Here is a 71,322-nt window from a genome sequence, read left to right as displayed (position 1 = left end):
ACCTTGGAGGGAGGGTAAAGCACAGATGCAAAGAAGCCCCTGTAGGATCCACAGAAATAACAGCCCTGCTCCTCTACGGCATGACTTATAGCCTGAGCACACATGCTTCCACTGCACACTACACCACAGTCTGGAGACATAGCCTGTGTCTGCATGTGTGTGGACTCTAAAAAGCTGATGTGAGTGAGTATGTGGCAATGTGTGTTTGTGTGTGGCAATGTGCGGCAATGTGTGTGAGTGTGTGCATGCGTGTGTGTGTGTGTGTGTGTGTGTGTGTGTGTGTGTGTGTGTGTGTGTCTTAGTATGATGACGGAAAGACAATATGTTGACAATATGTTTTTTGTAGGTATTGGAGGGTATGATGTGAGAGTCATGAGAGAATATGTGTGTACATCAGTGTGGCTATCTGTATAATAATGTGTGTGTGTGTGTATATGTCTGTGCCATTCACAGACCAGACAGTCTGGGTCACGTTCTGAAGAGCCATTGAATGCTGATGAGAAGACTGCAATAAAACATGCTAATAAAAATCATTGCTAATGACAGGTGCAAGGCCTCCAGCCACTGACGGCCCCTTACGTCTGTTTGAGGTCACATATCTGCAGCCTGTAGTCCGGTCTCCCTGTCTCCCACTCAGCACCAGCTAAATGACAAAGCTGATCAGCTAACACACTTAAGCCAGTCAGCTAACTAACACAGCAACTTTGGTAATGAACCTGTCCAGTGACCGAATAACTTAGCCATGATTTGCTTTGTCTTTTAACAACAGCTACGTTTTTTTTTTTAATTCTAGACGTTAGGATTTGTTAATATGGCAAATCAGCAAAGCAACTATGGCCTTAACCCAAAGATAATACAGTCTGAGTGTACAAAACCTAGTACACATAGTGGTATACAGTAATTTAATAGTACATAATAATCAGTAACGAGTACAAATAATCAGGCAGTTATTAAAGCACCCTCACAGTTTACTAGTCAACCACAGCCAACCAGCAAATGAACACTGAGAAAGCCAATGTGCCAAATAACACAGTGAGTGTGTTAACACTTCTCATCATCTCTTACAGTCTCAGTGGCACCATGATCTGTGGGCACCCTGTAAAGATGCCAGATCCTCCAGAAGGAGAGACAGCAGCTACGGCACCACGACTTACTTTCAGCTACATACAACGCTAGGCTACATCATGGACCATGCACAAAAACGATAAAGGTTGCTTTGGTCACACTTTATTTGGATGGCCCCCTATAGACCGTCTGCAGATAAACAAACCATCGGTTAAACTACAGTTGATTTAAGGTACGGGTTAGGGATTTGGTTTGATTAAGGTGATTAAGGTTCGGTGAACAATAAGACCATTTGTAAAGTCTCTGTAGGTAGATTATCCAATTAAAGTGTTACCGTCAATGGCCTACAGTATTTATTTTCCAGATATACAGTTTTCATCAGTATGTGTGCCCCCTTTGGGCTGAACCCATAATCTTGGTGTTGTTAGCATCTTGCTATAAAAGCTAAGCTGCAGGAACCCTGAATAAGATCATGACTCAAATAAATCATACAGAAAAACCAAGTGAGCACTAAAGGAACATGTACTCAAGTAAGTGCTAGCACTAAAGGAACATGTACTCAAGTGAGTGCTAGCAGTAAGAGATAAGGTACTCAAATAAGCACTAGCACTAAGGGAACAGGTATTCAAGTGAGTGCTAGCACTAAGAGGTAAGGTATTCAAGTGACTTCTAGCACTAACGGATCAGATACTTAACACTTGGCTTCAGCAAAGGACTGCCTTGAAAATAACTGTAACTATTCTAAGTGGTGGCTTGTGTGTAATTAAGTGGCTCAAATGCTTCAGCTGAGAAGACATTGAACTCGGGGTCACTCACCTGTCCAACAGATTTAGCAAAGCTGAGGGGCACACCTTGAGTAAATGGAAAAGGTTCTCTCTGCCCAGCAAAGAAAGCACGACCTCCTCAATGGCACGGACTGTGAGATAAAATTCACAGGAATTAATATAACAAACAAACCAACAGAGTTGTATTTCTCTCTGGGAAGACTGAAATTCAGCTGTCTTCATCTGATATTCATCATATGTCTCTTTCATGAGTCTGCTGTCTGAAATGTATTGAGGGACATGGAAAATATTCTGAAGCTTAACTGTCCATAAATATTATAGCAAAAAAAGGGCTAATCTGATTAGCATTGCTATGGATCTGGCCCCACAACTATTCTATATCAATAATCACAGTCTCAGAGAAAGCACAGCAATTTCTCACCGACTGCACCGTTGATAGAACGCAAGATATTATTTAGGAGTGTGTAACGTTTTAATCTATATGTTAATGCCACTGTACGAGTAACAGGTTCCTCCCTCAGAAACATCCTGCGGCTACTGGTGCCTGAAATTGCTACACAGACACAATAAACAGATTTCACTTATCGTGCCTCGGGGTCTAATTCGGAGGCCCTCCATTTATATCCTGAAGCAAGCAACACTGTGGCAATTGAATTTCCACAAACATATCAAGCCCCGTCCACATGTAGGGGTGCTAAGGAGTAAATCAAGGCCTATTTTCCACCAAGGTATGACCAGTGGCCTTGATCTATGGGATCAAAGCAGACTGGAAGTTGAGGGAGGACACTAAGCCCTACCTGAACTGAAATGTATGTGACGTAGGGGACCACAGTAACAGGACGCCAGAGTAAACAGACATTCTTTCCCTTTCCGTCCCTCTGCATTTAATTTCTTGACTCTCTCTATCCCTCTCTCTCTTTCCCTACCACTTATTTTCCTATTAATCTTTCTCTCGCTCCATCTCTTTATTTGTCTATCCTGCTTCTCTTTCTTTCCATCCCTCTTTCTCTCTCCTTCTGTACCTGTACCTCTCTCTCTCCTCCTCCTCCTCCTCTTTCTGCCCCTCTCCCTCTCTCTCTCTCTCTCCCCCCTGCCTCTGTCTCTGCGAGAGGTTGGAGGGTTTACTCAGCTCTTGGCGGCTGCTGCCAGGAAGTTTCTGCCTGGCCTGGTGAGCTATGTGAGTAAGAGCTGAGTCAGGAGTGCCGGCCAAGAGAGGAGCCTGTGGAGCTGGCATCTCCTCCCCAGCTCATAAAACACAAACACAACAGACCCAAGCACCATGTGTGCAGGCACGGACAGTCACGCACGCATACACACATATGCAAATACACACACGGGCAAGCAACACACACACACACACACACGTATGCAAAGACACACATGCACAGACATGCAAACATACAGACACATGCAAACACACAAAACCAAACAGGCACAGACAGAACAGAACCTTCCCATATAAACACACACATGCACACACACACACATGCACACAGAAAGACAAGAGAACATTCACATGCGAACACACTAAAAAACACACCCACGCACACACAAATAAAGACCAATGTCCACACAAGGACACTCACATACACTGACAAACGCATGTACACCTTAAAACAAACACGCACAAGGACACACTCTGAAGAAGTGCACAGGTTAACACTAATGCATGCAGACACACACAAAACAGATGTTAGTATAAGATGCACACACAGGAATAAACACCTCTGTCAAAAGATCACACACTCACACAAAGTTACACCAAAAGCACACAAACACACTCACACACACAAATGCCTGCAATCCTCATAGACACAGAACCAGTGCTGTTCCTACGGGGGTGGAGCAACCCAACCCTAAGAAATCCACAACATGATAATAAACCTGTCAGATAATGAGAAGCTGACAGAGGCTGTTGCCAAGGGTGAAGGCAAAAGATTAAAGGGCTCACCTCTTTAAGTCTCCCAATTGCTTTTCTGCAAAGCATCACATACGCCAACTAAGGTGCTGGTATATTTGATAAAGTGTCACATGAAGTTCCAACACTTTGATAATTCAGTAACAGTAGGACAGAGGATACTACTGAAAAACAATGGCTTCTGAAACAAGGACAATTACAGCCAGGTAGAATCCAGAAGGGCCAGATGGAATCCCCCCAAGTAAAAGACATAAAGAACCATCAGCTGGAATCAAATGCATCATCTCTGGAAAGGCTGTAAATCTTCAGAGGCAGAAACTCTCCTGAGCTTATCTCTCTCTGCGGTCTTTCGGTAAAAGCAGCCCCTATCTGATTTCATATCTAACAGATCTTTAAGCTAACTCCCTGCAGGGATCTGATAAGCATGAACAAAGGACAGGGGGCTTTTTTCGCTGTTAAGATACATGGATTTGATTTAACTTCAAAAAACACGGACTCTGCAGCACTGTAAGATTAAATTGACAGTGCACTCAGAGTGAACCACTGCAATTACTTTACAGAACTGAAAGCTAAAAATATGGAAGCAGGAGACGGGGAGAGGGGGGGGTCCTCTATGTCTCCCCATCTAAGCTAATCAAACAACAGATAATGTTTTTTTTTAAAGTACAGAGAAAAACCATGCCACACACTGCATTATCATGAATGAGGCCAGTGCATAAAACAAACAAGATATAAGATTATCAGCGCGGCAGTTTAGAGAAGGCCAATTATCCAGCAACCTGCTGAGGCTCAAGCAAGCCCAGCATTTACGTTTGCTGCAGAGCAATACATTCGGCCCAGGAGGGGATCTAGAGTTGCCACAGCATAGCACAGCACAGCACAGCAGCCCCGAAAATAAGAGAATAATTACATTTGCTGAGTAGTTTGACCTTGTGGTCGGCAGCAGAGCTGTTGTCTGCGAATGTTATCCCTCGGACGCAAAATAGCAGCACCTATGCACTTGGTTTCCAGGGGAGAGAGAGTCCATTTCCTGCTGGGGCTGGCGAGAGAGTGAGAGAGAGTGAGAGAGAAAAAGATAGTGCGAGAGAGAGAAAGAGAGCAAGCATCTCATGTGGCTCTCTCCTCAGAGCAGGAAGGGTTGCACTTGTCACAAGGACTACTGTGACCCTCTCTCCCTTGCTGAGCCGCTGAAAGACAGCAAAGCCTCAAAGTCGAGGGTGGGCAGGAATGTCCTGAATAGGCGGTTACATAAAAACCCCAGCATGCAGCCATAACTGGTCTCAGCTACAAAAGGGCCAACCAGGCTCTTAAATGCTGCAAGACTAGTGCTATATGCAATTAGTGCGTGACTGTTTTTTTGTTAGTTTGTGTGTGTGTGTGTGTGTGTGTGTAACAGATGAAAAAAAGCATTATAACGAGATCCCATAATGATGAGACAGGGACTGAGATTGAAAACTGTGATTGTTGATAGCACATCTTGAATTTACAGCATTTTATATCACATTTCCAACTACTTTATTTCAACAATTCAGGTGAAATACTGTCATATTATGAATGTTCCATTACACTAAAGAAACATAGTTACTTCCTTTTAGCATATACTGTCTAATTGCTAATGAGAGAGGGTGTTTGCTAATGTTTGTTAGATATCTTACAACATGTGTAATGTATTTTGGAACTGCCAAACACCAAACAAACAATCTTTTAGGATTTTTTTTATGGGGGATATTACTATATTATTATCTAATCAGACCAACAGCCACACTCTGTCACTCTATGTGTGTGTGTGCGGGTGTTTGTGTGTATGTAGGCTCGTGTGTGTGTGTGTGTGTGTGTGTGTGTGTGTGTGTGTGTGTGTGTGTGTGTGTGTTTGTTTGTTTGTTTGCCTGATGGAGCCTGCTCTGTCCGCTTATCACACAGCTTAGCCTCCTAAATGGTGGAACGCCCATTTCTAAAATATCTTTACCCATCCGAAGCCAAAGCGAGAGCGGCCAGGGTCCCTCTGTCCACTCGTGACCTGACCCACATATTAACCCAGGCCTCCAGATGTGAACGGAGTGGACTGTGGGATTACTCCATCACTGCACCAAGTTCCACATGCTTTCTAAATGAGAGACTCGAAAACGACCAGTCCTTTTTGACTCTGACTTCCCACCCCCCCACCCCACCCCCTACTAAAAAGCTTAACCCTCTCCATCATACTGCTTCCATCCCTAGTTCACACACACACACACACACACACACACACACACACACACGCACACGAAATCAGGGCTTTTGAATGCACCCATTCATGTCAGACACGAAACACTATGGCCTAATGTATTTTCTACAAAAGCTAACACAGGAAACTGTCGTTGCAGATACGGCAGCTTGTCCTTGTTTTAGAAAATATCATTACATAGGTTGAAATAGTATATGTGGCAATCAGAACTGAAATAATGTAGGCTATGTGCCGTTCCCTCTGCTGAGGAGGATTAACTGGAACTCTAAACAAAAATGCATATTCTGGCTGCTCACTCAATATCAGGAACGCTTTTAACTGCAAAGAGAAGTATACACTCTGAATAGCCATGTCAAATGCAAGAAGTACAAACTGGTCTACAAAGTTGTTTTCCTCCTGTTGATTATATTAGGGTTAACTGAATGAGACTGACTACATGCCGTCACATAAAACAGGGTTCGGTTCTCCTAGGAGACCTGGGTCGTTAGGTACACTGTAAATAAAAAAATACGTCGTTGTTTAGGATTATGTATAATCTGATTACCCCTCGACACTGTAAAACATACTGGACACAGAGAGAACACGATTAGATAAGTACAAGCACTAAAACAACGTTATAGGTCTTCATTTTTATCAGAGTTTTTAAGAATTGTATGCCATGTCACTGTGGCCATAACGCAAAACTTTACAATGAACAAATTCGAATTATATTCCACAATTATATTATCGGGTTTTTTTTTCAGGCTGTTATTTTGCAGTAGTAAACATTTCATCGCCAGAAATGTCTTTGCCTATGTATGAAGAAAGAAAATGAACTTTTGGAAAAGACTGCTATAAACTGGCCAACGCATTGGACTAAAAGACAAATATAAATGCTGTGAAAATTCCAAAAACTAAACATGAATCGTTAGTGCAAATTTGTGCATGAAGCAGTCCCATCCTTCACACGCCATTTGAGGTCATAACTTTTCACTCAGTCTTTGATGATAGTCACCTGCGACACGAACAGTCCTACGCCAAAATCTCAAAAACTAATTTAATTCACATCATCAGCACAATGCTGTCGGTTGGGACGATTTCAACTTGGACCACTGTCCGAAGACAGAAGCCCCTTCAGCACTCGCCGGCATTTAGACTGCACATCAATGTCAACAAATATGCACCAGTCACGACCTGATCCTTTCTGAAGCTCTGTGATATGACAGAATTAACTCTTTGTGCAACAATGTAGCTATTGTAGCCATTGCATTCTTGTAAAGTGTCCAATTTGGCATCTGTGTCGGCGCGTCATGCAAGTTACAAACTTCATTAGGGCGCAACATTTTCACCGCTGACAATTATGCCATCTGACGCTGAATTAAAACGAAACCACTCTGGGACAAAAACTAAGGCAAGTTTCATCGGCCTAGCCAAGTAGCTCAAATTTGGAAGAGATCAAGAAGGGACTGAAAAATAAACAAAAAATGCTCGCCTCTACTGTACCATTTTGATCCAAGATATTGCAGTGCAATGGAGTCCCCAGATAACTCCTTTTACGTCGGACTTCCGCTCGCCTCGAAAGTATAGGCTGGATTTTCACATTTCTTCAGTTTTTTCTTCCCCTCAGTCTTTTTCGCCGTGCTAGCATTCAGACAGACAAAAATGCAGAGGCTGCTTTTGCAAAAGGAACTGGTGATTGGAGCTCAGGGATCATATGGGCTTTTTGTCAGAAGTTTTAAAGGGACATTGCACTGTATTAAATAAAGCATATTCTCTGAATGTTTGGATGTTTCATATGTTTCTTTTATACTTGTAACTTTAGATGAATCACCTGAGACTCGTTTGAATATGTAACGGTAGTAGTAACTTGTACCTGACTAAATACATTGTGAAACGCTGACCCACTGTGGCCTCTCCAGAAATTCTTAACTAGAAAAGTATTTCGAGGTAAAGGGTTTTTCAATGAATGGTTAGGATTTGTTTTAAACCGAAAGGCAATATGTAAGTATTGAGGACCTGGTAATTAACTGGGCTGGACACGATACAGGAGAACAGTGATTTGTATTATACAGCGGTTGATTGCTGATCAGTCTCTGCACTGGATTGAATGGTTATACGGAGATCGTACAGCATCCAGGCGCCCGTCACTGAACCAAGTCGATCGAACAAGCTGCTAACCCCTGTAACAGCACTGTAGCTTTTGAGTTAGACTTCAGAACTAGAAACAGATTCGGTCCATCCGTGGAATATGCAAAAAGATAAGAAAAAGGCCGTGGCAAAATCCTGTGCCACTCATAAAAAGTAAGAGAAGTATTCGTCAAAAATAGATTGTAGGTATCCAAAAAAATGACCCTACCTAACAGGTAGCAATATACATTAAAAGCCAGGAGCTATGGCTGAGTTACCAATTGAGTGGAGTCAGATTAATTATGGTTGTACAAAGAAGGGTAAGGAAAAGTAACCCATTTTGGAGCCAAATAAAGAACTAATTGTAAAAGAAAATCAGCATGGATTATTTCTATTAGGTGTCCAGAACAACATACTAAAAGTCCTAAGAAATCCTAGTTGAGGGTTTAATTCTCATCAATCCGAGATGTGTGCTAATAATGCCAGGCAACAATACACCCTCAAAATGTATTTTCCCCCTCTTTACTCCTATCAAAAGAAAACTTTACACAATGAAAGTACCCACGAAAAGTAAAATGTTTTGCATTACAAGATTCTTTGAAAATGTATTGTAATATGCTAATGAGCTATACACTAATCGAACATGCCCAAAATACAACCAAATAGGCTTAATTATTTCCTTTACTCCTAATACAATAAAACTTTATAGTAAAAGTATACATGAAAAGTAACTTTTTTTGTATTACAAGTTTCTTTTGAAATTCATTTGAATATGCATATAAGCTCCACACTTATTGAATATGTCCTAATTTGCATAGTCAGAAACACGCAGGTACTACCAAGCCAGGCGGTTTTTAGGTTAGAGGCCACTCTAAAAGCAGCATTTCCATCACCCATTGGCAGTAGGATGATTGGATGAAGATTGGGCCGATGTATTTGTCATACATATGAATGGTGTTTCTGCCTATGCAAATTAGGATATATTCAATAAGTGTGGAGCTCATGTGCATATTTATTTCAAAAGAAACTTTCCACTTGTTTTTGTCGTTCATGTGTGTTTCCTCATCTGCTTTCACAGGTTGAGTTTTTACAGCACTGCTCCTGTCCCTATACATCAGCCCCTGTGTCCGTTCAGCTTTGGAGGGAACGATGGGGAGTTCTCCTCAGAGTGTCCCAGCTCTACTCATCAGCCTGTCCCCATACAGTCCACACAGACACAGCAGCGTCCACAGGAGCTGACCACTAACCACCTTACCATCGTAGGCGGACCGACCAACCTGCTGAAGGCTCCTTCATCAGCTCCTTCTGCGTGTGAAGATCCTCCTAGTATCAAGACAGAGGGCTCCAGGTCTCCAACACCTCCTGGTAAGGATTTGTCTGCTGAAAAGCTTCCTATGTGTTTCCATCCGAGTCCTTGTTGTCCTGATAAGGCGGATCTAGAGATGGATGCAGTCGATAGTTGTGCCGACACAGGTAATGGACATCAATACCTGCCTCTGCACAAATACAGCTAGCAGATTACCTGCCAAATCTGAGATATTGTAAAGTGCAGACTGTGCTCAAATTCAGATAATTCAGGCATGTATTTACAGTCGTAAAGGTGTATTTACCTGAACAGTCTACATTTAACTCTGTTGCATCTTGATCTGCAGACACAGCAGGTTGAGTTGATACCTCATTATCATAATGAAATGCTGTAGTGATCCTAAATAAGTCACCATTATCCAAAACAGAAATCCTTGATCATGACTACTTAAGCGAACATCATGGGACAGTCTTTCCTTACATATACAGTTTCTCTTGAAAGTATGTGAACCCCTTGAGCAGTTTACAATGATTTTCCTATTTTATCATCACCATTTTTCCATATATGAAATATCAGGTTTATGTTTATCAATTTGTTTAGAGGGAATTGTGTGAGTAGTCAAAAAACTAAATGAAACATGGAATTAGTGTATGTTCAAAAATTAGTGAACCCCCAGCTGCATTGGTAGAGTCAAGGTGATTAGCAGATTCAGGTGAAACACATTTGGGGGCTTAATTAGTTAATTAAGCAAACCAATCAAATGAGACATCCTTAGGAAAATGGTTGGGCAACACAGGTTAAAAGAGAGAGGCATCCAAACAAACTACTGTAGTGGCAAGGTGTACCCACACAGATCAACAATGCTGAGAGGAAAGGAGAAAGCCGAGGATATCGGGAAGAAGGTACTGACAGCCCATCAGTCTGGGGAAAGCTATAAGACCATCTCCGAAATATTCCAGCTCCATCCATCCACTGTAAGACAAATCATTTACAAATGGAGGGCATTCAACATAACCACAACTCTGCCTAGAAGTGGACGCCCATCAAGACTATCACCAGAAGAATAATAAATCAGGTAAAAGCCAACCCACACATCACCTCTTAAGAGTTGCAGACCTCTCTGGCAGCATCTGGGGTAAATGTACACGTGTCTACAATCAAATTTTTTAAATTCTCTAAACGGCATTCAATGTACTAACACAGAATCTCTACTCTATAATGTCCAAAGTTCAAACGCAAAAGAAGGCTCCTCAAGGAGGAGTTCAGCTTTGTTTAAACCAACGTGTTCTCCCGTGGTAGATCAGTTCAACATTGAAAAGGAAATTAAACCTACGCGTCTTCTACCACGTGTACTGTCCACAAGATGGCAGCATTTATCTAGCTAGAGCTGCTAAAGCTACTACATTTAAGCAGCACATTTCTAAAGCAAGGCAGAACAGTTACTGAAAGCCAAAGTGCAGACCAGATGCAAACAAAAAAAAAGTTAAACTTAAGTCAAAAGGCGAAAGATCCAGGCAAACTAAGTATTCCAAAAAGACAAAGCACAGTAGATCCAAACTTAGAAATCCAAAAAGGGTAAAGCACAAAAGATCAAAAATGTACCCTACACGGGCAGAGTATCCATAGAAATGAGGCAGAGAAGTAATACAGCATTCACAGACTTAAACAGGGCTTAGAGTTTATCAACAGACTTATGGTTACGTTCTGACAGAGATCACAAGACAGACTGAACTTAAATACCAGAGGGCAAACAGATAATTGGTTGAAAGCAAACAAAGGGCAGGAGAAACCAATCAGGATAACAAATAGGCTAATTAAACAGAACAGGTGTGGTAGACAGTGACTGGAAAATCCAGAAAGTGGCAGAAGGCAGCGAAGTTCAGGACAACACAAGAGAACACATGGCATCACAAAAAACACAAGAGGGCACATGGCGGCCAGAGTCCCTTTGCTTAGCAGAGAGGATACTATCAATGTCAGTAAATGCACACTTTACAGCAAATCAAACAAACATCCAAATAAGGAACAGATCAAATAAGGTCTTACCTGCACTTCCTCTACCAGGTCACAGTGCACGACTCTTGGGATGACGGAGATGCGGAAGTTAAGAGGGAAGCCAGACAGAAACCATCTTATATGATTCTGAAATATTCATGATCTGGCAGACCCTAAAACACGACGGATAGGTTTAGAGCCTTTTCATGTAGACTTTACAGACTTAATTTACATTTTTTGGGGGATAATTTTCACACTTAACACGTCTTAATACCATGTACACTTTTTTCCAAACTCTTCACACAGTGTGCTTTTTGAGACGCACACCTCAGCATATCAGATAACCTTTGGTGCAAAATGCACTATAACCACCAAAACACTTCATACTTCACCCAAAAGTGACTCATGCTGCCGTAACTTTGTCAAATGTTCTCTCTCAGGAAGACTACTTTGTCACTCAAAGTACAATGTCCTCAAAAACACAGACAACTTGAAGCATTGCAAAGTGCATATATTATGTGTTGCTGTATCCTCTATTTTTGCACAGTTTAGTGTTGCACAGCTAATGAAAAGAAATTATGAATGAATGACACCTCGAACACATAAAATATGTAATATGAAATGCAGTAGATATGAAATTCAGCTATATGCCTCAAGACACCTCCATGCTAAATGTTCTGAGGTACACTATAGCACAAAAGAAGTGAGCGGAAACCTTTCTATTCCCAGTACAGTAAGTGAAACAATAACACATAAGTCTACCACTAGAAGTGTCCTGCAGCCCTAATGCGGATCCGTGGTGACATTTTTATACACTTCGAATTTACAGTACTTAACCATTCTCACTTGCCTTGAATCTTTAGAAAAAATCTTCAGTCTCTTCTGATAGACATGTTTGTTGTAGTTGCCTTTTTGGGTCACTTTGTCTCATTGATGGCCCATGACTTTCCGCAGCAGTAATAGTGGGAATAGTCTTCAGCATCTTTCCATCTACAGTGATCTACATTTTGTCTGGTTTTGAAATGAAAGTTTACAGTTTTGAACAGATTATCTAAATACCTGCAAAAAATGCTGTAGTTGCACAGTGTTTTGCTGGTGGTAAAAATTGACTGAGACATGTATCCATGAATTTTGGAAGAAGTGGTCCTTGACTGCATTTTGTATCTTAGCAATGGAAAAGTATCCACAGTTTAGTTCACATAGTCTACTGATATGCTGGGTGTGTTGAGTGTTTTGAGAAAGTGTAAATGGTATTGAACACAGTGTGAAAATGATTGGAAAAAACTGTAGCATAAATTGCAGTAGTTCTGAAGTGCTACAAGAGTCAAAAAGAGTTTGTTAAACAATTGCCTACATTAATACAATTTAAGTGAAATTAATTGAAATGTTACCGTATTAAATGTATTATTTTCATGTGTAATGGTTGACTGCAGCACTGTGAAGCTTCGGAGAGTAACCTCCAAACCATGACCAGTAGACATGGCGGTACGACTTTACAATAAGACTCCATTATAAGCGGTCTATAAATGGTTTATAAATAGGTTATTAATTAGGCTGTAAACCCTTTGTAAGTCATTAATAAGCCCTTTGGAAAGATATATTTGGGAAGATCCCCATCCCGTTTCTGCAAAAACTGTAATATTTCCTCACCCGCATTAATCCTGCAAGTGGACATACGTGGGATGGATTTTTCCGTCCCGCTCCTGTGCTAATGTTCAGTTTCTTTCCACCCCCACCCCAAAATCAAAATTACTCCCACAATACTCCTGCGGGAGTGCAGGTCTCTACTCCAAGACAAGAAAACCAAACTCCTTTGTGTGTCCATTCAGAGTAAACGGTTAGGGGTTCAAACCTGTGGCTTTAAGTGTGTCTGCTTACCCTCCTCCTGCAGTCAGAGTTGATGGCCAGGGGAGGGACCCTGGGAGCGTTTGTGCAGCCGCAGATGCCTTTCCAGCACACTGTTTATATCGGCCGGGGTTCCGCACACAGAAACCAACACACATATACACCAACACAAACATACACACGCACACAATAATTCAGACACAGCTTATCACATGAAACAAGGAGAGTACAATTCCCCCCCCCCCCCCCCCCCCCACCAAAACGTATGCAACTACAGCGTCTAAAAACAGAGATGGGCGGGGACTGGGCTTGTCTTGCGATGTAGGTGCGGCATCCCCTCACCTTGAACATGGGATAATGCTGCCGTGGGCGGGGCTGGCTGGGGTCTGCATTGTAGCTGTTGTCTGAAGTAGGGATCAACACACCCAACTGGGACGGAGGCCTATAGTTGACCTGGGACGCTCAGACACAAAATACACTTAACTTGGACTAGTCCAGTCTAGTTAAACAGAGTTTAGACAAAATGTATCTTTTAGGTTATATCAACAATCTTTGCCAGAATCACGGACTACACCTTGAATCACACTACTTAGGCTATCAACTCTGATCATTGGCTTACCTTCTTTCAGAGGTGGCTGTTGACAGTGAGTGTGAGCATAAGTCATTTACATGTGCCTGTGTATGCACACTTCTTTACATACCACATTATGACCACATTAATCCTGTTTGTTGGTTCAGTTTATGCTGTAGGGATAGGTAGTAATATGTGGGTCTGTGTAGGAGTGCCAACACCTTTGAATGTGACAGCAGCAGCCCCATGTGTTGACATTGGTCAAACACGAAGGACTGATAGCGATGGGTGATGTTCTTCTTCAGTTCCACGACAGATGCCTTGCAGACAAACCACTGCTTGAGGGGATAGCCACTATATACACACCTTAAAGGGCTGAAGACAGAGGTAGAACAAGGTTTAGTAGGATTTAAAACTCCTCAAATCATACAAGATAACTAGCCTGGATACCAGACCGAACCCCGCCCACAAAATTTTTGGTCTGGAAGTTCGGTCTGGCACTGCTCCATTGGGGAAAAATTATCACAGTTCCAAAATGGATCTAGCCAATCAAATTGTCAGGGCGGGCTTTATACGATGATGGACAGATGGCTTGAGTTGAATTAACGGTAGATTCGAAATCGTACCAAGATGGCGGCGTCTCGGGAGCCAGTTAGTGGGAAATATTTTATGTGAATTAAGCTATCTACACGATTTTTTTTATGTCTACATTGACTCAGTTAGTTGTGTATGTGCAACACGGATGTTGCAGAGTATTGTAAGTCTTAACTGAAGCCAACTAACCCATTATTGTTAGGTTATTGCTTAGGCTTAGACAAAAATCTATTGAAAAACATAGTAGCTAGCTAGCCTCACTGCTAATAAGTATAACGTGATGCATACCTCACAGATATTGACAGCGCATTCCTTTTGAAAGAGGAACAGAGAAACGCGATAAAGGCATTTTTGCCGTCCTCCTATGGGATCCGGTAAAAGTTTAATGTATCAGATAGTCATACTACGTTGCTCTGATTGGTTCAAGGTATCCAATTGAGCGAAGAGGCATTTTCTTTCCTGGTTCGTTGAAACACGCCCCATAATCACAGCTCAATGGAGCAGTATCAGACTCATATTCTGACTAGAATTATGAGTATGACATCGTCAGGCTACAAGCTAACATTAATGTATCGACTGACAACAGATCTATCAATATGATTAAACTTCAGGTGACAAATGTCAGGTGAGTAGAGCACAGGAATGCACTCTGTGTGCAATTTAACTTGTTTTAAATTTAAAACATGTCACTATGAAATGTACATGTTTAGATTATCTCCATGTAAATTGTACTGCTAGCAAGAACCACACTCAATTTTTTTAGCTCTGCATCCTAAACACACACATATACAGGACAAAGCCACACAGCTTTTTCCCATCTTCTTCATTTGAGATCAGACTAAGGTTATCTTTTAAAAGCACAGCACACAGTTATTCATCTGTATTCTGAAGGTCTCAATATCATATTACTTTATCGTCGTCAACATATGTTGCAGCTATGGTCCCAACTGACCTTAGTGAGAAAAGTCTGTAGTTTAGGCGACATTTTAATCACTGATGTATGAACAGAGCAATTTTGGCCCTTGGTAGGGTAGCAATATAAACTAATATGGGACATGCACTAGAGCAGGGGCTCTCTGTCCAGCTCCTGAAGCACCCTTGCCCTGCACATCCTGAATCTACCCCTGATCAAAGATAGGGGAAGGTCAACTGGATCAGGCTATGTACCCTGAACTAAATCATATCTAATAAACATTTAAGTGTTCAAATTCTGTTAGCTTGTATAAATAGTATATTAAAATGTGATACCAGAAAAGTACAAGTGGTTGGTGGCACTAAGAGGAGAACCAAAGGGTTGGTGAAGAGTAGTCCATCTGTAAAGAGATGGGCATATTAGTGAGAGGGGCATACACATGCACACACACATCCACCCAGAACCAGTCTAGAGCTGGGATTAACAATATTCCCTGGGATTAACAAGATTATGGAATAACCCAAAAAATGTAACAGACTCATACAACAAATTCACTAACACGATCTCAGACATAGCTATATTCTCAATTTATTCTTTCATAAGAGGATCAGACAGAGAAATGTACAAGATCCATCACCCTGGCCAGAACTGGAAGGGACAGTACTGTGGACTGTAAACATTAGACAGAAAAGAGACATCGGTTAACAATACATTAACTGAATAATGGGTCAGTGGCCCACAAATCAACCTCAGTCAAATGTCTAATAAACTTGATTATCTGACTGAAATAAAAATTGCCAAATGCCTTTACTGTCCCAAGACCTGCTTATGACCATAAGTCTCATAAATGACTGATGTATGCAAACACTGTTTGTATATGAACGCTTGCTGCTGTACATTTAGAAGTCCTGTGACTGGATACAGCAGGTCCTGGTGAAGAGCCCCCTTTTGGTCAGGAGGCACAAGTGACAATTGGTCAACTTCAGGTCCGCAAGGGTAATGCCCTGACAGCCTGATGTGCACTCTTAACAAGCACAAAGCAAACTCAAACAAGTAAATCAGAAGGCAATTTGATTTTCAATTACAATTTCATTGACAAAGCTGAATTCAATTAAAATTGCAATGACATACAGCAACATACTGTGACTGTGACATAACTGAATATTAGTTCAGTATTTGCAAACATTTGTAACAGTAAGACTTCCATGTTAATATTAATAATGAATACAACTATGAGAGGCTTTGTGTTGTTTGAATATATTCTATTCTATTCTAAATCTATGTATTCAACACAGTTTAAGATTACTGAAAACTGATCATGTGTACAGGACACACATTAGGACTCACACGCATTGATCAAACTGCACAAGGTTTTGGTTACGTAGAACTGAATCTGTCTTTGGATGTGAAACTTGAATAATTCCTGAAATGCTCAACACACACACATTGACTTCAAGTACACGATTTTATATTTCTATTTATCTCAAAAAACATCAACATTTTATTATAAGAGTTAAACCTTGTCAAATGTCAAATTCTTATTGTTAGCTATGACCTTGACCCAATAGTAGCCTTTCCGCATAAAATACCTATACCATAAATCCTGGAAGGCAAGATTTGTGCTCTTTCACACAGACAAGTTCAAGAATGTTTTATTTAGGCATTCTACATGGGCCTCTTCATCTTTTTTGCATCAGATGAACACAAGATCCGCAGAGCAGAGGCACTTAAGGAGCAGAACGGAGAAACACTGATGTATAGGGCCAGCACTTATTGGCCTTTGCAGAAAATAAACTATCTAGGAGCCCAATATGATCGATCCACCAGAATCTTCACGCATTCATTCACTGCCCAATAACGTGCAAACGAATGTTCCCTTAGAGTTGTTTGGATTTTGGGTCAACATAAAAAAAAACATTTACTGCGGAGGGGTTGTCAAGGAGTGCATGTGTGCGGTATCTGAAACCTTACTTGAGGGAAAACATAAAGCAAATACCTGTCAGCATCATCAGCCACAAAGAAAACTGAAATATTAATCCACAATGTGCTGGCACAGTTGGATGAAGCAATTCAAGAGGCACCATGTGGAGGCTTAGTTGTAGATGAGTCAACTGATGTGTGTGACAATGCGCTGCTGTTAGTTTATGTAAGGTTCTTTAACAAGGAGAAGAGTTCTGTGGAGACTTGTGAGGGGCTACACCCCTTCAGACCAGTACAAGAGGTGAGGATACCCACCTGGCCATAAAGAAGACATTAACAAAGAGGGGAAGAGAGCCGAATCAAGTGGTTTCAATAAGCCCCTGCCATGGTAGGGAGTGAGAAAGGAGCTGTGGCAAGAATGAAAGAGGACAATCCTGACCTCATCTCTTAACCATTGCATAATTCATCAATTGGTCCTGAGCTCCACCCGGTCAGACGAGAAAACTGAGGTGATGAACACAATGATGAGAATGATTAACTTTCTCAGGGCATCCTCTTCCCATCAGCATTGCATGCTCAGGGAATTCCTCAAAGAAGATGCTAATGCTAACGTTGTACGTATATTGTAAGACATGCTATGTCTTGTGAACCCTTTGTAATTGTCTTATTACTTTCCTTACAATTTTTACTGTTTGTTGAATTTAATTACTTCATTTTCTTTGTTCTGGAAAGCACCTTGTGAATCATGCCAGATGCAGCTGCTGTAAAAGTACATTCACCTGAACAATAAGACAACACAATGCTCATGTATTGTAAAAGTATTTAGTATTTGTTGATAGAGAAATCTGCATAGGTATTTTAGTGATGGCAAGACAAAGTTATAAGACTGGTTTACATTCGTGAAAATTATAAGAAATAACAATGCAGTCTGGTTCAAATGTTCATGGTCAGTTTGCTAGTTACAAAAACACATCAACAAATCTGTGTCTGTGCAAGAATACAAGGTGCCCCTGTCTTACATTGGAGAAGCATCTGAAATTGGGCATTTCATAGTCTTTGTAGATCGTGACGCACAATGTTATTTTCATGTTACATCAGGTTATATCTTCAATCTCAAAATAATAAAGAAGGAAAAGCTGTCACCTCTACTTTATGTTCACGATTGGAGGCGCACATGCACGCGCAAAAACAGGAAGACATGGTTTCAAACGCACCTATATACTGTTTGTAATGCACACCATTAAGTATTTACAGTATAAACTTGATTACTTTACACCATGTTAAGATAAAAAAAACTCCCTACTAAACTGAAAGGACATTTCAAATGAGATCATACTTTTAGATAACATCCCCCCCAAAACATGGAAAAGGACAGAAAGTACTCCACTGCAGAGAACCCTCAGCTGTACCGGCTGCTGTGACTGTGACTTCTGTGTCTGGAGGAGCTCCTACTGTACGAACGATACGACCTACATCCGGAAGGAAAAGCACGATCAGTAAGATCCTCATTATAAGTACAATTATGTGTACTTTTATTCATCAGACCACTTTTATCCCAAATACTTTAAGTTACAACAGTGAAGAGTGGTATGATATAAGCAAACAGCTAATCAAGAACAAAACAAAAGTGCTTTAAAGCCCTGCTTCATATTTTTCAGACTTAACAGCCAAGTATAACTGTGGAAAAAAAGGGAAGCATTATCTACAGATATACATTAGGTAATCATTAGGTGTACGACTATGCAGAATATATTTTCAGGGAGGGACAGCCTAATTATCTGAAGTGTAAAGTGTATGGGTGCTCCCTGACCTAGAAGGCCGATCTGAACTGTCACTCCTTCCACGCCGCTGTCTTCTGCTTGTGCTGCGACTCCTACTGCGGCTGGAGTAGCTGTCATTAGAGGCAGACCTAAAACCAACACAAACAAATAAAAAAGAGACTGCAACACATAACGAGCATAATAACACGTAACGAGCCAAAAGGCAGAATAGTGATATATGTGAACGTATTTGAGAATTCCACAAACCTGGACCTTCTGCGTCGAGGGAATGAGTGGCTTCTGGAATGACTCCTACTGTAAGTTCGGCTGTTAAAACCAAAAGCAATATGTTAGTTACTCACTTGTTGACACATATGCTCCTAACCTGTTGGTCATTTTAGCCCGTTCCTCTTTAAGTGACAGCCTACCTGTAAGTGCTGCTCCTGGATCGTGAATGTCCCCGACTGTATCGCCTTCTGCTACGACTTCTGCTGTAGCTCCTGTAGGGGGGAAACGGTTTCATAGAAACATTGATTTTAAATAGAAACTGTATTAAAACATATTGACATTTTACATGATTTAGAAGCAGGGTAATACATAAATAAAAAAATGTATGTCTTGTTCCTTTATATCTAGATTTACTGAAGTACCGTGACACATGCAACACTATTTTCACCTCATTATACATCCAAAGCCTTGTTTTATCTTATCTTAATAACTGATGTGCCAATGCGTATAACCTATAGACACAGTGAAAACTACCTGGAGGAATAACTTGAGCTCCTGGATCTGCTTCGTGAGCGAGTGTAGGAGCGAGAGCGCCCCCTGGACTTGGACCGGCCCCTTGAGGCAGAGCGGGATTTAGAGGGGGACCTGCTGCCAGACCCTGGCATGTCATCACCCGTGGACGAGGATCCCTCCTCGCTGGAACTGTCCTGGTTCCTGGGCCTCTGGTTCAGACGAGCCGTCTTTCGGACCTCGTCGAAGAGGGACCCTGGTCGGACTCGGTTCTTGCTCTTGATCTCCATCCTGAGAGCGGGGGTTTTATCTTCTGAGTGCCCTGAGTATCTGTGGGTCAGAACAGTAGACATCACACTTGCAGCTTGTAGGGCGGTGATTCCTTTCAAAGGTTTCCACCTGGGGTCAATCATCTGGTCTGCTACTGGGTTGCTTGGTACTTTTGGGATTTCCTCGTTTTGTCCTTGAGGATGCTGCACTGTAGAGGTAGGTTTATTCACATGCTCCATTTCTACAGGGTTTTTTAAAGGCGATATCAGCTTCTGTCTCATTTCGACAACTATATGCCCTGTTGGCTCTGTGATGATCTCTGGAACATTTTGATGATCTGGGGTGCAAATCTCCATTTGATCATCTTGTGGTTCTTCCTGTTGGTCACTCTTTGAATAATCCACACTGTATACATTCTTGATATTATTGATATCAGGGACATGGTGATGTGCTGGACTTCTATGGTTACTTGGCTTTGACTTTTCCCTTTTCATTGAATCATTTCCATCTTTAACTGATAAAGGTGTCGCAACCACTGAGGAATTGTCTTGAACTGAAGAGTGACCTCTTTCCACTGGATCCTTATTTCCCAAAACCTTGGTTTTGAGTTGCAAGACCGTGCTTCTTTTGTGAGCGTCTTTCATAGCACTCGTCGTTCCTTGAATGACAGATTCATCTTCCTCTACCTCCTCTCCAAACTCCAGCGGAGGCTGCCAGTGGAAAGTCTCTTTTAGTTTCTGGTGTTTCTTCTTTGACCTCTTTGTTTTGGTTTTCGAACGATGACTCCCCGACTTGGCAGAGCTCTTCCTCTTGTGCTTGTGTTTTCGCTTTGCTTTCTTGGACTTATGCTTCTCTACCTCAGGATGGTCCTCAGTGTGGTCCTCAACGGAACAGTTTGGCAAAGCCGGGGGAGTTAAAGGACGTGGCACTTCTTGAAGTGGTTTTCGAGGTTTCTCAGCAGGTGATATGTTGTCATCCCCTTCAGATTCAGTTGTGGCCTCACCTTCCTCTTTTTCCGACACATGTTTCACATCAGGAATGGTTTGTTTCAGCACTGGCTTGTTTGAATCACTATCAGAGTCCCAGCCTCCTGAGGAATGTGCAGCATTGATGACAGGAATCATATTATTTTGAGGAACATCAAAAGAACCTTCCCATGAAGACTTGCTTTTGGATTCCTCTACTAGCAACGGCTTCGGATTGTGGGCCATACCACTGCTGTAAAGCGTTGCAGCAATCACATCTTTTTGTCCCTTGGACCCATTCTGTCTGAAAACCGAAGCTTTGTGGATGTTAGCACCCTCCTCTCCATATGACACAGCCATACACTCTTGGCCTCCACTAGGCATTGTGTGCTTTGTGTCCTTGTGGCTCATCTTTAGAGAACTGTGATGCTGTTTTCTCCCTCGCTCAGAGGATCTTCTCCTTGTGCTTCCTCTCCTGGGCGAGTCATACGAGTCGGATCTGCTGTAAGACGAGGACCGACTGTCATACCGGCCTGAAGAGCGAATTGTTGATCTCGAGCGGCCCCTGCTTCGAGATCTGCTGTACGACCTGCTGCCAGATCGGCTGCTGGAGGAAGCGCTACGGGAGTGCCTGTGAAGACTCCTGCTCCTGGTCATCCGCCGCCCCCGTGCCTCGTGGCCCACACCGCTTCCCCTTTGAGGCGGAGTCTGACTACGGGACATGAGCTTCTGTAAGGCCAAGTTCTTAAATTGACCGGTTTGAGCAGTGGAGGGAAAAGTGGTCTTATCTTTGATCTCCTGAACACTAACATATGATGGTTTCCATGGCTTCTGACCTGGTTTCCATCGAGACGGAGGGGGGCTGTCGCTGAGAGGGAGCACAGGTACATTCTCAGGTTCTGATGGGGGTGGAGCTTTGGGTTCTATGCTTTGAACAGCTGCCTGCAGTGGAACATTCTTGGGTTTGATGCGGTCATTCAGTTTTGCTTTCCGAGGAGATCTGGATACACGCCGTCTTCTTGACCTCGACAGGGACCTTCCCCTATACATGGATCTGGATGAAGACATGGACCTGGATCTAGACCTAGTCCTGCTCCTAGACCTTGACAGAGAACGTGACCTTGACCTCGATCTGGTCCCGGACAGAGATCGGCTTCTGGAACGCGTCCAGCTTCTTGACCTTGAAGATGATCTGAACTTCCCGTGTGATCTAGAGTAGCTGCGGGAATAGGACCTGCTCTTGGAGCGGGAATAAGACCTGGAATCCCGAGAGGAAACAGACAACCGACCTTTCCTCTCAGATCCAGACCATTCCTTTCTGAGGGAGTGTCTTGGAGATAACAAAGAGCGAGACCTCCTTTCTGCATGGCTGGCCAGCTTTGACTTTCTCCCTGAAGAATGGGAGCCTTCTCCCTCAGACAATGGGGACCCCTTGGGCCTGTGCTTTGAGCTCTTGTGTCTCTTCGAGTGCTTGTGTTTCTTATTCTTTTTCCTGCGCTTTGACTTTTTCCTGTCCTTTCTGTGGTGGTGGTGTGGGCTTGAGTGGACGGATCCATGGTCTGGCAACTGCTCTTTTGATTTGGATCTGGACCTGGACTTGGACCAGGGGCTATCACTTTGGTCGTCCCATCTAATGAGAAAATTATTAAAACATTAAAAACCTGACGAGTATATTCAGACAAAGTAAAATGATTATGGCTCACTTATGTTCTTGCATACTCATCTACTAAACAAGCATACTTGCCTCCTTAGACTTATAGATTTAAAGATACATTCTGACAGTTATAGTTGAACATGACAGTCAATATCTCTCACACATGCCAGTCAGTACCTGTCTCCTTTACTCCATTTCTCCACACTGGGGGGATGGTACGTCGTCGTCCTCTGCATCTCCTCTTTCCAGTGTGGGGGGGTCTCACTGCTGCCCCGCTCCTCTGCTGACTCAGAGCCAGACTTAACACCAGGGGGGGTGTGGTACCTCTGCAGCAAAACAAAAAAAAGACACACTCCATAAGTACTCAAGGCCATACCGCAACTAAAACAGCAGAGGGCTCAAAGGGCATAGATTACCTCACATCCATAAGGTCAACATCAATGGCTTGCTTGGGGAATAAGAAAATAATCTTACAGTTCAAAATTAGACTTTAAGTGGGTATTCAACCATGTCACTGTTTAGAGCCTAGAAGCTAAATGCACATGGTGCAATCTCTTTGTAATGTGTTTTACTATATGTGATTTTCAATGGTAGAGGGAAACATGAAAAAAAAGAGAAGAAGTTGAAAAATAGGTACCATTGTTCCACGGCCTTTGATTTTTCGTCCAGATTTGGTTACAGCTGGTTTTAGATGGTCAGTGGGACCCACAGGGTTCTCTTGCTCAGTACTGCAAAAGCCAAGAAGATGTTATAATTTTTTTTAATAACAATCGTTAAAAACTTAAAAACAAGTGAGACATGACAAATCAAACACACAGTGCTAGGCGTAACCACAAAGTGGCTACACTCTTCTAATAACAACCTTAGGTTCTCCCTGGGTGGGTGTGAGTCGGGAACTGACATGTTTGGGTTCTCCTCCTGTGCAGGCACATCCTTTCGCAGCAGGAACCGGTTCTCCGGCACCGGTGGGATCTCCTCCGGACGAACCACTGGCTTCTCCCGGCGCACGTTCTGCGCCTGGTCCCTACCCTCCTTTTTCTCTTGCTCTTCACCAAGACTGGGAATGAATGATGGGAAAATATGTCAATATTTCACTATTTCACTTACTTTCAAGTTGACCTTATAGTGAAAGGTTGATGAAAGTTATATTACATTTTCATAATTGTCATTTTCCTCATTTATATTAATACCCTTAATACCAAGAGTTAAGCAAACAAAAGCAGACACACAAACAAAAATGCTCCTGCATCCTAATTATTTTTCCTGACCTGATTCTTCAGTATCCATAGAGGCGGAAATTAAATGTTGGAATATATGAATACCAGGTTCTCCTTACTGCGCTTTAAACATCATTAAATATGGAAACTGTAAAATAATTCAATATGCTGCATTTCCTGCAATCAACTCTCCACTGAAGTCAGATATGAGACAGTACAAGACAGTTTGTTCACATCCCAAATCAATAGCTGAGCTTCACCTCCTTCGATCTGAGGGTATGGTTTCACTGCCTTTCTCTCTTCTCTCTGACCCTCGCCTCCTTCTCTTCTTTGAGTGTTTGCTCCTTGAGGCCTTCTTCCTCTTGTGGTGTCGATACTTTCCTCTGGACTCGGCCTCCGACTCCTCGGAGGAGTAGCTAGAGGGAGACTCGGAGGAGCTGCGAGAGGAGTCGGCAGAGTCCATTGCTCCTCTCCTCCTCTTCCGTCTGAGGACTGCAAGAGTTCACAGACAAAGAAGTCAAATTAAAATCACCAGACTTAGGCACAGCAAGATGTGACATTTTGTGACACCATTTCTGTTGCATTTATGCAGTTTATCAGACAGTGCAGTGCCTATATTTCAATAAAACTAAGAAAACTAATTACCACACTTAAGCACACAAGATCTTGTAACATTCAAATGTTACAAAGTAACTGTCCAATTGCAAATATGTGTCCATTTATCCGGTTCATTAGACAGTGTGGTTCATCTCCAATTTGCAGTTAAGGGAATTTCAACAAAACCCATTCTGATTTAAATACACACTCATATGTTTACACTCAGGCAAAACCACTTCTTCATGTGCTAACCATACTTTCTGAACGAAAGCACACGCACAAAAACACACACACACGCACGCGATAGACCAAAGTCACTAAGCTGTTGATGCAAAAATAAAACAGTCACCTTGGGGTTTATTGAAGTTCATACACCATGTTGCCATAACAGAGGCTTCACACTATGTTGCAGTGTTCAAAGGCAAGCTGGTGACAGGATCCAGAAATACAGTGGGCACTGCCAGTGGGCACAGGGGAGTGCATGGCTGATCACAGCTCAATGGGGGATCGGGTTACAAGCCGCCCTCTAAAGCTAGGCCAAGCACTTGCATCAAAATGCTATCCTCTTATGCGCCGCGCACATACGACCCAAACAGCTGACAGGCCAACTCTGAGGCATGAAGACTGACAGGGAATTTCAAAAGGGGCAGGAGCTATCTCTTCGTAAAATGCATGGTGGCCCTCTTTGCAATGTGGCCAATAGATATATATATTTTTAACTGTCCAAATGTCTAATTGTACTGAATGCATAGAAATTGCAACGTTTCAGCAATATCAAGGGAATATACACACAGCCAATGAAGAATATAACCACAGCAGCAATGTGATGAACTTGAAGACAGTAGCAAATGAAAACTCTATGAAAGGAAAAGGACCCCCCCCCCCCCCCCCCCCTTTCTCACCGTCATTTGCGGATTTAGTGAACAGCTGTCCACAGTCAATCACTCTGACGTCAGCGTAAGGTCTGCTGGCAGAGTCCGTCTTCAGGCCCTCTATGTTCCTGATCACCTCAAAGCCAGAGATGACCAGCCCGAAGACCACGTGGACCCTGAGGGAGAGAGAAGATGCACAGGTCAACATCTGCAGTAAACTGAAGACTCTGGGTGAAGACTATAATCCTTGGTTTAAAAACTTGGTCTAAACTTTTTTGAAATTCTATGACAGGCCTGTGTGTCACATTCTAAGGTATTCCGATTTTTTTTTTTTTTAAGGAATAGGAGGAGTTTGGATGTGGCTGCATTCATTATTTACACTTTCGTTATAACTAATACAGTCACAAATATTTATTCTCTATATATTTAGTTAGCATCTATATATACACTATACTATTATTCTTTCTTCACACACCAGAAAATGATAGCCAGCTGTGTCTTCTTTCATACTCCTCACCGTGTGGTGACGTCAGTCATTCATTTAGTCAGGTAACGTAATGTCATGCTTAGGCAGAGAATGAACTTACTCATCCAGGTGTGCCGCCATCTTTGTAGTGCTGTAATGACAATGGAGCAGACCAGGGCAGGCATGTAGGATGGCAGCCAGGCCAGTTCACCAGACGAAGGAGAGAGAGAGAGAAGATGGAGGATCGATGAGGATATGCACAGACTCCTTGCAACTCAAGAGCAGTAAAAATCAACAGGGAAATCTGAATTTTTGCCATAAAAACAACCCGTGACACATAGTCTTGGTAGACATGAGGAATTGCAAAAATCCAGCATGGATCTTTTCTTACACATGACAAACTTAAACTAGAATAACTGACCTAATGAAAAACAATAGTACATTTCAACAGTGGAAGACTGTAAAAGAGATTTAAAAAATATATATAAATAAAAAGAATTGTGTGAACACAAGGTCCTATTGTTTTATATGCCCAAGAAGAAACTTTATATATAAATAAATATAAAATCAGACAAAGGATTGATTAGTACTCTGTAAATACCAATTCATCTCACCAGTCAGATCTAACTGACTTTACAATTTTGAAAGAGAGACACCTTGGGAGCAACTTCAGAATCTTTTAATCTCAATAAAACAGCATAAACATGAACTATCCCAAAGTGCAACATTCAAATAAAAAAATTAAGAAATAAAGAAATGAAGAGAGCCTGCGGATGTAGTGAACACAAACTAATCAATCATAAATACACAAGTCAGGAGAAGCACAGCCTTGGAGTAACACATTACCTTGGAGGAGCAGGATGCTAGAGTTTCTGCAAATTTTACACAAAAACGGCAAGAGAAAAAATGTAACATTGGTAGGCAAAAAAGGAGTCCAAATCTTTTGTCATACTGTAAATGTTTCTAAATGCATTGTTCAGGAGGAGGTCAAAGGGAAAATGAACATGTTGAGATTGTCTGTACCACACATACATAAATTAGATTATGTAGTGCTTCCCAGAAACAAAAACAAAAAAAAACAAGACACACAAATGGGGATTATTACTCTGGTCAAGCAGACAAAGGACTACAGTCCAGCGAAGCTACGGGATAAGAAAACATGCAAGACAAGAAAAACACATGAAAACAAAAGCCATCAAAACTAGACAAAACTAAAGCACAATCCCTAGCTGACAGAAGCCAAGTATAACCAGCTTGATTCTTTTCCAAAATGACCTGGTTGCAAGGAGGTTAATGGAAGCATATGTAGCATTTAAATGTACAATGTAAAGTGAACAATATTCCCATATATCTTCCCCAATAAAATGCTTACACTCAGTTCTGGAGCAAAAACTGTAAACCCTAACTCTAGATAAATATCACAGATTCCGATGGAAATGCAGTACTAAACAGTACCTAAAAGAAGCTGATACACTTCTTTTGTGTTAAGCCTCTAGAATTAACAGTGTATGGACAGATATTTAAAGGGACAATAACTGCAAAATCCCTGCATGGCAGGAAAGCAAGTCTCACATAGTTTTAAATACATATCTTGTACAATACAATCCTTTGAAAAATTCATATTATTATCAACATTATCAGCAACAGGGAAACACTGTTAAAGGTGTTGTGCCTTAAAATGTAAATATTATATTTGGGACAGCGGAGACTTCCTTTCTCTGCAATACAGTGGCAGTGGAATCACTGACATCTAGCCAATGGCGTCCCTTTAAACAGACTGGGGGAGGGGGTGGTGCTTTGAGGGGATGGCGTGGTGACATCTGTGTGAACAGTGCTTCCCAAACCCCCTGGCAACAGAGTGAAGCATACTCACATGAAGAACTGGGAGCCGTTGGTGTTCTTGCCCCTGTTGGCCATGGACAAGAGGAAGGCCCGGTCATGTTTGAGAATAAAGTTCTCGTCTGTTCGGGGAGGGGTATGGAGAGAAAGAGAGAGAAATTGAAGAGAGTGAGAGACGAGGTCGGGAGACTGTGCTGAGGAAAGGGTATTTTTTTCCCAAAGAGGTGCTGAGAGAGAGAGAGAGAGAAAAAGAGAGACTTCTACATTCATTCATGCTAATATTTGACTGCACTAATTCACTATATATGATTTTCTTTCTGCTTCAAGGCCTACAAATCAGTGAAATCCACAGAAAAATGAAGGGATCAGCTGTGAAAGGCGACAACCATGTTGCAGATGTTGCAAAATAAAGCGCTATTCAATCTGTGATAAACTTATCTGAAAATGAATCTTGCATTGCTGCCTGTCTCTGCAAAATCCTCCCTATCCGAGCAGTTTGCATCATAACCAGAACGAAAATGACCAAATTAATAAAAAGGTCAAGAAAAAAAATATTGTGTGCAGCTTTCCATTCATCTTCCCTTACTTTGTGTTGTTGCCTAGGAACATAGGTAAATATTGGTAAAAATAAAATTTGGCAACCAAATAATGTTGGGTGCAAAAAAAACAGTGGGGGCAAGGGGATGGGGGAATAATCGCACTTGACGTTGTACAAGCAAAACAGACCAAGTGCCTTTGAGTGTTTGTGAGGGCAGCTAACCCAAACCCAAAGCTCAACAAAACAAACTTGAAAAAAAAAAAAAAAAAACACAAAAACTCCGCCAAAACACACCCTCGACCTAAAAGCCTTCAAGTCATTTCTCTGGCTTCTGTAGAACACCACAAAAAACCTTAAATCTCAGACATCCATCCGTTCATCCACGCATCCATCTATCCATCCATCCATCCATCCGTCAAACCACAGAGCACTGCAAATAAACACTGTGAGCCTTGAATTCAGACAGGGAAGATGGACAAGGGAGTGATGGGGGGGGAGGAGAACAGATGTTTAGATTGTGTAGCTGCACTGTGCACGTATCTTACCTTATCATTGCAAAAGACCACACTCTATAAATAAAAGAATATGTTGAAAATTTTAGGCAGGAAGATTGGATCTTTCAGTAAAGAGAAAAAAATGCCTAGCCCCCATGCTGTAACTTAAAAAAAAAAAAAGGAAAAGAAAACCTTACAGGAAACAATTCAAGAAGTAACAGTCTGCAAGTAACGTTCATCAGATGTCTATGTCTTTCTGGAATCCCATGCACGAAGCTAGCTGTCCATGCTACTTTTAACTCATGCAGAGGCAGTTAGGACAGAGGAGTTGAGAAGAGTAGCTGGTTATTTAAGGAGTTAAGTGACATTAGCAATCCAGATTGTTCCACATCTCGTTTGGTAGTCAGGGTAGCCTCTTACCTTCAAAATAGCCACCATATATAGACTCTCCGCCTCTTCCATTGCCTACAAAGGAAAAACAAGAAAATTCAAGAAATCACGAGGTGTATACATCTTTAAAGACATCTTGTGAGGCACTACATATGATAACAAACAAACAAGAAAACCTTTTCAAATAAGCTGCAACCTCGGAATTAAATTAATAAGATCATTATTGCTTCCGAATTCGATTACAAGTGACGTTCAACATGAAAGCCATTGTGGTTTAATCTTTTGTTCTTGGTCCCTATTCATATCTATGGCATTTCCTGACTTTAGTCAGCCTGCAGTGTTAGTTCAGTGAGTTTTCATGCCTACCCTCAGTGAAGTCTCCACCCTGGACCATGAAGTTCTTTACTATGCGGTGGAAAGTGGAACCTTTATAGCATAGTTTTTTCCCTGTCGTTTTGCTGGTTCCTTTTTCACCTGTAAAAACACACACAGAAAATGCATCAGAGCCTCCATTTTTTCTCTCTCAACCCGTGTCATATTTACCCAAAGGGTCAACTCCAGACAAAAATGGTTCTCAATAAGATATATATAAATTCTAATTACTCTGGAACAACATTTATCTATTAGGTGTTGCCTATGAAGACAAGATGCTACATGAAAAACACAAGTTCAGTGAATAGCAACATAATTTGAGTGGCAGGCCTGTCCTGTTCCCAGAGCTCTCAAGCACTGCATATTTATGGTCTCTTCCTTCTCGGCCACCCCCATCTCAACTCGCCAGCCATCCACACACAGCTGACTGGACCAGTCAAAGGTTTTATAAAACACGCCATGAGTTTAAACAGGTGGGCCATAGGAAAGGAGGACATGAAACATGCACCGCAGCAGTTGTAAGCCACATGATGGCCAATCTCTGATTTACTGGTTTGTCTCTCAGGGCAGTAAAGAGCACGTTGCAGCCAACTGTCAGTCTCGCATATTCACCGGGTGACGATTGTGACACCCTAGCGGGGGATTATTAAAGCCAGTACGCTATTGGTTGTCGATGACAGGCGGCAATCTGGCTGTACCACTCGGGTTGCTAACGTGCCAACACACGTTGCTCTGGTAACTCGAGATGTTTTTTTGGTACCGGCTTCCCGTTTTCAGGAGGAATCAATGAGAATCCCCAGATATGGAGTCAAGGACAGAGAAGAGGAAAAATGAAAGAGACCATATCACACACACACACACACACACACACACACACCTAATTTGATATTCGTGCACCGGGGGTTCTTATGCGCAATACAGAAGGGCATCGTGTGAAGCTATTTTGATAACATGCACACAGACCTAAGCACCTTCGAGGGCGGGCCAATGCCTAATTTAGGTGTCTGGTCATAAAGGTAGACATTACACGGAAATTGTTTTGAGGAAGGCGTTCAGCCACTTCTTTCTTTGAAATGTAATCTGCATCTTGGTTTTCAATGTTTAGCAGGCACATCTAATCGAATCTCTCATCTAATGTCATGTTCCGTTTGACAGCATAACACTGACCACCAAATTATTAAATTGGCCGGTCATTTTACTCACGTTGCACAGCGGGTCTGTCAACATTCAGTAATGGCGTTTGAATTAGAGCAGGGCTGCCCAATTTGGGGCCCGCGGGCCAAATGTGGCCCGCGCTGGATTTATTTTGGCCCGCGCTCCGGTCAGAATTATAGTTAGAACGTCATTTGTTAGACAGCATTTTAACCCAGTTTTAACAGGGTCTCTGTTTCAACGTCATATTTAACTAAGACTGGTTGCAGTTCACTGCTTGGCCACAGTTTTAACATGGTTTCAGATGGGTCAAGGGGGGCGCTATTGACCTTTTGTCAATACAGATCCATATCTATGGTTATCTTGTTGCTATGCTAGCTAACTAGCTAGCTTTTACCTTAACCTTAAACGATTTAAATGGAAGAGCTCCGTTTGCATGAAATGATAGCTAGTTATCTAGCTGATGTTATAGTCTTCTCAACTTACATGTATAATGGGAAAAGGTAGAACAAGTTCATATTCATGTGTTCAAATTCACACATGTCAACACGAGTTTAGCAACTGCCAACTGTAAGTACCTTACTTATGTTTGTGTAAAGAATGTTGAAATGAAATATGAAATCAACCAGTAGTCAATGTGCAAGCTCTCTCTCTCTCTATCTGAGTTGGGGCAGTCTGTCCTTCAGTTGAGGTCAAGGCATGATGCTCTCTTGCTACAAGTTTCACCTGTTCGTGTTGGCTTAACAAATGTTTGTGGAGGTAGCCTTTGGAGTCAAGTGCTGTCACGGCGCTTGTTTCCACGGCACAGCTTACACGTAACTGTTATATCTTTCTCTTTTGACGGATACAAATAGAAAATAATGGGAGTATTTCCATCGAAACATCAGTAGTCACTCTTGTTGCCTGCAATCATGTTTATTAGCCTTTAACTTGCTGTTAGTTGATTGGCCATTATATAAGTCTCCTACCTATCTTCCCTGTGTATACTAATAGATTACATTAAATTAGTATGATATGTTAATAAATGTTTCTTTTTTTAACCTGAAGCAAATGTTATCTTTCCCCATTATTTTCGTCTTGGAGTATACCAGAATGCTTAATTTACATGTTAAAATAACAAAAAAATCTGGGGGGGATACCCCCGGACCTACCTACAGGGGCTTGGTTTGTCACCTTTTTTAGCCCTTCTTAGTTTGCAGGTAAGAATATTAATGGTAATGTTAATTGGGTACACATATGCACTACATTTCAATATAATGGGACCTGACCTAACATGAAACTCTGGTTTTGGCCCGCGGCCCTCCACTCCGATTAATATTTGGCCCCTGACAAGAAAGCATTTGGGCACCCCTGAATTAGAGGCAACAACCACATAAAATAAATAAATAATTAAATTAATAATTTTCCTTATTTCTAATGTAGCTTGCTTTCATGCATATAATTTGAGTCGATCTTAAAGCATGTGAAGACCACAACAATGATTACACTTTTGGTGGTTTGAACTGTGCTGTGCTTTTATCAATTCAATATGTTATAGTGAATCATTTCACAATGATAATTCAACCGTTTAAATATTTGTATCACTGACAAACAAATAACAAGTGGCTTGTCATCACAGAACTTTGGTTACCTAACCTAGCAGGCATGGAGAAAACTGATCGGCCAAACGGAAGTAGCCTGGTGTTTCATTATTTGCAACCAAAGACCAGGCTGACAGATAGGGACTGATGAATGATGTCTGGAGAACAGACTGTCCTTGCTGAACCGATTAATAGAAGAAGAAAAAAAGAGAGAGGAAAGAGTCCTCACTTCATCAGGCATTTTTCTCTTAACATTGCCTGCAGATGACTTCATCTATACAAGATGTGACATGGAAGCTACTTGGTTACATTCCTCAGGAAGAGCCTGTTATAGAATAAACATTTTGGGCGCAAAGCAAGCACAATATATTGATAAATTGCCTCAGTGGTCAAATGTAATGTTACTGATGTGCTGTTGGTAATGGTGATGGAGGGCACATTCTCACTGAAGTGCAACTAGTGACACAACTCAGCTATTTGCAAAACCCAGAGCAAATTATATTTTTGTGTAATTTTAAGTAATGGAGAAATGAATGCAGTTCCCCTGCCTGTTCCACAAAGGGGTTATAAAGAATGTCTGTGAACTGTGAAAAAAAATACCATATAGGCTATAATGAAGTTTCATATTGCATTAATTTCACAAAATAATAAGCCGGGACAGTCATTTCACCCCCGAGTTAACTGGGTAGTCCACCTCAGCAGCCTATCTAGCGCACAGTAAGAGAAACTGATCAAAACATCAAGTGACATGACTTAACTCTTTCGATGAGAAATAAAGAAAGTTGTTATACTTAAGGTAGTATTCATGCCTTCAGTAATATTCAGAAATATGATTTGACTAACTAGACTCACCAGTGCACAAACAGAGAAAGTTTTTGCTCGTCTTCGGACAAACATCGGAGAAGAGTTGAAAGACAATACGTCCAACTAGAGAAAAAAAAAGAAGTGAAATCTCAAATTACTTTTTGAAACACATATGCACATTCAAGACAGAGTAGCAGCTGCTATGTTCTAGTTATGCCTTTCCTCCGACATTAATTCATTATAAATGAGAACAGTTTAAATCACAGTTGTTTACCTCATAGACAAACCACATACATGTATAGGACATACCAGCCACATTTTCTCACAGGGCATGATGCATTTCATAAAGATGCAATAAGAAAAACAGAAGTTACATGCACACAAGATCACATTAGCCCTGTTTACACTGCTGGCCACTGGTGCTTAAACCTAGCTCCTGGCTTAGGGTGTTTTCACTGTACTGGGCTGGGCTGGCTGGGCTGGGCTTAACCAGGAACCTTAACCAGCAATCTACCAACAACTACCCAGCTCAACGGTCAGGGCCACAAGTACACAAACCTGTGCTTTCACGTCATGATAGTTACTATGGTTACAATTCTGTTTATACTCGGTAGCAAAATGGGGCTAACTTACCAGCTAGATAACAAACAAACACAGTTTACATAATTAACAGATTCATGTTATTTTCATTATCCCACATTTCTAATAACACCCTTGTTTCATGTGTGGTCCCATATCATCTGCCCCATTCACAACTTTGTATCTAACATGCCCCGTCTTCAACATGCCAGCACCAAAATATCATCCAGTGGACAAAAATATATTACATCCTTAGGGTACACAATGGCTATAATAAGCAGGATAGCTCAATTTTTGCTGCTTGCGGTTGGGCTCCGTTTTGTTTGTCAGTCCATGGAATGTTGTACAGTGTCTCTATGGCTGCAATGTTTGTTGTAGGTTACATAGCCTATAGTAAGTGCATCAGGAACATTAGTCCTGGGGCTTGTAGCCCAGAACAATTCTCTTGGGCTTAAAGGTCCAGTGTATAGTTTTAAGTGCCATCTAGTGGTAAGAGTGCTGAACAGCAACAATTATGAATACTATACTAAATTTCTACAAATAGATGCCACTAAAGACTACACACTGTACCTTTAAGTTCCTGGGCTGGTGTAAATGGTGTAAACGAGGCTACTGGTACACAGTAAGCCTGCCTTTAGCAGTATTGGTTTTGACAGCATGGGTTGCAACATGTTAATAATGAGCAAGCAGGCGAGACACACGGCTCAACCCCACTGTCTGTGGCTGATTAAAACAACACTGCTGGGCATGAGGCCACCGCAACTCTTCACCCAGCGGTTTAGTACAAGGTATTTTAACAGCTTTCGTCATAAAAAACGCAGAGCCGGATTGCATATGTGGCGTTTGAAAAGGTCTACAAACCCAAACTTCTACAGAAAGCCCTGGAGTCATTTATTCCTTTTACCATATTTTAACCAAAGCGTTATCTCGGAATGTTAACGGCCTAAAACAACTATGATTTAGCATATAAAGGAAAACAATCACACCTACTTTAAACTTAATCAAATGCAAAAGAAAAATGTTGAATGTGGCCTGTATCCATCTTTCCCTCACTCACCTCACACAGGCAGGTAACAGAATCAATTACGCACATACAAACAAGTATACACACAAAAAACACTCTCCACAAACACACATGCGCGCGCACAAACACACACACACACACACACACACACAATGTTTAAACCTCCTATTTGTTTTTTGTGTGTTTGATACAGCACAAAAAAGAGACACTGCCTAAAACATGGCCAAATGTAAAACAATATTTATAAAAATCAGCTGAAAGGCCTCTTCTTACCTGGCTCCCGATTGATCTCCACATCAAAGTAGCACTGGGGCCTTTCCTTCACCCCCATGCTGAGAACAGTCTAGGCGTCCTGTAACACCAAACACACACACACACACCAGCTTAACTCGCATTAACTCAAGCGTCTCTCTCCTCCCAAAAGATGTACTGAAATCACAGGTCTTTCTGAAAATGATTCTGAGTTTTGGCAGGCGAGTACAGGTAGACTGTACTGCGCTGAGGAGGAGGCATTTCTTACAGGACTGAGAGGGAGGGAGAGGGGATAGCCTAACGTTCCCCGAGAGGGGAGGAGCACCTCGTCAGCCAGCCACATGCCAATCCACACACATGCCTCTCTCTCATCTTTTACCCCCCCAGTCCAACTGTTGCCCTGGCAGACGCATGGGCATCTAGTATCCCCCAAGGCTACCACTGGCCCCCTAACAATGTTGTGAATGACAGGACAGGTTTACTGCAGGCTGGTTTCATAATCGCAGGGCTAAACTCAGAAATTAACTGACAGTGAAGGATGCATAATATACAGTGGCAGGCTTCCTTCAGCACGCAATCGCCAGCCTTGATACTGAGAGGAGCGTATCTGTACAACCTCAATGATGTAATGGCTTTTGAAGAAAAATTAAATAGTAGATTTACCAATGCTTAGGTTCTGTAAAGTTCATCGTTATTGATATTGATAAGAATCAAAATTGAATAACTAAATTAAATTGAACTGAACAATAAAAGCTCAGGACCTAAAACTCTCATGATGTACAATTGATCACTTTCATTTTCACATGACGGCCATTTGTATATCAAAGACGACCCCTTTTATTCTGCTCATTTCCTATCTCTCTGTATATCTCTGTATACGTACATAAATGGAAAACCTAAAAGGACTTCATATGAGCAAAAAAGATATGGCAAGCTATCTAGGTATGTGGATTAACGTGCTTCCCAAGCTGCTCAAGCCTCATATCAACATTCCACACATAGAATAAAACCAGGGAGCCTTTGCAGGAATTTGCTTGAGGTGTAACAAGTCTCAAATTACATGCAGACATGATTGTCTTTTCTGTAAGGCCTACTCCCAAGACACAGTACCCTATCCTGTTGGACTATTACAATTTAAAGTACTTTTCTACCTCTTAATTATATAAGGGGGTCTGCAAAACACAACAGTTTATCCTTAACAAACAGTCCACAGGCTTAACATTGTGTACCTTAAAGGAATTCTCTGTGTCTGTGTAGAGGGGGATGTGTTGCCAGCTATAAATAGCACTGTATTCCCAAGTGCTGAGGGTGTGTACATGTCCTAAATGTTAGCAAATAACAGGTCTGTAGGCAAAGGTTTTCAGGCATTACTTAAGTTTGAAGTTGATAGTACCACTGACCTGTAAAGTATATGGTCCTACCGTTATGATGTTGGATTCGTGACATTTAAAGCAATGCCTAATAATTGCTAAAACCTGTGCTACCACCTTGCATGTCCAGCAGTGATCAAGGGATGTAACGTGAACTGCGAACTACACAAAATGATATATTGTATACAGTCACATCAAACCATCTCCCTATTTCACGTGACAATAAAAAGCCGCAACTGCTGTGACGTGAAGCATTAATTAAACATTAACATAGCTAGCTGCGTGCATTATCACAGGCAGTAAACCACATCCGAGATGCTGGGATGTTGCCAACAAGAAGCATTGGTCTATCAACCTGCCTAGCACAGACGCTAGTTAGGCCCCTTTAGATTGTTTGGCTAGCTTATTAGCTTCATGATTTTGTTTCCTGCAATAAGCAACACGTCCATGAAACGTGGGCTGCATAGATACCTATTCTGTAATCCAAATAAACGTGCCTGTGAAAACTATCGCCGTCCGCAATAGCAAACGTTAGCAAATTAATGCGTCGGGGGCTTCAGTATTGCATATAATAATAATACTATGAATTACTAACTGTGTAACGGTTCCATCCGAAACAATACCTTCTGTCTTTGCTAAAAGCAGTTTTTATTTGATCAGTAAGCTCCAACAGTTGTTAAATCGAAAACAAGATTGTAATACAGAAAGGCAGCTGAACGTAAAATGCATTGCCAGTAACATCTAAACACCTGAATGTGTCATTTCCAGTACCTAAAACTTCGCAGGTAACGTTAGCCTGTACTCCTCAATTATTTGATAGCATAGTTGATTTAGCGACTAGCGAGCGAGCTAGCTAGCATCGATTGTGGGCTCGCAAAAATATGTCCCGTTGGTGTGTTTAATGTATCTATGCACTCACAAATCAATCGTGATAAATACAACTGCCCCAAATAAAATGCCTATGACAGACAGTACACTATACGCGGACACATAGCCTCAGATTTCTCAGCGAGCGAATTTTAGACCGAACAAACCCTACCTGTTCGGCCCTGTCGAAGCTTTGTATTGCGGAGAATGAATTTCCACCACCAGGCTCGATCAGATGTTCCAACTACCCATTGCCTGATGGGAACTTGGATGGGTCATTTGCAAGTCAACAAATGGGCTGCCCAGTTTGCAGTATTTTGAGGAAAAGTTTTATCATAATAATTTCTAGACTAGTTTCTTGGGTCACCCAAACTGGATTATTTTAATCAGCGTGTAGAATAGGCGCAGGCTTCTAGTCCAACCAACGGAAGAGTATACAAAAGTGAAAGTGTACAAGCCACTGATAAAGTAGGCGTGTGCGATAAGGGTTGATTTTGGTAGACGTAATTCATACGATTTAAGAGAGAGTTTGCTTCAAAGATGTTGACTTGGACACAATAGTTATGAATAGATGCACAAAACACTGTCAAATTTGCAGTGGCAGTCGGGGCTAGAGTGTTCTTAGAGAACAAATCATAACCTAGCTGTTTTTCTACGATCTTGCGGTCTTGTTCTTGATGTCATACAATAGTCTCTTACAATAAGCCACTGTCTTTAGCAGTACTCAAACTGAATATAGGCTAGTCGTAAAAGGCCCGGATGACGATGTCTTGATTAAGTGAGGTGCGTTCTCTCTATAATCATTATTTATATGTATGCATGTACATGCATATGATAATGTATCATATAACTTATATTACAAAAAATGCCATTCATTAATTCAACTTCAGACTTAAATGCTACAGCTTCTGTTTCTTTAAAACGCTGGCGGAAATAGGAAGACGGCTTTGTCATTCCCGTGATTCAACGCGAGACGGGCTCTGATAGAGGACAGTGAACTGTCAGTCCATAGACATGTATACATGTCTATGTGTCAGTCAGTATCACCCCGGCGTGAAGTTATCAAAAATATCCAGCAGCGGTGTTTTCATGTTACACTAATGTAAGTGTAGCCAATATAGCACAGCATACAGCAGAAACAGCACATCGCCACAGTTTATCTCATTTGTTGGTTTGTGCACAAAATCCTGGCATTCATTGGATGAAAATGTAAGGCATATTACATGCGTAGTTTACATGTTATACTGTATTTAGTGTCATATATTGTACTTTCTATATTACACAAATGGTGTGTTCTTCTGGACTGTGGACACTTATTGGGTCAATTGCGAAAACAGCGATTATATAATACAAATATAGTCCTTATTTTCAACCAGTCACATGCGGAGCACAAGCTAAATTTGTACTACCGAGAAAAACATTTGTGCTTGCAGGCCTATAAGCATAATCAAGGGGGGAATCCTAATGTCTTTTTAGGAGCGGGCAGTAATAAATGTGGTATTTGACATACAAGGACATTTGGAGGTCCAGTTTTGTTTTACGATCTTCAAGTCTTTGGAGTAGATGAAAAAAGACCACAGCCAAAATAAATGCAAGTAAATAACGCTATTACACCAAAAGTTTGATAGGCCTATAGTTTACAAACATCTGATATATTATGCTTATAGCTTCATTAGGTTTATCAATTGCAGCATTTGCCCCTCCCTGGCCGCGTGCAAATGTATCAAAAAGTCAGATATCGATAGATTTCTTAAATTAAAGTTCATGGAAAGCCATGGAATATGACCTACTGTGATATTTACTGCGAAATAAAATGACTGTGCTATTGTGTTCAACTTCCGAAACATCACAGAATGAGACCAAAACCAGTCTGTGGAAGATTGTAATGCTCAAGTTCACCGAATGACGCACGTGGCGTCGTGGCTTAGATGGTTAAAGCGCCTGTCTAGTAAACAGGAGATCCTGGGTTCGAATCCCAGCGATGCCTTTTCCCCCATAGTGAGTCAATTTCTGTTGATTGCACGGAACCCCGTGTTTCAGCTGCAATGTTCCTAGTGCAATATTATATCCGAACTTGTCAGATGAGACCGCCAGGAAATCTACAACAACGGGTCACTGAATATGAACTCGGTTGTGTTTAATCCAAGGGGGCGTCAACCTGGCTGGCCATTAACATTTGACTGAACGAAAGCGTAGCCTATCGTGAGGAATTTTCCTTGCTTTCTTTTAGTTAGTCGGTCTACGAGAGGCACCTCGAGCGAAGTGGAATTGAGAGGTAAGTTGCAAAGCTACCTAAGGTTTAGTAGGCAAGTATTAACCTAAGAACAGGCTATAAAAGAGGTAGTTATGCACAATGCAGAAGTAAAGGTATTTTGCACATGAACAGCAATTGTTTTATTTCACCAAAGTATGCGATGTTATGTAAATGTCTCGTGGCAACATTGAATCACACAAGTAGCATTGTTCAAATGACACAAGGAAAGCTTGGGCATAACAACTGAAATACCAGGAAAAACATTGCCATATCCCATATGCAGGATAAAGGAACCAATCAACAAAAACTCACTCTGAACTTGAATGAACAACTTTTAAGGCCATGGTATGAATACTATTCTTAATTCATTGCTGAACTGTACCTACTTTTCTCTCAGATGGCGAACGAAGCAAAGCCATGCCCATGCGAAATTGGGGACAGGATGGAGTATGGGGGACTGGGACAGGAGATACAAATTGAGCATGTGAATGCTTATGTAGTTAAACCTGCTGTCAAATCAGATAAGGCCGTTATTGTGATTCAAGATATATATGGATGGCAACTGCCCAACACAAGATACATGGCGGACATGCTGTCCACTAATGGATATATGTAAGAGAAGTTTTAATTTTTTTTCCTGGATAGTCATACTTAAATGCCCAGTGTACTATATATATATATATATATATATATATATATATATATATATATATATAGTACAATTATATATAATTGTTTGTTTCAGAGCCATTGTCCCAGATTTCTATTTGGGTAAAGAGCCTTGGAGTCCATCTCACGACTGGGCAAAGTTCCAAGAGTGGCTGGCAGACAAAAAGCCGACAAACATCAACAAGTAAAATGCCTCAGCATCTATCTCTGATTTAACGCACAGGCCAACATTTGTTGTTTTAAAACTTGCCTGGATTTTGCTTTATAGTTTAAACCCAGAGCAGTTGTCAAATACTTAACGACACTCTCTGAATGATACTATCCCTGCAGGGAAGTTGATGCAGTGCTGAAATACCTGAGGGAGCAATGTGGGGCAAGTCGGCTTGCATCTGTAGGCTTCTGCTGGGGTGGTGTAGCAACACACCACTTGGCCCTTCAGTACCCTGACATCAAAGCTGGAGTCTCTGTCTATGGTAAATTGTCATTATGTTGCCTACATCAAATATTATGAACAATATTCTGCAGTTTAAGTTGGATGCAATGCATATGGGTTAGATTAAACAGGTGCTCATGACTTGTGACTTTTTCTAAACTTCAGTTTCAAACAGTGTTAATTGCCACATTGCTAGCCTCGCGACAGCGCATCCCCCCCATGTTAAGTTTAAGTTGAAATAATGTGCTAAACCTCTAATAGTCTTTGTAGCAGTCATTAGTTCTGGTGCTTTAAAACAGGAATCATTCGCGAGAGTGACGACCGATATCAGCTGAAGAGTCCTACTCTTTTCATTTTCGCTGAGAAGGATGAGGTCATCCCACTTGATCAGGTAGGGCATGTGTGTGTTTAGCTCAAATTGTCTAGTTCTTGTGATTTCTCCACAAAATAATTGTTCATCTTGTTACAATTAATTCATTCAATTTTTGTTTACAATTCTGTTCATGTAGGTGAAAGTCCTAGAGGAGCACTTGAAAGAGAAGTGCACAGTTGATTTCCAAGTCAAGATTTTCCCTGGACAGACACATGGCTTTGTGCATCGCAAGAGAGAAGACATCAAACCAGCTGACAAAGCATTAATTCAAGAGGCTAGGACAGACATGTTGAACTGGCTGGAAAAATATGTTTAGATTTGTCCAACATATAAAAGCTAATAAAATGTAGTGACCAAGCTAGCATCTAATGCATTATAAATGTATAGCTGACGCATGCGTAAAACCAAATATCATAACTGCACTGCTGGTCTTAAGGTGCCAAACCATTACAGTGCTTTTTTTATGACTGTAAATGGTACTCTGGTATACAGTTGCATACAATCCTTCATAATGAGCATTTAGCATTGGGCTTGTGAAATTGTTCATATTAGCTCCTGCATGGTGATCCAAATGGTTTAACACCATCTATACAACACAAGAACTCACCAGACAAACCAAACGTGACTGAAGACTTTATTGACTTCAGGCCCACTACAGTTAGCAAGAGCAACGTATCAAAGGATAAATAAGACTGAAAGACTGGACACAATTCTCACGAAACAAGTGCACAGGGTGATTCACTAGACATCGTCGAAGAGAAAGCACTCAATCCTCAGACTCGCCAGGGCCTCTGATGTCGTCGATCTTCAGGATCATTTTCACCACTTGGGTTGCCAGGGAGATCTGCTGCTTCTTACCAATCAGTGTTTCAATCACGTGCTGCTGCTTCATGTCTACGCAAAACAATGAGAGAGTATATTGGAAAAATGTATAGGATATGTATAGCAATAAGAACACATGGATACTGCTGGCTGCTTTGACATTTATAGGATATGTATAGCAATAAGAACACATGGATACGGCTGGCTGCTTTGAAATGTTAAAATGTTTATGTTGCCAATAAACTGACCAATCACAAATAACTCCACTTTCAAAACTGTTACATCAGTTAATCAAAATCGGGGTGAAATAAGATTTTAGAAGCAAATGCATGTAGTGAAAGGACTATTTGAAGTGCAACACACTCAGACATGTGCCAAAACGTACCATTAGTATTCCGGTGAAGGCAGTCGATGCCGAGGGCAGAGTTGTTTTCCTTGACTTGTCTGGCTCTAATTTCGGTCATGGTCTGGATGGGGTTCAGGCCGCTGTTCTCAGCCAGTGCCATGGGAATGACTTCAAGAGCGTCCGCAAAGGCCCTCATGGCGTACTGCTCCAGAGAAGGGCACTGGACAACAAACAGAGGTCTTTGTCAAACAGCACAGATCAGCTTATGTTCAATAACCACAAATTACTAACTGGGTCAATGCTGTCATTTTTTCCTGAGCAATTTATTTCTGCACATCTCTCTTTCCCCACACATTGGAACGCACAACAACAAACAGACATAAGTAAAGTTTTCCACATGTGCATTGGTCAGCCTTACCTTATCAGCTGCTTCATTGACAGCGAGAGCACAGGCGATCTCTGAGGCACCTCCACCATACACAACCCGGTGGTCCCGCACCAAGTTACGGATGACACACAGGGCATCGTGAAGAGCGCGCTTGGCCTCCTCAATAATCTACAGTCGAAGCAGAACAGGTCATAAGTACACGAGAAGGACCAATTAAATTGGTTCCACATGAATCTACCATCACTCGGCTCTCTTACCATTTTGTTCCCTCCACGGATGAAAATCGTAACGGCTCTGGAATTTTTGCACTCCTGAATGACCAGCATCCTGTCCTTGGTGGTGCCAAAGCAGATCTCCTTCACAAGGCCAGCACTGCCCAGCTTCTCTGGGGTCAGCTCACTGAAACGTGGCACAATTCGCCCGCCGGTTGCAATGGCGATAAGCTGCAATGAGAAACCGCAAACATTTTACAAATGACAAGACAAAAAAAAGAGCAAGAAATTAAATACAGTAAAAATATATATATCAGAAGAGTGAATAATAGTATGAATTATTATTCATAAAAGTATGAATAATAATTCCTAATCACTGTAGGCTGCACATACTACAGTGGCTTTTTGTAATTAACTTGATAAAGTATGAGGTCCTGTAACAACACTTAAGGTTGATTGGGCTTCAGCCACTTACCTCAATCTCTGGGCCGCCCACCCAGCGCACAGCAGGGAGCTCAGCCTGCAGCAGCATGTGGTTCGCCTCATCATCAAAACCCCACTGGCAGATAGCAAGATTGGCCCCAGTATTCTTGACCTAAACAATAAGTAGGGCACGGTTCATAAATATATTTATTTACAGAACATGGTACAAACCTTCATAATAAGACATCAGTCCAAGGTAGAGAATACAGGCATATCAACAGAATCGAACTTACAAAAGCCAAATTTATGATTGACCCATCATGTGGGACTCCTCTTACACAGCCTTGCGTTAAGAGACAGCTTGTTCTGCGACTGAATCATTTGATTGTTGTCTCTCCACTGAACCCATCTTGTAATTCCCCACACTAACCTGATGGATCATCTCCTCAAACTTCTCCTTCTCATACTTCTGCAGGGCTTTGTATTCCTCGACGCAGGTCACATCCAGCTTGTGCTTGGTCTTAGGCTTGGGGGGCTCAAACGGGCAGGTCAGGATGGCAATCTTTGTGTCCTTCAAGAGCTACAAGAGAACACAGACCATAAGCACGGTATACTGTAAGGTTTGAGTATCCGTTAAGTTACAACAAGTCTTTTATTGTCAGATGCACAGAATAACACAGGGTCAGACTGGACACTGAAATTCTAAAGACAAGGCATCGCACAACAACCCATCCTAACATTGCATAACATAACACGACATATCATCTGTACAAGCACTCTGAACATAATTTACACGTGTTCAACATATTATAACCTATACATATACTAACAACATGTAATAACCCTACCAAATATACAAGATAAATATACAATAATATGTTAAATTAAAGTCAGATTTAGAAGACTGCAACGTCATCTCCATAAGGAAAATGAGATCAGTGGTGTAAGAGGGCTGCGAAACTGGCTAGTGGTGTGAATCACTAGACCAGTACTATATGCCCCCTAAGTCAATCTGTGGCTGTGGGCTCAGAGTGGAACAGACAGATCACCATACACACCATATATGCCCACAGCCATTTTTTTCTCTTCTTTTTTTAAGTTTCCTTTTAACTATAGCAACAAGCAAATACTATTTGTTGCATAGTCTGATGCAAAGTTTCATTTCTCAAAATAGACTTGTCGATAAAAGGCAGTCTTGGGTTCAAAGTGATTGCAACCACTTGTGTATATTGTTAAATGATTTCACATAGACATTTAACGATCCTGAGAGAAATAATGGAACATCAATAGAGCACGGCCCTACTCTGATATCAATGTAGTGAACACATGGGGATAAGGGATACAGTTACTTCTTTCCCAGATGTACACAATAATCTCCAATCAAGTCGAAGTGGCTGATGGTGAGAGCAGGGAGCAGCTGGCATACCTTGGGCATCTGAGGGTGGCTGAACTCCTTGTCCACAATCACTCCCTTGATGAGCTGGGTGTCTTCCAGCTTGCCCCCGACCTTTCCCTCCACCTTGATGAGCTCGAAGTCAACATCTTTCCTCTCCAAGTCCGCCACAGTCAGGATGGCATTGACTGCAATTTCTGCCATCTGTCTGTGACAGCGGTTAATCCTGGAGGCATGGAAGAGAGACAAAAGAAAAGGGCAATCTAAAAATTGTGTTGCAATACAATTCATGTTGGACACAATTGATTAACTGAAAAGACTAATGCCAACCTCCCGGAGTGACTATTTTTCTCAAAATAGAAGTTCTTAAAAGGTGCATTAAGGATTAATAGCTATTCGCTTAAGGTATGCTAGCAGCTAAAACTAACGAAATCTCTTGAAATGTGCTGACTTTGACATTATGACAAACTAGTTACTCAACGACTGTCCTTACACAGTCAAACATCAATCATGTGCAACACAAGACTAAGTAAGACGGCAAATAAGCTACTTACTAGATCGGCAGAAGGTAATCAAAGTCAGGTCGGCGGGCTGCGGCAGGCAAACTACAGAATGCAGTTATATGCCTATCGACCCTGCTATGCCATTGGCACAGACGCAATTCTCCATATTTAAAGTCATTAGTAGCGCCCCAATTTTTTTAAAGCTGTTATTTTAAGGCTAAACTGCTTATCCTAACCCTAATCCTGAAGCATAATTGTTGCATATTGTACCTTTAAATCAAATGTGTTTTAAACAGTGACAATGGAGAGTCAGCATGGAAAGGGGAAATAAGAAATGAGCATGTTCTTCCCAATTGGGTCGCAATGTACTTCATGGATGTATTCAACTGATAGTAGAACTGGACACTCAACCAGTCTCCTAAATCAAAAGTTGTTTAGTGGTGATGTGAGCTGAATGTTACACCTAACATTGATGTGAGAAGTTAGTAGCTTACTATACATCTTTTATTTCATTTAATTTTTAAACAGTGGTCACAATAATTCCACCCCCAGCCCCTGACATAAGTGGTTATAGGTTGTAGATCAGTTTTCCTTGCCACACAAAGAACTGCTTCGAGATTAGGGCACTGGCTCAAACTGCCTTGGTGGAAAAGGGACATCAGACTCACACTTTGGAGCCCAACGTCGTCATAGCCGTCTGAATGAGGGACTCTGTGTTGTTAGGGTCGACGGGGTAGCTGTCGCTGATCTTGTCAAGCTGTGCAATGGCGATGGTGGCGGCACGGTCATAGCCGTCTGCGATCCTGATGGGGTGAATGCCACGGTCCAGCAGCTGCTCAGCCTGCTCAAGAAGGGAGCCGGCCAGGACTGGAAGAACAGAAACACAACAGAAATGCAGATGTGTAATATCCTAATATGACACGGGCGCCTGTGACACAGGGCACAACACACATGTACAAAATGTTTGTTAAAAGATGTCTGCTTGTTTGCATTATCCAACTACAAACAGTAATTAATTATTTATTGATTTTAATGCATTGTGTAATGGCTATGTTACACTACGAAGAAAATGTAGGGTAAAATGTGTCTGTTCAAGAACATTGTACTCATTAAAAGTCTCATTACTCTTTTAAAGAACAGCAAAATGAACATGAACACAACATTTCAGGAATCTTCAACATAAAGTTACTTATGTTGTTCAGAATACAATGCTTACTAACAGACAAATTCAATTAAAACATTTGACAAAAGGTGTCCAATATCTAATCTGATGCATATGCCTGTAGGGATGGAAGAGGAATACTATTGTGGCTCTTACCAACAACACCAGTAGTTCCATCTCCAATTTCATCATCTTGAGACTTGGAGAGTTCCACCATGAGCTTGGCAATCTGATGATCAACATCCATCATACTGAGGATGGTGGCACCGTCATTGGTCACTGTTACTTCTCCATCCCTGTCCACCATCATCTTGTCAAGGCCTGATAACCAAGGGAAACGGGTGAGCAATGTTTAAAAGCAATGTTTCGAGTTTACTGCAGTACAAGGGTGAATTAACAGGTTCTCACCATTTGGGCCCAGCGATGTTTTCAGCGTAGTGGCCACTGCCTTTGCTGCCATGATGTGAGACTGGAATCAAAATCCAATTAGAGTGCGATTACAAGACAATTCAGAGATTTCACAGTTTCAAAAACAAGTCATTAAACATTTGTTTTATTATGTTCAATAATTACATAGTACGAATTTCGTCTGCAGCCACACGGATGAAATGTTATCTACTCACAAAAACAGTTATCTTTTTAATGAAGACGTCTATAGTCTTAGTCACTGTATCGTCAATATAAAAGACGACCATAATGCATCCTCATGCATATTACTTGTGTGGTCGTAAAACAGAGAAACGACAGCCAATACTTTCTGCAACTGATGCCTCATTGAGACTTCCCGTCGAAGCACATGGGCAAACGGCTGCAATAAGCTAACTGTAGCACGCTAGGGTTAGCCTAGGCCTTGGTTAAGATGCCAACTAATTCACTGTGGTTAGCAATATGATTAACTACACAATCACTGGCACCATGTTGAATTCGTACTTTGATTGCAATACATATATTAGATTGCGATAGCTAACAAGCTATCTGGGTAGCTAGGGTTTCCACCAAGCTAACAAAACCGATACACCCATTCATGGTAAGGTTAGCAACACTAGCTAACATACACAGTCATTGTGCTAAGATTACCTTGATTGCGTCCAGCCCGCACAAGCGAGTTTTCGTGTCTTGGTCTTTTATAATGATGAAAGGCCGGCCATATTCATCGAATGCGAGAGCCCCTAACGAGGACATCTTTGCAGGTGGAATATGTGGTCCAAATACTTATACGAATGGTGGTTTCAGTGTTGTGAGTTGATCCTGAAGTAGACGCCTGGCCTCGCTGATCTGCCGGCGAGTTCTGGAAGGATCTTGGGGCGGGGTGGCCGAAACCATGTAATATCGGGCGCCGATAATGTATGCGGTATCTCTAAATTCCTTGCCTAACATAATATGACGATAACATATAGTTTAAATGAATCTGTTTAATATGCTACCGTAATAGATTCTACCCTATAGGTTGTATTAAAACTACGCATACAAACTGATCGAATGGTTTAGTCCAATCTCGCGTTATCGCACCCCAACTCGCGATGTATTGTCATGTGCGTGCAGAGCATGTGGATTGACTGTCTCATTGTCTGTAAAGTGGGAGTACTTTTGAAACTTTTATGGCTACATCTAACATTATTATTATAATAATTATTATTATTAAACAATGCACTTTCTTTCAACCTTCTACACCAGCAGTCGATGTGTCTGCGAAAGACTTGATTCGAGGCATTGATAACACCTCACTTTCCCGTATGAAGTTTTAAAATGTAATTCTAGAGATTCCTCATAGTAAGGGCCACTAAACTTGGCACGTCCACCCACATCTTCTTATTAGATGATCTGTTTGAAACTCTTGAGGTTATCTATTGAAGGCTACCGTCACTGGCTGTCATCCTCCGCAGATCTTTAGATAAACTGTACTACTGACTATGTGTACTATATTTCATCAATGAACATTGTTCTTGGTTCTAAGATCAAGGTTTGAACATTACGCTTCCTGTTATGATGTAATGTCCGGTCAATGAACATTCATAGGCTCACTCATGTGTTGTATCGAAACACACCACGGAATGTTTTACAGTCCAAGATATACTCCTCCTGCATGCTGCATGCCTTTGCTTGGTAAGTCGAAATAATGTCTTCCCTACTGAAATTTGGGTTGTCTCTTTTGAAGAGTGTAGCATGTAGTGAGGTACCGGTATTACTGATTGTCAGTGACAGTTAGTGTGTTAAAAAATCTGTCAATTTGCTTCGTGTACTTTATGCCGCAAATTTAGGTTTAATGACTGAGCTTCATTAAGCTGTCAAATCAATGAAACTCACATCATTAACTTTCATCACGATCCGTTAGGACCTGTGTCATGCCGTGTGAGGTGAAGTCTAGATTCCTGCTTCTCTACGGATCACAGAAGGGACAAGCACAATCTATTGCCGAAGAAATTGCTGATCAGGCATCCGCGCATGGATTAGTAGCTGACTTGTTTTGTTTGAGTAACAAGGAGAAGGTAACTTTGGAATTATCAGAAGTTACAATGTATTATACAATCTAAAAAAGAGTGCAACGTAGTGCACATTACTAGGTTTTGATTGGATGAGGCACTGTAATTCTGTATTGGCTGTAGCTATGTATTTCTTTTGTACATTTAGACATACCTCATTATCTTGCTACTGAACAGATGATACTGTAAAATGTTATTTTCCAGTATAACTTGGAGAAGGAAACGGCTCCTGTGGTTTTCGTTGTTTCTACAACTGGAGATGGGGAGCCCCCTGACACTGCCTTGTCATTTGTGAAGACGATTAAGGAAAAGACTTTGCCACGAAACCACTTTGCTCGCCTTAACTATGCAGTCTTAGGTAAGACACCATCTTAGGTGAGATGATTGTTTGTTTTCCTGAAAACATCATGAATGTATGTGTAGTCATTCTGCTTTTGTCCCATCTAGGTTTGGGAGACACAAATTATGCAAATTTCTGTAACTGTGGGAAGACCATCGATGGCCGTCTGCATGAACTAGGGGCGAAACGTTTCTATTCCACAGGACATGCAGATGATGGTGTTGGGTGAGCACAAGAAGCCTGCTGTCATCATGCCTTTACCTTTAAGAGACTATGAGCAAAAGAATAACTGGAGGACAATTGAATTTACCTTTAAAAAAAAACAAAAAAAATGATGACATGTCTTGTTTACAACGTAGCATTTCGTTAGGACATTGACAACAGACAACAGCTTTCCACTAAACGCTTACAGCAATATGGGTGTTAATTATCAACATTATTCAGCAGGTCTTTTAATCATGTCGGAACAAGATGGTGAAATCACACAAGATTGAAACCTGTTTTGAACTCTTGCCAGGCTTGAAATAGTGGTTGATCCATGGATTGAAGGAGTTTGGGAGGCATTAAAGAAGACTGTAGCAGAGATGGCCACACAAGGACAACAGGACACTGATTCCGGCAGGAGTATGCTCAACACAGACCCTAGAGCTGCTAACCAGGAGAGTACAGGAGCCCCTGGATTGAACCTGAGTTTAGGCTCGCTAAAGCTAAAGGACTCACCAGCCCAAGCATCGGAACTGCCAAAGTCCACTTCTGAGGTGGAGACAAGAAGGACTGAACCCGCTCCTCTTGAGGCATCGTTGACCCAGTCTCTGCTCCCACTGTCAGAATCAGCACTGAACGTTCCCGCTCTTCCCCCTCCATTTCTGAGAGTCTCTCTGGAGGATGCACCTGCCCAGGAGGTAGTCTCTCTTTGAGTGCTTTACTTAGTGCTGGAAATCCATAGGTTCTGCCTATGGCTGTCCTACAACATGAGCAGTAATTACATGGAGTACTTTGTGAAAACCCTCAAAATGTTAGTTAATGTATGTGGTGGTTGTAAACAGTTGTTCATTTTACTGTTGAATGTACGGTTATGAAGCATAGTCATACATCAGTGATAGCAGGACATCCCTTATTATTCTATGTTCTCTCTCATTATTCTCTCTCTCCCAATTTCCAGAATTCAGAATTTGCATTATTCTAATTGAAGATATCATACATTACACTACAAAATAGCATATCATTCTATATCACAGTTTGTAGTTTCATTCACAGATTTATATTCACAGAGTTTTTCCTCATAGATTTACTCTCCTCTCTTGTTACAGCTGTCTGGCCCAGTGCTTCAGGAACACCATCAAGACGTGTCCATATCAAAGGCAGTGCAGCTTACTCGGGATGATGCAGTCAAAACAGCCATCATGCTAGAGCTGGACATTTCAGTAAGTTATCATTATAAGTCACAGATTTCTCAACTTTTCATTGATTCCCATTTACACTGTGTAGCGAAGGGAGAGCGTAGTCACCCCACCTGGACTTGAACCCAAGTGTACAGGGTGCCAAACATGCAATCTAACCGCAATGCCAAAGAGCCAGGCTCGTTGGTATGACAGTCAGAGCAGATACTCATGTGTCGTGATGTCACATCGTCACACTGCCCTCACCTTCGGGTAACGCACCCTTGCGCTTCACGCACACAGGCATTCCTTGCACATCCACCAACTGTACTGCTCCCATCCAGAGCGCCCCACACACAAGTGCTTCACCCCTCTATGGGGTCCCTCACACAGGGGTCAACCTACCTGGGGGTCCATCATACAGTTTTACAGGCACGCCTGCGATGACCTCACAGCAAGCCATCCCACTTAATTTGTAGCGAAGGGAGAGTGTAGTCACCCCACCTGGACTCGAACCCATCTCTACAGGATGCCAAACATGCACTTTGACCGCAACCCCAAAGAGCCAGGCATGGTTGGTATGGCAGTCAGAGCACATACTCATGTGTAGTGATGTCACATCGTCACATACTGTTAAAAGGCAATCTTAAAACACTACAATGTTTAATAATGTTTTAATAACGTTTTAATAAAAAAAAATTATAATGTTTGAATGTTCGGTTTGCTCTTCATCATTTTGAATGTGTAACATGGTTCCCTTGTGTGTGCAGGGAAAGGACATACCCTATCATCCAGGAGACTCCTTTGATGTCCTGTGCCCTAACAAGTCCAGCGAGGTGCAGAGGATTCTCCAGAGACTGAGCCTGGAACAGCAGAGCCATCACCATGTTCAGCTGGAGCTGAGGAAAGACACCAAGAAGAAAGGTAACTGTGTCATATAGTCACTCTACAGACACCAAGAAGAAAGGTGGTCGTGTTATATAGTCAGTCCATAGACACAAAGAAGAAAGGTGATCGTGTTATAAAGTCAGTCTACAGACACAAAAAAGAAAGGTGATCGTGTTATATAGTCAGTCTTTAGACATTCTACAGACACCAAGAAGAAAGGTAACAGTCATATAGTCACTTTACAGTCACAAAGAAAAGAAGAGACTGTTATACTCACACCGCAGTCAGTGAAATCAAGGAGCTGGAGTTATAAAAGTTCAGTTAGGACAACTCCTGTATTGGTTTGGTTAAAATGTATTGAGTGTGATTTTAAATGTCTGTAGCTTTGTATCTGTAGATACCTGTAGTATGGTACATTATATTGTATTTGTCAGAGAATGGTCTGTTTTTTTATGTACAGTATTTTCAAGAATGCACTAAATAACTCAAATAAGGTATCACATAAAAGAAGCTCCGGCAGTAGCTAGGCCTTGGGTGGTGGCTGGTGAGAGGTGAATCAGTGAGCATAGCCAGCAATGGCAGTAAGCAGCAATGTGCAAGAATCACAAACCTACAAGCCTAGACCTTATTTAAACAGACTGCCCCTATTATAATGTGCTTGAGTGAACAGGCCAAGAGTGCCCACTTATCAGAGGCACTCAACTACAGCTTCCTGGTTCAGGACTCTGTCATGCTATCTGAAGTGCATAGATATGGCCAAACCTTTCACAACAGGAATGCCATTTCATTATGCCAGTATCAGAGCCCTGAAGTTGAGAGCTTGTGTCCTCTTTCCCTGCAGCGGCTCAGCTTCCCGGACATGTTCCAGAGGGGTGCACATTGCTGTATCTTCTCTCCTGGTGTTTGGAGATAAGAAGTGTTCCAAAAAAGGTATGATTTTTTGGGGAAAATACCCTCTTTAATGGCTCTCATTAAATACATTGAGGTTTTTATAATTCTTAATTTCTAAATGTAGTTGTTGTATAGGGTAGTTATCTGAATTAGTGTGTGTGTGTGTGTGTGTGTGTGTGTGTGTGTGTGTGTGTTTGTGTACACACATGTGTGTGTGTGTGATCCCCTTCATGAAGCCGTGTGGTCTACAGCTGTTGAGTACGTAGGCATGGCTGTTGGATGTTGATTCCCATGCTTAAGGTCCAGATGTTTGTCCTCTGTCTCTGTCTCTGTCTTCCAGGCCTTCCTTAGGGCCCTGGTGGAGTGCACAGAGGCTGCCCCAGAGAAGAGGCGCCTGCAGGAGCTATGCAGCAAGCAGGGCTCCGGCGACTACAACCGCTTCATCAGGGATACCAGCGTCTGCCTGCTGGACCTCCTGCTCGCCTTCCCATCATGCAACCCGCCTCTGAGTCTACTCGTAGGTCAGTGAGTTCACAGAGCGACTGACATCCAGGGTAAAAACAATACTATGTACAACTCACAGATTTGTTACATCTGTTAGGACATATGGACATGGAAGCTACAGCTTCTGATCTCCAGTTTCACAAGATTTCCCATGTTCATGAAAACCAAACAAAGATACGTTTTGATAAAAACTGATACCCTCCTGAAAACAGACAACATAAATGATGATAAAAGCTTTGGGTTATACCTAAGTTGGGGCTTGTGTCTCAGGGAAGAATTGTATGTAATTAATTCTGGAAAAAAATTGTAATTCATTCTGGAAAGCTGTTTAAAATCTCCCAAATCGTGTCAAGTTCAGAACTGCAAACCACTATCTTACCACTTGGGGGCAGTAAACATCTAGAAATTGGAGATTGAATTTAAAAGCTCAAAATCCAACAAGGAGAAAAATATGAAATATTCACACTTTTGTGTATAGAAAGTGTGTCTATTTGTTACTTTCCTATAACTTGAATGTTGACAAAGACACCTCTTGAGGTTAAACCTTGCACATTTTGCATTTTTGGTCTTAAAAAAATTGCTGCGTTATGAGCATTTCCAATGTCAAAGTTATTTTTGGGTCTGCTGAGAGGTGACCCTGACTTGGCTGAGGTGAGTGAAGACCTGAGAAGAAAATTGGCAATCAGTGTATTTTCACAAAACTGCAAAATATGCAAAGCAGAGCGTCTGGCTGAGCAGCTGTCTCTAATAGCCCGTAGCAGTGCTGTACCCTAAGGGGAAGGTGCAGTCCTGCAACAGCTCAGCTCATGCACTTTAATGACTGACAGACATACCTATGTTCTAATGTCTATTCTTTATATGCATGTATATGTTGACATGCTTACAACAGAGGCAGCTATTCAAATATTATAAGATATTATTAACATAAAAGGCTAACGGTATAATAACATTTTTGTGGAATTAATGCACAGTAGAGGAGAGTGTTTAACAATAATCTGGGGCAACTGGTGTTTCTGGAAATAATTGGCTCATAACCATTCTACAGAAGATTTTAAATGGTAAAGTAGGCCGGAGTAATAAAGGTTATCCATTAAAAAGAAAAAAGAAAGAAAGGGAGAAAAGAAGAAAGCATTCAAAAGTAGAAATCATTCGGCTAAGAGTTTGAACACCTGTAAAATAGTTTATTTTGTGACGGAGATGCTGTTAGAAGCAGCCTGCCGTTTTAATGACTCTTCAGCAGTGATAAGACAACCACTTTATTACTGTTGTTCACAAGCTACTTTATTCCAGGGCGCTGAGCACAATGTCATTCAGCGACTCTGACTGTCTACCTATATGATTCCTCACCGAGGCTGTGAAATTAATGGAGCTTATTGTAGAATCCATGACTGACACGGAGGACATGTTCAGTGCATATGGATAGTCTGGGCCTCCTGTTGCGTGGTCAGAACACCATCTGCCACGGTGTAGGCTCCATCGTAAATCAAATGGAAGTGTCATGATTGAATTCTCAAACAGCTTGAATGGCTCGTTGATCTTGATTGGTTGCATCATTCTGTCTTTCTCTCTGTCTCTGTCTTTCTCTCTATCACGCACTCACACTCTCTTTATCGCTCTATATCTCATTTCATATAGTTATCGATATATATACTGTATATATATATATAGATAGAGAGAAAGAGAGAGAGAGAGTGAGAGAGACAGAGAGAGAGCAAGTGAGAGAGAGACTGACGTATACTACACTATACACATGCAAACGAAAATCCACCCCTTTTTGATATTTATATCTCTGACATGATATTTCTTCGAGTGAAAACAGAGTATAATGAAATCGTTTCTGAGCTCCCTTTCTCTATCTGATTGGAAGAGGGATGAGACAGAGCGGAAGGCTATGTGCACAGGTAGTGATGGAAGCAGCCCCTGTCCCTCTGGGTAGGGCCTTTTAGACACAGGGGATTTTAGTTGCTGTGCTGGTGAATTAATGAGTGCAGACCACACAAGAAACACTGGAGGTAGAGGAGCAGGAAATGGACTCACTCCCAAAGGGAATTGAGTACCATGGAAACGGCACTGGATAGGACCATACATGAATTGATGTATGTATTTGTGATTAAGTCACTGGATAGGACTGTACATGAATTGTTGTATTTGCGACTAAGGCACTGGATAGCACTGTACATGAATTGATGTATGTATTTGTGATTAAGTGTGCCCATCCTTTTGTAACCACAAAACTTAACTCACAGTATTGTTTTTTTCTTTCCTCACGCAGAGCACTTGCCAAAGCTGCAGCCAAGGTGCTACTCCGCCGCCAGGTAAAATGTTTTTTTTTCTCTTGCATTTGCAGCATCAACACCCTGTTTTCTAATGAAAAATGCCCCCCGAAGGTTTCTGTGCCAAGACTCATTTCAGCCCCCGTCCCTTATGGTTACGGTCCAGGGCTCACTCCGACACCAGGAAACATTTCATAGCTTAGGACTGTGATGCATGTGTTAAGTGCTGAGTGCTCTTATCACACTAACTCAAACATCTTGAGCATAAATACAAATTAGTTTCAAGGAAGAACAGAGCTGTTTAAATCTCTCTTGTATAAATCTCTCACTGGTTGACTGAACCTGGTTCCAGTCTGTTTTGAGTATGAATGTCTATGATTATCTGAGCCCATGAAAGCATTTAGACCTCCTAAATTATTAATGGCTTGGCCAGTAGGGGTCGCTAGAGAGCTGATTCTCCAACAAGGTAGCCAATGTAAAACTGATGTAAACAAACAGCACTTATGTGTACATTCAGATTTTATCACCAGAACAAATTTTGTGAGTGTGTTTGTCCTTAAGGCCCACTGAACATGATGAAATAATATTCTCTCATGAAATATGAAATATATTTTCTCTGTGTTTTACATGCAGCATGTATCTAGGCAAAGAACAAGCCCACACGCCAACACACACACACACACACACACACACACACAGACACACACACACACACACACACACACACACACACACATACACACACACACACACAGGATAATATTTAAACACAGAAACTTCACCTATAGTGAGCCCATGTGTTCTAGTATCTCTTTGCGTATCTGTAATGCATAGCTACTCTGGAACTCTGAGTGACTCCGAGGCCACGCTTCTTCAGACCAGATTGTCTCTCAAAACCCCGGCTAGCTGCTAACGCTGTAGTGGATCTGGCTTGGATCTAGGGTGATTTCGTCCGGACAGTCTAACCTTCCAGCCTTCTGCTCGGCTTGCTGTTGCGTGTCCTGCTTTTTGACATCTGCTGCACATATCAGCGACCAATGCCTATAAGTAGCAATGATTCATATAATGCGTTCAGCAAGGAGCTTCAGAGCGGCAAACACACAGTGTCAGGATCACCAACCCTGTCAACAACTCTATCTGGAGAAACTAAACAACATTTTTGACATGTCTTTTTAAAGCCCTTTGTCCTCCTTTTTCGACACAAGTTTTTTTTAGAGTGAAGGCGGTGGTCACCCTCCTCTGATCTGGCATGACTCTCTGGCAACTTCTCTCTCTCCTACCCACCCCACCCCCTTTCTCCCCTCTCAGCTCCAGTCAGAAACATCCAGGCAAACTGCACTTTGTGTTCAACATCGTGGAGTTCCCAGCATGCCCTGAGAGGCCGGTGGCCAGGAGAGGGTTGTGCACAGGCTGGCTGTCCGACCTGGTCTCTCCCGTTCTCCAGCCCTGTGGCACGGCACAGGGTCCATTAGCGATTAGCAGTGGGGCTACACTGCCTAAGGTTAGTGAATGGCCCACAGGGCATTACTGCTCACTCTGAATGACCTAGAGTAGAGAATCGGCACACTTTGGGCATCTGCTGCAGCCTGTTCTTTTGAATGTGGTCTTTCCCCAGAGCTAGCTAGACCTCATCAAACTACGGTACAGAGTTGTTTAAGACTATTGTAGTGGTGCATCAGTGGGACCAGCATTTTAACCGCATGCCTTTTCTGTGTGTGCATCTCTACCTGTGTGTGTGTGTGTGTGTGTGTGTGTGTGTGTGTGTGTGTGTGTGTGTGTGTGTGTGTGTGTGTGTGTGTGTGTGTGTGTGTGTGTTGTGTTCCCCAAGGTACACGTGGGTCTGCGCACAGGTAGCTCTTTCCGCTTGCCCTCTGACCCCGCGCTGCCTGTGGTGATGGTGGGTCCTGGCACAGGGGTGGCCCCCTTTATCGGCTTCCTCCAGCAACGGTACAGTCTGACCTCCACACACACACACACACACACACACACACACACACACACACACACTGACCTCCACATTGACACAGTGACCACAGCAATGGTACAGTCTGACCTCCACACTGACAGAGAGAACACAGCAATGAGAAAAACAAGTATGAGACAAAAACAGGAAGCAGGTAGCAGAAGACAAGTATTTACACAACAAAAAGACTTTGCAAGCAAGACACTTTACATGATTAATCGAGTAATTTAGAAACAATAATAGGTTATTTTGAAGTTCTGACTTCATGAGCAGACAGAGACCAGAATGTCACAAAGTCTCGACACTCAAATCTATCTTATTCCATCATAGCATGTTGTTCACTACTTAGACTTTTTCAGTCAGAGCAGGTATGGAAATGCCCTTTGAAGCCTTGCTTCTTGATTACGACTGTTCTGCGCCATTACGAGGCGAGTGAGCGAGCGTGGTTAAGGGAGCGCTATCGATTTGACTGAGGGGAAAAAAAGGGAAGGCAGAGCGAGCGCAGGCCTTGTTTTTCACGAGTGTAAATCATAAATCACGCACACTAAATGCCAGGGAGGCAGAAATGCACTATTGACCAGCCTCCTCCCACATCATCAGCGAAATGAAACCTGCCAAAGCTCCCACAGACCCCTGCGTGGGATTTGGCAGAGGATGGAGCAGGTGTGAGATGTGGGGGGGGGGGGGGGGGGGAGGGGAGGGGGGTGATGTGGGTTGGAGGGTTGTGAATGAATGAAGCGGAGGGGCTATTCACTGAGGCCCCTGTCAAATTTGAGAGAATGATTCAGAGCGGGGAGTCTCTGAGGCGGACGGGCTCGAACATGGCTGGGCAGCATATGAATGAAGCTGTCCACTCGCAGATGCAGGTGTCCGTCTAGGAGACGGGTGGACATGGTGGGGGGTGGGCGGGTGGCTTGAAGAGATGCATGGAGGAGAGTCGAGCCATCTTCACATTCTTGCGTAGTTTCAGCTCCGAAACGACCAGAAGTCATTCATTTCCTATGGGGAATGGCAGACCACATGCGGATGGGTTCAGACGAGTGTAGTGCGAAGACTTTCAAGTCCATCAGTGATGTCAGTACTTTAAAATAACCTCTTATTGCTTTTAAATTACTCGGGTGGGCGGGTGGCTTGAAGAGATGCATGGAGGAGAGTCAAGCCATCTTCACATTCTTGCCTAGTTTCAACTCCGAAACGACCAGAAGTCATTCATTTCCTATGGGGAATGGCAGACCACATGCGGATGGGTTCAGACGAGTGTAGTGCGAAGACTTTCAAGTCCATCAGAGATCCACATGCCTTTCAACCTGAACGACAGATCCAGTCCAACAGACCTAATGAAAGATTGCTATGGTTATGGAATAAACAATCATTACCAATTCTGTATTATCTGCTAATGATGGCAGCTTTAATGACTGTCAAGTAAAATGGAAACATTATATATAAGCATTCCCATGGTCCATAACAATGAGCCAACAATAACCATGAAAGACTATATATTACAGGGTACTCTAACAGTGATAAAATTAGACACTCCATGCGGTCTGCCATTTATTTTCTTCACCATTGTTGTAGTATTAGAAGTCTGGCTTGGATGGCCTGCGAAAACCAGAACTGAAACTACGCTTTAATGTAAAGGCCACTTTAGTGGTAGACAGAGAGGGACAGAGGTAGACAGAGAGGGACAGAAGTAGACAGAGAGGGACAGAGGTAGACAGAGAGGGACAGAAGTAGACAGAGAGGGACAGAGGGAGACAGAGAGGGACAGAAGTAGACAGAGAGGGACAGAAGTAGACAGAGAGGGACAGAGGGAGACAGAGAGGGACAGAAGTAGACAGAGAGGGACAGAGGGAGACAGAGAGGGACAGAGGTAGACAAGAGAGGGACAGAGAGGGGAGCATAGAGGGACAGAGAGGGGGGCATAGAGGGACAGAGAGGGGGGCATAGAGAGTGAAGAAGGGTGGGTGGGAGGTATAGGTAAAGGAATTGGAGAAAAGATGGTGAGAGGTAGAGTAGAGAAGCAAAGGAATGGGAGGAGGGGATACATGGAAATGAATAAGATATAACATATATAAACATCTATCCATGAATGAAAGAGAGAAAAAAGGGAGAGAGTAAGAGAAGACAGAAAGAGGGCCAGACAGAGAGAAAGACACACATACACACACATATTCACACACACACACACACACATACACACACACACACACACACACACACAGTGCCATGTTTCTAATCAGGGGGGCTTGTGATAGACCTGAATGCTGGGCTGATGTTGATGAATGCCTATGGCTATATATGGATGGCCTGAGAAGGGGGGGGTCGTTGTAGAGGAAGCAGCACAGAGAAATGTGAGGGATAGACTGAGAGAGCAATGGAGCTTGACTGAGAGATTGATTGAGAGAGTTAGACAGAGAGTTGGGTAGTTGAAGAGAAAGAGACTAAGAGTTAGAAAAGAGAGAGAGAGAGAGAGAGAGAGAAACTGCACCTGTTTGATGCGATAGCCCTGACAAATGGCCGACGTCAGGTGCTGACAAAGTCGCGCGGCGCGGTGGCTTCCAAACTGTCAAGGTCAGGGCAGCGGTCCGACAGGCTGCCAGCTTGTCCCGTCGCCACGTCGCTGGACACGGCCTCAGGATGCTGGTTTTAATCACACCCGCACCACGCTGGAGGGATGGGCGAGAGGCGGGCAAAACTGTGGCCGTGTCCCATCCAGGCCCGTGGCTCTGGACGCACCATCAGTCGGCTCTTTTTTAGCCACTGTTTCCCCACTGTGGTCGTTAGACTCCACAGAGCTCAAGGTCTCATGAAATACTAGCAATTACTGTATTGGAGGTCACTTTTAAAGTGATTACTAGTTGACAAAATGCAAATGTTAACTGGTGCTGTGCTTAAAGCTATTTCACATTGTGGTTGTGTTCCATTGTCACACCACAGCTTCATTCAGGTTTAGCTGTTTGGGGTTAGATACCCTCAGTGTGAGCATTGCACCCTTATAAATGGACATTAAGTTAAAAATGTTACATTTTAAAGTTAAAATTTTTGACTGGTGCTTTATATAAACGCTTGCACAAAGCCCAAAGTTCTACCCCTAATGGTACAAGTTGAAACACATAACTGGCCACAGTCTAGTCCTCTAGAAAAGAAAAACATCTTCAAGCTGGTCATAGCCCTCCAGAGGTTCAGAGAAAGTTTGAAAAGAGACGCCTGTTGCTCCTGCCCTGTCTGTGTTGGCTGTGTCTCACTGGTGCACGGTGACTGTATGTATGGGGCTTCGACCTGAGGTTCTGCCAGTGTCACCACCTCTAGTGCTGTGCTTCTGATAAAACTGCCTTATAATAACAATCAATATTTTGTCAGGGGCTGCTTGGGGTCACAGACAAGGATTTCTTTGAAGTAGCAAATACCATGAGACTCTTCTGCCAGTTAGTGACCCTTACCTACACGGAGACTGAAAAGAGGAAACATGAAGAGGTAGAAGAACATTAATTAAATGTTGAGGGCCACCAACAATGAACCAGCTCAGCTACACACAAGCGTATCGAGGTTAAACATGGCCATCAACAAAAAACTAGCTTAGCTACACACATGCGTATCGAGGTTAAAAATGCAGGGAAAAGTAAGGTACAGTTTTGCTTGCTTGAATAATTGCAGGTGACAAATACCTCACAATTATTCGTCTATTTGAATGTGCCACATTAGCTTGCAGTATTTTTCAGTGCTCATGGTACCTATCAGTGCTATGATGGTATGTGGTGCACTAGTTCCCAAGATCGTCCTGGTGTGTGAACAGCTGACCTTGTTCTAAGCCAAACCCGGGGCGGGGTGAGATGGTGGATGGCGAGATGATTCCTTTAAAAGGGTTCACTGTTTGTAACTTAACAGAAGATCACATCCAACCCAGAGGCTAGCTCTTATCCTAGCCAAACAGGAGCTGTTTTAGACCTGTGTGTGTGTGTGTGTGTGTGTGTGTGTGTGTGTGTGTGTGTGTGTGTGTGTGTGTGGGTTGTTGTTTTGAAATGGATGTATTCTGCAAAAAGCAGCACACTCAAGCTATTTGTATTCAGTATGGAGTCAGGTTTTGTGTGTGTGTCTGTGTGTGGTATATGATGGGAAAAAAATGGAATCCAGGGGCCGTATTCACAAAGAATCTTAGGGCTAAAAGTAGCTCATAAGTGGCGAATTTAGGAGAAACTCCTAAAAATAATGGGCGTGTCAGTCTTAAATTTAGGACTCCTATTTTTTTTTACTAAGAGCAATTCACAAAATATTTTATCCCTAAAAGTAGCACCTAAGTCTAGGACAGCTTAAAACTCCTCATGAGGACTCCTAAGTCACTAAGACCTATTCACAAAAAGTCTTAAAATGGCTGAAGCCAGACGTAACGTGTTGGAGACAATGAACGACTCTGAATTGTTGAGAAGATATCGTTTAAACCGTGAAGGCATCAACATTTTACTAGAATTAGTGCGGGATGCAATCACGTCTCCAACTATCTGAAACAACCCAATCAGTCCGGAAGTTAAATGTTTGATAACATTAAGATTTTTGGCTACGGGGAAAATGCAACTTTGCAACGCAGACGACTTCAGAATATCGCAATCATAAGTAAGCCGATTCATTCATCAAACAATCACCGCACTCTGTAGACCACACACTGTACAACAGTTTATCCGGTTCCCTTTGGACAATCGCCTACTTCAAAGGATCAAGGTCAATTTCATGGCGTTTGCAGGAATGCCCGGTGTCGTGGGTGCCATCGATGGAACACACATTAAAATAATTGCTCCATCCAGAGATGAGGACGTCTTTGTAAACCGCAAAAAGGTACATTCAATTAATACACAGATAGTGTTTGATCCAAATTTCACAATCATGGATATTGTTGCGAAGTGGCCTGGATCTACTCACGATACGCGCATTTTAATGGAGAGCGCGGTCTGCGCCAGCTTTTTGAGCGGCACCATGTACCTGCTGGATGCCACTTGTTGGCTGACAGTGGCCATCCATGCAAGACATGGCTTTTGACACCCTTCCTCAATCCACAACCGGGAGCACAGTTGAACTACAACATGCAAGTATACCTACGCATGAGGCCTATTTTGGTGACACAATACCTGTAGCTGCGACGGCTCTTATAAAGTCCACTCCGCAATCTCCATCCTACATTGTGACTGGAGCGCATACCACCGCTTCTCGCAGTCATCGACAGAGCGACACACGGCAGGGAATGAAGCATTTATGTTAACACATAAGTCCTCCCATGCCTCACGCATAGTTTGCAGGGTGCTTTAATTATTACTTCTTTGATTTCATGCAATTTCCGTGTTTTTTTCGGCAATTTCTCTTTCTCTTAACGTGCAAAGCGTCATTCTCGTTGGATGCACAAACTTGTCGTCATGCGTGTGCATTCTGCTAAGTGCACTATCCATAACTATTTAATATGACTTCATTTGAAGCCTAGGTTATTCTCTTATTTTCTGTTTATTTAGTGGGATCGTTAGGGGGATGTTAGGACTGAGTTTTTAATGAGAGAGCCTGTCAACAACCAATCACCGTCCTCACCCCTTCTAAACTCGTGCATGAGAAGCGACGTCATCCATAGCAACGGAGTTTTTATCTTAAGCTTAGGAGTTGGTATTATCCTTAGTATGAGTAGGTCTCAGAGCCGTTGTGAATCACTTTTAAGAAATTACTCCTACGTAAAAGGTTTTAGCGCGAGTTAGGAGCACTCCTAGTGGTAAGATAAAAGGCTTTGTGAATACGGCCCCAGGTTTCTTATATTGGTATTGATCCCTTCAGGGCTAAAGCGCACTGAAGCTGGTTTATTGAAGGCCATTTCTAGATTGGATGCTAGACTTCCATATGCTAATGGTGTTGCTATGGGCAGACCCTATGCCAGTAGAGCTTAGTGCAGATCATGCTTTTCAACAGTTTTGTTTTGTTGTCCGCTCTATGTTGATCTATCAGAGGGCTTTCATGTGTAGGCAATAGGATGTGACATACAGACCCTGGATAAAAGGCCGCCACTGTGGAATAGTTATTCTAGATCTAAACATGGAGCTGTCCTGGAACAGTAGGAAAAAGAGATTGAATGCTAAATGCAATAGACGCATCAGTGGAGGGCTCTTTTCTCTTTTTGGTAATCAGAGGCTAAGGCCTATTCCCGAATGAAAATAGGCAAACTGTCAGACAACTAGAAGCCCAAAATAGACACTTCAAAGATTTTGCACAGGAACTGTCTTAGGGCAGGGAACCACAAGAGGAATGGTTGCGAAAATGAGTCCTATTCAGTCAAAGCCAGAGCCTTGATTACCAGTACAATTGTATTCATTTATACAACGCCATTAACAGCTGATATTGTTTCAAGGCACTTTACAGAGCCCAAGGTCTGAAACCCCAAGAGCAAGCGCATAGGCGACAGTGGGAGGGAAAGAAAACTCCCTTATAACAGGAAGATACTTGAGCAGTTGGACTCTCAAAAATCCATGCTGTATGCCTGGACAAAGACTGCTCAGATATAAGGAAGCGAACCAGTTTCTGTCCATCCTCCGGGTCTGATGGATATGTCCAGGCACGGAGTCCTATCTGCTAGTGGCTCTCTCTGATGACTTCATAGCTGCGTGTTGCTGTGTTTTTCCTCTCTGGTCACTGTGTGAGTGTGTGTGTGTGTGTGTGTGTGTGTGTTTGCCTGTGTGTGTGTGTGTGTGTGTGTGTGTGTGTGTGTGTGGTGTGGTGTGGCTCGTAAATATGCTAATTGTAATTAGAGAGAGCAATCTGTGCTCTCATCAAACAGGATTAGGCTTCTCTCAGAGCGTTATCAGCCATCCTCTCTCAAAGGCCAGTTATTGCCGTCAGTGATTAGAGGAAAGTTCTTGTCCATGTTGGAAGAAGATCAGTTGTGTTTGATTTAACTTTGCTGATGTGTCAATGCGATGAAGAAGGTTTTATAAGTGTGTGTGTGTGTGTGTGTGTGTGTGTGTGTCTGTGTGTGTGTGAGAAAGAGAGAGAGAGAGAGAGAGAGAGAGAGAGAGAGAGAGAGAAAGCGAGAGCAAAAGATTGAGTGACACAATAACACAGCGATATATAAAAAGTTAATAGAGACAGATAATGATATACACTGTGTGTGTGTGTGTGTGTTTGTGTGTGTGTGTGTGTGTGTGTGTGTGTTAAAGTTGATACAACCGAGTTACAGTGACAGTGGGCTCATGAGAGGGTGAAAGGTCGGGCTGCACCAGTAGCGTGTAGTCAGTCCTACACTCCGCTCCAATCACGGGAGAGCCATCGCCTCAAACAGGTGCATCATTCCGATAGCAGACCACGCCACAGCCTACGCTTCCACTCCGAGTTCTGGGAGCGTGGCCAGGCTGGGAACGCCACATGGGAAATCACTTTAATTGAATCCATCCACACAGGCTTTAGGTGTGGAGGTAGTCTGCTGAAAGTATTACACAGTTTTCATAAGTTTGCCCGGGAATGTAGTTAATCAAACAATAGTGTGTGTACCCACTACCCTGCCACTGTACTGTATATTCAGTACATTTATGAATTACCATGCTGGTTTTCACTGTTCAAATAACCTGTTTCCAGCTATGTGCATTTCAAACCATTTGGGAAAACACAAAATGTTCTGCTGCTGCAGATACAAATATATCTATCTATCTATTTATTTATTTATTTATTTAATTATTGTTTTATATTGTTATATACATGTATTTTTATACATTCATTTATTATACATTGTATCTATGTATCTATCATTCATCCATTCATCCATCTTTTTATTCTTTCTTTTAGGGAGAAGGAGAGAGAAGCTAAGCAAGACGGTTGTTTTGGGGAAACGTGGCTATTCTTCGGCTGCCGTCACAAAGATAGAGAGTTTCTCTTCAGGTGTGTGAAACTAACCCCCCCCCCCCCCCCCCACACACACACACACACACACAAACACACACAGACCCTTATTACATATGATCACCTTGGACCCTCTACACGCTGTACCTCCAGATGAAAAACAGCACCAGGCCATCTCCATCACATTTCCTTGCGTAAGAAGCACGCGGCAGGGCTTCCTGGAACACATTTGGCTCCGGCACCGCCGCTCGCTGGCCCCCTTGTAATGCTCCCCCTCCTCCCCCCCCTCCATCCCGTCCTTGAATCTGATGATGGAGATGGCCGTGAAATTAAAGTGCTCCCCTCAGAGACCGTGGCGTGCACACACACACACACACACACACACATTCAAACACACACACACACACACACATGAAACAAGACATTACACGACGTGATCTGGCGCTGGGCAGCCCCACCGGCCCAGAGCCCATAACTCACAGGGGTGATTAATGACACGACTACACAGGCAGGAGGGGGGGGCATGGGGGGCTGGGGGGGGGGGGGGGGGGGGGGGGGCGCTGTGTACGACACACTAATCCACTGACACCGGCAAGTAATCATCCAAACGCCACAAGATTCAAGGCCAGGCCTCCTCTGCAGCTGTGTGTCCCGGCCAAATGTGCAGAAGGACACGTTTCTTTCCACAAAGGTAGCTGTAAGGTGACAGTGGAGGGCTCTTTATAGTTTAGGGGTTTTGGCCTCTCTGCAAGGGGAGTTGGTCATTTTGTTTCACAGTGTTTTCTCGGTTTGGGTTTTTTGTTCTTTGGAACTTTTTTACTGCCATTTTGTGGGGATGTCAGAGGAGAGTGCCTTGTATCTACAGCACACAGGCTTAGAAGAAAATGGAAGACATTTTAGTCTTTGATGTTAAGGGGCAAAAAAAAACAGTCTGTCAATTTGACGTGTGCAATTCTTCAGTGACAGCCAACCTGGAAAGAAAACGAGTAATAATTTCTAATCAGACTCAGCACTAAGTAAATGTGTGGAAGGGTGGATTTAATGGGGGGGGGGGGGGTATCCATCTACCTCATGTTAGTAAAACCCCAGCAGACATTCAAAGCCTTTTCTCCTGCCAGTTTGTCTTTTCTCCTCTGTGTTAAAATGGATGGGTGGATTGCATAAAGGAGGTGTAGAGTGTGGGTTTGGGGCACTGCAGAGAGCAGAGATCTGAGCCCAGACACCACAAGTCACACACTCAGTAAACCTTAATGTGGATGATTAGCCCTCTGGTCTGAACTGGTTAAGACAGGGGAGAAGATGTCTGTCTCTCTCTGTCTGTGTGTGTGTGTGTGTGTGTGTGTGTGTGTGTGTGTGTGTGTGTGTGTGTGTGTGTGTGTGTGTGTGTGTGTGTGTGTGTGTGTGTGTGTGTGTGTGTGTGTGTGTGTGTGTGTGTGTGTGTGTGTGTGTGTGTGTGTGTGTGTGTGTGTGTGTGTGTGTGTGTGTGTGTGTGTGTTTGTGTGTTTTGTGTGTGTGTGTGTTTGTGTGTTTTGTGTGTGTGTGTGTGCGTGTGTTTGCGAGTGTGTGCATGTGTGTTTGAGTATTTGTGTGTTTGTGTGTGTGTGTGCGTGCGTGTTTGTGGAGTGTGCGTGTTTTTTTGTGTGTGTATGCGGGTGTGTGAGTGAGTGGGTGTGTGTGTGTGTGGCTCAGAACACTTTTGTTCTTCAAACTCACAAACAACACTTTCCTTCTGCTTCAGCTTGATATATTATGCAAGCTTCTCAGTAGAAACAGGGAGTGACAAACCTTGGGAAATGTTATTTCTCCCAGACTACCAGGTGAACTGAAAAACTGGATGATTCATTGTCAAAAGATGAGCCAAGTGAGTCATTTAACCTTGCCCTATAAATCTATACTGCTTTGTCATCTGATATGAACAAAGATCTGCCAACCCCAGCTATTAATGTCAGACCTAATGGAAGCCTTTCCCTGGGAGAACACTCCTCATATATAGGAAGTATGACACAAAAAGTATGGACTTATCTATCATAAGCGATGTTCTAGTACATTGCTGTTTACTGATACAGCATTTAGTTTAGAAATGGAAGATAACAGTGGCATAAACAGTAAGGGGATATGTGTGCTCGGGAGTGCAGAGGGTGTTTAAAATCGGAAGGTTACACTTCAACATTTCAATAGAACCTGTTAAACCATCCAGCTATTTGACACATATTCAACAAATTGTCTGTAAACTAGTGTATACTGCTATATGTATAAACTACTCCCAAGTCGTCCTAACTGTCTAAACTTATTTATGATTCAATCCAAGCATAGATCTATTCCTTGTTGCCCATGGGCTATCAACAGTTGGGAACCAAACAACTGACTTTCAAAATAGAATTTGTTCTAAAAATCAGTTAGGGCCCCAAACGCTACCTTGTGGTACCCCAATATCACACACAGAGTGAGGACAGTAAGAGAACACCTTGTTCACAGACACCTACGTATTATCTGTGATAATGCACTGCTGATGGTGTTCGGAACCCAAGTTTTTCATTCAGCGTGTTAGAGATGTGGCGATAAACTTGACCTGACTTGAACTGAACCTCAAGTCTCCATTCTCCATTGTTCTTAAAACAATAGGCTGCTGTTTGTTGTTCCCTCCTCAGGGAGGAGCTGGAGAGGTTTGTGGGGAACGGCACCCTGACCTACCTGAAAGTTAGCTTCTCCAGAGACGTCTCCGAGGGGACCCATCCCGAGCCCCAGCCAAGCCCCAGATACGTCCAGCACAACCTGCTCCTTCATGCCAAAGAGGTCGCCAACATCCTGCTCAAGGAGAAGGGCTACTTCTACGTCTGCGGGTAAGTCAAACTGGAACAATAGTGGAATTATACCGATGAGCTCCATGATTATGAGGCCAACAGCACTGTCCCCAATGTGTTTTTCTGTTCAAAGATTTACTGTTGTCATCTGAAGGATTCTATTTTTGTATGTCGGGTAGGTAACCCCCCCAAAGTCATTTTTGCTCCAAATTTTGCCTAGTATAAGCACTGCTGACACTGACTCTTAACAGATCTAAGGCTGATGTGTGTAAAGAGTGTGACCGTGGCCAGTGTAAAAATCCCTACTCAAATACATTCAATCGATTATCCAAGGAGTCTGTATTGAACTAAAAATCCCTGTTGTTCGCTGAGGATCTACTACTTTAGTGTAATCACTGCCTCACCTGAAGTCCCAATGCGTGTGTGTGTGTGCGTCGTCTGCCTTCCAGAGATGCTAAAAACATGGCGAAGGATGTTAATGACACTCTCGTCGACATTATCGCGGCGGAGACGGATGTAGACAAACTGGGTGCCATGAAGATGATGGCCACCCTGAGGGAGGAGAAACGTTACCTGCAGGACATATGGGGCTGAATCACATCTACATAAACACCCTTGGGGTGCTGACCTCAGACGGCCTGGTCAGACGAAGAGGTCTAAAGGGGTCAGAGGACACGGTCTACCTTCACCCCCTTCAGTTCACAGACTGCACATTTGAGCAGTTTGAGATGATGATCATGAGCAAACTAGTTTAGGATTGCTCATGTATTTGTATGTGCCAGGAATTCACATGTGTATGTGCATATTGACACACACACACACACCAACAAACCAGTGCCTTCCAACCAGACTCTCTAAAACTGTAATGTAGGGTATATTTAGGATTACTTGTGTATTTGTATGTGCCAGGAATTTGCATGTATATGTGCATATTAGCACGCACACACACACACACACAAACTTGTGCCTTGCAACCAGACTCTCTAAAACTGTAATGTATGGTATATTTTGCCACAGAAATTATTTGTGTTGAGAATACTATTCTCTAAACTGGAAGCTTCAGTAATATCTGGGAAAGACACAAAAATTGTTTAGCGATACTGGTAAATTCAGTGCCATACACTTAATATATTATTTCAGATATAAAAACGGTGTCAGGTAGAAATTAAACTGTGGCAGGCTCAGTTCAGTGATTTATTGCAAGACTCGGTACAATAACCCCCCCACCCCACCACCAGCACCCTTTCTGTAATAAATCTTACCTTTCAACTGGTAGCTTGGTAGTGAAAGATCTCTTCAAGTGTCAGTGAGTCTTAATGAGAGAAAAACATTTACAATCACAGGACGGGTACATTCTCCCTCCAGTCAGTTTTTTTTTGCCTGATTTGACATCTCATGGCATGAACCAGCTGGAGAGGCTGAGAATATCGGGATACTCTGACAGTGCTACACTTTTTCATTTCACAGTGTCAAGAATTCGCATGAAAAACAGACCTCTCAACAGCACTGAATTTATTCAGTCAGATGTGGCTCTCCTGTTCCTGTTTCCACATTGTGTGTGACTTTGCTTCTATGTTCTCCATTATCAGGGCATTTATTGCATACATGTTTTGTTGTGATGTTAATTTAGGCTTTTAATTGAATTAAAGACGGCACCAAATAAAGTTCAAACATTCAACTTCAGCTTTGATCAAATATGTCTTTGATTCAGCTTTGATACATGCAATGAATTGGGTAGGAATCATACCGTAAAGCCCACTTTATATTTACATCCGAGGAACGTGTCACTGTGCAGAAGCCTGCGTGCAGAAGACCAGTCCCGTCCACACATCCATCGTCGCTGGGCACTGGGTGTGCGGAGAGGCCCTCAACATGGATGATTCACGGCGACAGTTTTTCAGCGGGTCAAAGAGGTAATGAGAGGTGTTTATCACGGACGAATAAGCATCAAATCCCCGAGCCCCGGCGGAGGTGACTTGGTTCATAAACACGCCGCTGTGCTGCTCGTATCGCTAGAAGATTATGACCCCCATTTGCATTGTGAGTAATGTGAGGGGTACTGAACACACGTCATGTGATGTTTGGCACCTGTGTAACTCCACAGGCCCAACTCTTAACGGGGATGTTTTCTCATTATGCTAATTCGGCTCCTCTGTGTGCCACAACACATTGTGTTGCTTCGAGCAGAATAATGAGAATGAACACGAAATGGACTGTTCTAAAATGATGCAATAGGCATTATGAATTTAAATGTGTTTTTAGGTTTAATACTCTGAGGAATCAGTGAGTGTGTAAAAAGGGACGTCTTCCAGTACAACCCATGGAAGACAGTATTTCAACATAATAGAGGATGATGGATTGATTGAAACAAATCATGTTTCGGCTTTAGTGGAATTAGTGTGCTCAAGGTGACTTGAGAAAGTGAATCCTGGTATCATACAGGTTCTTACGAGTCTGTTGGAGGCATCACTTGAAAATAATGGAAATTCTTGTCCAGGAAGGCATACTGTCACACATGATCAAAGCTGGGCAAATGTCATACTTGCCTTTTAAAAATTTGAAAAGAGATTGTTTTTCCAGCACTCAAGCTTTCGCTGAACCATTTGAGCTTACACAGGAGACCAAAGCAGCCAAGTTTGACAAGGAAGAGAAATTTCCGCTTATAAATTATTCAGCAACAAATAAATATATCGTACTGATTGCACTTACAATAAGCCCACAGTCAGCACAAGCCCTCCAATGAAATCTGACCTGTGACCAATACATGCTGGGACCCACAAAAAAAAATCCAGATAAAGAATGGCTACCCACTCAAGCCTTGGCTTGGTAGACAGATATAAAAACCCATTTTTATCACATAAAGAGGAGCCAGCAGTGAGTAGGGATAGACACCAGTGCCCGAGGCATCCACACTCATGACGATAAATTACAGAGAAGGTTATGAAGGGATTGCCAGTCCAAGCAACATTTTCAATTTACATTCTACAGTTTACATTACGATTTTCTACTTTTTTACTCTTCTTGTAAAGATGTGGTAGATGTGTTTGCACTTTCTGGGCCCCTCTGAACAGCAGCACTGTCTTTGCTGTGCACACAGCTGTGTGGATAACAATGATGGATGCCAAACATTAGGCAGAATTCAATTATGGATTTTGATTAATTGAGCTTAATGTCTCTTGACTGATTTAAGGTTTTAAAATGAACGCGTGGGAATGTAGGATCATCAACACAACTCATTTTCAATCTTTTTACATTTCTACTTAATAAATTCCATTAAAAGAATATATGTAGGTGTTTCTCTTTGAAATCATGCAGAATCCATCATTCATCTTGATGTCACACAAAAACATATTGTGGTGTGCAAGGGGATTGTGCAATTTCATGCGTGTATTTATTCGCCCCATAATGCTGTGTGTGCCTTTTAGAATGGTTAATGTTTGATTTTGTGTTCCATGTTCCATTTCCATAATAGTGTTCCATTTTGCATTGTATTCATGTTTCCCTCCTTGTGTTAATGTCAGCATGTATTTCTGTTATCCTTTTGAGTCCGTGTACGATTCCATTTGGTAGCATATTTGGCCACCTTTACTTAGTGTATCGTAAAAATTAGAAACACCCCCCCCTAGCAATTCTACCCTTCTGTACCAGTCTGACTGAATGTTGTGCTGGTAAAGAACCGGTAAGATGCCCAATGAGACCTACCTGATACATGTGCCGCTGGCAGCACACACACACACACACACACACACACCATTGAGACCTACATAATAGAAATGCTGCTGGCGGCGAGCTTCAATGCCTGCCTGTTCATCTGGCCTAGGTCGCGCTCGCCTTGGTGGGCAAGGTGCTTCAACCTGCAGACGGTAGAGTTGGAAACCTGGCCAGCCACTGAAAGGGCATGCGTGACAAGCTAGCCGCTGGCCGCCGAAGTG

At 42.4% G+C, this 71,322-nt stretch overlaps 5 protein-coding genes across 7 annotated transcripts in view; 2 read left to right on the top strand and 3 right to left on the bottom strand.

Moving 5' to 3' along the window:
• The window catches only part of zbtb47b (zinc finger and BTB domain containing 47b), a 15,605-nt gene extending 13,650 nt beyond the window's left edge, over positions 1–1,955 (bottom strand). The window contains exon 1 of the mRNA XM_080854840.1: positions 1,882–1,955. The gene's annotated coding sequence lies outside the window, so the exon portion shown is untranslated. The remainder of the gene's footprint in view (positions 1–1,881) is intronic.
• Positions 1,956–18,052: 16,097 nt separating this feature from the next.
• nktr (natural killer cell triggering receptor) lies at positions 18,053–37,335 on the bottom strand. 3 transcript variants are annotated; one of them, XM_080855163.1, is made up of 17 exons: positions 37,215–37,335; positions 34,827–34,905; positions 32,999–33,073; positions 29,409–29,516; positions 29,073–29,117; positions 27,655–27,742; positions 25,903–25,932; positions 25,346–25,491; positions 24,107–24,338; positions 23,492–23,686; positions 23,267–23,357; positions 22,807–22,955; positions 19,765–22,605; positions 19,431–19,502; positions 19,270–19,329; positions 19,053–19,151; positions 18,053–18,711 (listed from the first exon to the last, which is right to left on the bottom strand). In XM_080855163.1, exons 2-17 carry the CDS (start codon positions 34,882–34,884, stop codon positions 18,642–18,644), a joined length of 4,359 nt encoding a protein of 1,452 aa, XP_080711289.1. In that variant the 5' UTR covers positions 34,885–34,905; positions 37,215–37,335; the 3' UTR covers positions 18,053–18,641. The 3 variants fall into 3 exon arrangements, with proteins under 3 accessions (XP_080711289.1, XP_080711290.1, XP_080711291.1); XM_080855164.1 differs by having other exon boundaries at positions 23,531–23,686; XM_080855165.1 differs by lacking the exons at positions 29,073–29,117; positions 29,409–29,516; positions 32,999–33,073; positions 34,827–34,905; positions 37,215–37,335 and adding an exon at positions 26,628–26,653 and having other exon boundaries at positions 27,655–28,718.
• A 728-nt stretch (positions 37,336–38,063) lies between these two features.
• Positions 38,064–41,280, top strand: cmbl (carboxymethylenebutenolidase homolog (Pseudomonas)). The gene is made up of 6 exons (XM_080855617.1): positions 38,064–38,144; positions 39,694–39,908; positions 40,042–40,149; positions 40,296–40,438; positions 40,698–40,789; positions 40,908–41,280. The coding sequence occupies exons 2-6, from the start codon at positions 39,694–39,696 to the stop codon at positions 41,085–41,087; spliced, it is 738 nt and encodes a 245-aa protein (XP_080711743.1). The 5' UTR covers positions 38,064–38,144; the 3' UTR covers positions 41,088–41,280.
• A 111-nt stretch (positions 41,281–41,391) lies between these two features.
• On the bottom strand, positions 41,392–47,300 carry cct5 (chaperonin containing TCP1, subunit 5 (epsilon)). Its single transcript, XM_080855616.1, has 11 exons — positions 47,098–47,300; positions 46,429–46,489; positions 46,177–46,341; positions 45,527–45,725; positions 44,389–44,581; positions 43,393–43,542; positions 43,015–43,134; positions 42,585–42,770; positions 42,358–42,495; positions 41,979–42,159; positions 41,392–41,665 (listed from the first exon to the last, which is right to left on the bottom strand). The coding sequence occupies exons 1-11, from the start codon at positions 47,200–47,202 to the stop codon at positions 41,538–41,540; spliced, it is 1,626 nt and encodes a 541-aa protein (XP_080711742.1). The 5' UTR covers positions 47,203–47,300; the 3' UTR covers positions 41,392–41,537.
• Positions 47,301–48,049: 749 nt separating this feature from the next.
• Positions 48,050–69,038, top strand: mtrr (5-methyltetrahydrofolate-homocysteine methyltransferase reductase). The gene is made up of 15 exons (XM_080855191.1): positions 48,050–48,123; positions 48,353–48,506; positions 48,705–48,858; positions 48,948–49,065; positions 49,358–49,742; positions 50,151–50,264; positions 50,990–51,143; positions 51,949–52,037; positions 52,339–52,519; positions 54,775–54,817; positions 56,084–56,276; positions 56,604–56,722; positions 64,536–64,628; positions 67,238–67,429; positions 67,840–69,038. The coding sequence occupies exons 1-15, from the start codon at positions 48,104–48,106 to the stop codon at positions 67,982–67,984; spliced, it is 2,154 nt and encodes a 717-aa protein (XP_080711317.1). The 5' UTR covers positions 48,050–48,103; the 3' UTR covers positions 67,985–69,038.
• Positions 69,039–71,322: the final 2,284 nt, after the last annotated feature.

Source organism: Sprattus sprattus (assembly GCF_963457725.1).
Source record: "Sprattus sprattus genome assembly, chromosome: 17".
Lineage (NCBI taxonomy): Eukaryota > Metazoa > Chordata > Actinopteri > Clupeiformes > Clupeidae > Sprattus > Sprattus sprattus.
The sequence above is the reverse complement of the archived record's forward strand: the minus strand, read 5'-3'. Positions and strand labels throughout refer to the sequence as shown.

Excerpts from the sequence above, each read along its gene's own strand:
- nktr (XM_080855163.1), bottom strand. The coding sequence starts at position 34,884 with ATGGGGGTGAAGGAAAGGCCCCAGTGCTACTTTGATGTGGAGATCAAT. Across the intron at positions 25,492-25,902 it reads ATGGCGGCACACCTGGATGA|GGTCCACGTGGTCTTCGGGC; the intron begins GTAAGTTCATTC and ends TCTCTCCCTCAG. Across the intron at positions 19,330-19,430 it reads TCCAGGAGCAGCACTTACAG|CCGAACTTACAGTAGGAGTC; the intron begins GTAGGCTGTCAC and ends TGGTTTTAACAG.
- cmbl (XM_080855617.1), top strand. The coding sequence starts at position 39,694 with ATGGCGAACGAAGCAAAGCCATGCCCATGCGAAATTGGGGACAGGATG. Across the intron at positions 39,909-40,041 it reads CTGTCCACTAATGGATATAT|AGCCATTGTCCCAGATTTCT; the intron begins GTAAGAGAAGTT and ends TGTTTGTTTCAG. Across the intron at positions 40,790-40,907 it reads AGGTCATCCCACTTGATCAG|GTGAAAGTCCTAGAGGAGCA; the intron begins GTAGGGCATGTG and ends CTGTTCATGTAG.
- cct5 (XM_080855616.1), bottom strand. The coding sequence starts at position 47,202 with ATGTCCTCGTTAGGGGCTCTCGCATTCGATGAATATGGCCGGCCTTTC. Across the intron at positions 43,135-43,392 it reads TTGAGGAGATGATCCATCAG|GTCAAGAATACTGGGGCCAA; the intron begins GTTAGTGTGGGG and ends CTTATTGTTTAG. Across the intron at positions 42,160-42,357 it reads TCAATGAAGCAGCTGATAAG|TGCCCTTCTCTGGAGCAGTA; the intron begins GTAAGGCTGACC and ends TTTGTTGTCCAG.
- mtrr (XM_080855191.1), top strand. The coding sequence starts at position 48,104 with ATGCTGCATGCCTTTGCTTG. Across the intron at positions 48,859-48,947 it reads CCTTAACTATGCAGTCTTAG|GTTTGGGAGACACAAATTAT; the intron begins GTAAGACACCAT and ends TGTCCCATCTAG. Across the intron at positions 49,066-49,357 it reads CATGCAGATGATGGTGTTGG|GCTTGAAATAGTGGTTGATC; the intron begins GTGAGCACAAGA and ends AACTCTTGCCAG.